This window comes from Onychomys torridus, chromosome 1, assembly GCF_903995425.1.
Source record: "Onychomys torridus chromosome 1, mOncTor1.1, whole genome shotgun sequence".
NCBI lineage: Eukaryota > Metazoa > Chordata > Mammalia > Rodentia > Cricetidae > Onychomys > Onychomys torridus.
In genome coordinates, this window is record NC_050443.1 from 28,349,125 (window position 1) to 28,417,416 (window position 68,292).

General features: G+C 50.7%; 4 protein-coding genes across 14 annotated transcripts; 3 read left to right on the plus strand and 1 right to left on the minus strand.

Annotated features, from left to right (window-relative positions):
• Nucleotides 1–5,660: 5,660 nt before the first annotated feature.
• Fxyd3 (FXYD domain containing ion transport regulator 3) lies at nt 5,661–12,179 on the plus strand. Of its 3 annotated transcripts, none has more exons than XM_036187312.1 (8): nt 5,661–5,679; nt 5,761–5,862; nt 9,169–9,222; nt 10,589–10,621; nt 10,710–10,733; nt 11,378–11,452; nt 11,534–11,570; nt 11,822–11,913. In XM_036187312.1, the coding sequence occupies exons 3-8, from the start codon at nt 9,183–9,185 to the stop codon at nt 11,898–11,900; spliced, it is 288 nt and encodes a 95-aa protein (XP_036043205.1). In that variant the 5' UTR covers nt 5,661–5,679; nt 5,761–5,862; nt 9,169–9,182; the 3' UTR covers nt 11,901–11,913. The 3 variants fall into 3 exon arrangements, with proteins under 3 accessions (XP_036043205.1, XP_036043280.1, XP_036043123.1); XM_036187387.1 differs by lacking the exon at nt 5,661–5,679 and adding an exon at nt 11,978–12,179 and having other exon boundaries at nt 5,718–5,862; nt 11,822–11,859; XM_036187230.1 differs by lacking the exon at nt 5,661–5,679 and having other exon boundaries at nt 5,718–5,862.
• Nucleotides 12,180–12,740: 561 nt separating this feature from the next.
• Lgi4 (leucine rich repeat LGI family member 4) lies at nt 12,741–22,774 on the minus strand. 3 transcript variants are annotated; one of them, XM_036179566.1, is made up of 9 exons: nt 22,321–22,774; nt 21,855–21,926; nt 21,475–21,546; nt 18,955–19,026; nt 18,775–18,846; nt 18,396–18,565; nt 15,541–15,705; nt 14,953–15,458; nt 12,741–13,855 (listed from the first exon to the last, which is right to left on the minus strand). In XM_036179566.1, exons 1-9 carry the CDS (start codon nt 22,488–22,490, stop codon nt 13,541–13,543), a joined length of 1,614 nt encoding a protein of 537 aa, XP_036035459.1. In that variant the 5' UTR covers nt 22,491–22,774; the 3' UTR covers nt 12,741–13,540. The 3 variants fall into 3 exon arrangements, with proteins under 3 accessions (XP_036035459.1, XP_036035537.1, XP_036035625.1); XM_036179644.1 differs by lacking the exon at nt 18,775–18,846; XM_036179732.1 differs by lacking the exon at nt 22,321–22,774 and having other exon boundaries at nt 21,450–21,546; nt 21,855–21,921.
• Nucleotides 22,775–26,412: 3,638 nt separating this feature from the next.
• Nucleotides 26,413–30,353, plus strand: Fxyd1 (FXYD domain containing ion transport regulator 1). 4 transcript variants are annotated; one of them, XM_036186684.1, is made up of 9 exons: nt 26,413–26,515; nt 27,367–27,399; nt 27,713–27,777; nt 28,192–28,224; nt 28,543–28,617; nt 28,965–29,001; nt 29,838–29,887; nt 30,042–30,096; nt 30,216–30,353. In XM_036186684.1, exons 1-8 carry the CDS (start codon nt 26,511–26,513, stop codon nt 30,062–30,064), a joined length of 321 nt encoding a protein of 106 aa, XP_036042577.1. In that variant the 5' UTR covers nt 26,413–26,510; the 3' UTR covers nt 30,065–30,096; nt 30,216–30,353. The 4 variants fall into 4 exon arrangements, with proteins under 4 accessions (XP_036042577.1, XP_036042630.1, XP_036042699.1 ...); XM_036186737.1 differs by having other exon boundaries at nt 28,195–28,224; nt 30,216–30,351; XM_036186806.1 differs by lacking the exon at nt 27,367–27,399.
• A 50-nt stretch (nt 30,354–30,403) lies between these two features.
• On the plus strand, nt 30,404–49,711 carry LOC118582272 (FXYD domain-containing ion transport regulator 7). Of its 4 annotated transcripts, none has more exons than XM_036185039.1 (11): nt 30,616–30,678; nt 38,910–39,673; nt 40,204–40,368; nt 41,524–41,592; nt 42,368–42,424; nt 43,625–43,738; nt 45,454–45,528; nt 46,560–46,589; nt 46,687–46,761; nt 49,380–49,425; nt 49,518–49,711. In XM_036185039.1, the coding sequence occupies exons 3-11, from the start codon at nt 40,251–40,253 to the stop codon at nt 49,609–49,611; spliced, it is 678 nt and encodes a 225-aa protein (XP_036040932.1). In that variant the 5' UTR covers nt 30,616–30,678; nt 38,910–39,673; nt 40,204–40,250; the 3' UTR covers nt 49,612–49,711. The 4 variants fall into 4 exon arrangements, with proteins under 4 accessions (XP_036041184.1, XP_036040932.1, XP_036041019.1 ...); XM_036185126.1 differs by having other exon boundaries at nt 40,308–40,368; XM_036185214.1 differs by having other exon boundaries at nt 49,380–49,582.
• The last annotated feature ends 18,581 nt before the right edge of the window (nt 49,712–68,292 follow it).

Consider the following 68,292-nt stretch of genomic DNA (forward strand, 5'->3'; position numbering starts at 1 on the left):
TTATAATATTCTCCAACAGCCAGAGGACAACTTGCAGAAACCTGTTCTCATCTTTTACTACGTGGAGCCTAGGAATCAAACTCAGGTCATCGGGCTTGGCAGCAAACACCTCTACTCACAGAACCATCTTGTCTATCCTGTTTTTGTTTTTGTTTTTGAGACTGGGTCTTGATATGTAGCACAGGCTGGCCTCATGATCTTCCTGTCTCAGCCTCCCTAGTGCTGGGATAGCAGGCCTCTGCAGGTCACATCCAGCCCCAGGCATTTTTGTTGGTTAATTTGCCAAAGGCTTTGGGAGTGGGAGGAAGCCCATATTATTTCCTTCTTTCTCTTCACCGTGGACAGGTATGCCCTGGTTTTTAGGGCTCCAGAGACATCCTGTGGGGGCCTTGGCTGCACAGACATCCCCGGAGATGTCCCTGTCTGAGGTCAAGAGCCAGCCTATATCTAAAGTAATCCTCAATGAGAACCAAGGACAGATGGACCTGGGTCACCCTGGGGAGACAAACCTCACTAACTGCTGCTGCCAGGTGATGATGCCCAGCCAGACCAGGCCTTCCAGGAGAAGCAGGAAATATAGCTCACTGTGCTGAAATAGCCTGGTCTTTAAATGTTACCATCTGTCTCCCTCCATTTTCTGCCGTCCTAACAGAATAGCTAAGCGGAGTCACTTAGAATTAACTGGTCTATGTTTGGCTCATGGTTCTAGAGGCTGGGAAGTTCAGAGTATGGTGCTAGCCCCTGGTGAGGGCTTTCTGGTCTCATCACCCCATGACAGAAGACGGTAGAGGGAGTGAGGGCAAGAAGAAGCATGTGGCTTGCTTTTAGAACAGCCCACTAGCAAGAACTAACCCACACCCATGGCAACACATTAAGCCATCCATCAGGATCTAAGGCCCCGCCTCTCAACTTCCTTCCGCGGGAATCAAATTCCCAACAGACCGAAGCTCCAGCCACAACAGCTACTGTTACTTTTTTTGGTAACACTGTGTGAAGTAAAGGAAACTTACAGTGGTTGGATTCAGACCAGGGGTCTCCAGGTTGCCGGGGTCAAAGGTGAAGGAATGAGCTGGGCACTTAAAGGGGAAGAGATCCCAAGGAGAGGGAATTGCTGTTGGGAAAGCGCACGTGCGCGCGAGGGGGGAGGGGTGGGGAAGCAAACTTCCCCGGAGCATTCTGGGATTAGTAGCAACTATGGTGGGATGATTGACAGCTGGGGTGGGCTGAGTCTCTCAGTGTATCTGGTGCCCTCAGCTGGAGAGCTCACACTGGAAGCCCCAGGGCTGCATTCAACCACAAGATACATTTGTTTGGTCCACAACTTGTTAAGCACTAGCAGTTGACTGCACACCTGTAGTCCCAGCAGAGGCAAGAGGATCATGAGTTCAAGACCAGCCTGGGTTACACTGTAAGCACCTGTCTCAGAAACAAAACACAAATTAAAAAAGAAAAAAAGTTGAAAGTCAGCTTCTTGGGAAATCTGGAGAGGTCATCATTAAAAACAAACAAACAAACAAACAAAAAATAAAAAAATAAAACAAAAAAAAAAAACCACTTTTAAGGGGCTGGAGAGGTGGCTCAGCAGTTAAGTTCACTGTTCTAGAGGATCCAGTTTCAGTTCCTATCACCACCTGGTGGCTCACAACCACTTGTAACTTCCGTTCTAGGAGTCCAAGACCTCTTCTGACTTCTGTGGGCACTGCACACATATGACTCACGTACATACACACAGGCAAAATATCCATACACAAAACACATGTTAAAAATACACTTTTAGGGGCTACAGAGATGGCTCAGATGGTAAGCATGCTCACACAGCACAATGACCTGAACTCTCCCTTCCTGGTGTTTTTAGACTCAAAAATATATTTTTTAAAGATTTATTAGTTTATTATGTATACAGTGAGTGTTCTGCCTACAGGCCAGAAGAGGGCACCAGATCTCATTACAGATGGTTGTGAGCCACCATGAGGTTGCTGGGAATTGAACTCAGGACCTCTGGAAGAACAGCCAGTGCTCTTAACCTCTGAGCCATCTCTCCAGCCCTCAAAAATAAATTTTTAAGCAGACTCAAAAGGAAGTGTCCTATTAGGTTTTGTTTGTTTGTTTTTGTTTTTGCTGTGAAGAGATAACATTTAATTGGGGCTGGCTTACAGTTCAGAGGTCCAGTCCATTATCATCATGGTGGGAAGGATGGTGGCGTGCAGGTAGGCATGGTACTGGAGAGGAGGCTGAGAATTCTACATCTGGATCCACAGGCAGCAGGAAGTGAACTGGCTTGACCATCTGAGACCTCAAAGCCCACCCCCTAGTGACACACTTCCTCCAACAAGGCCACACCCACTCCAACAAGACCACATCTTCTAATAGTGCCTCTCCCTCTGGGCCTGTGGGGGACATTTTTATTTAAACCACCATAGGAAGTTGGAGGGCAATTTTATGAGAGGTTAAGCAACAAACATCAGGCCAGGTAAGCTGTTGATCTCAGCAGCTGCCCAAGGAAGGAGATGGAGAAGAGGGAGAGAGACAGTCACCTCTTTGGGAATGGAGGTCTACAAGTACCTACTCGATGAAAGAGGATGGAGGCACTTCAGAGAAACAGTGAAAAACCCCATGTGCCGGGGAAAGCATGCTTAGAATTTTTGTCAGGTACATGAAAGAAAAAGATAGTAAGGAAAGAAAAAACACATGCTTTGGGGGAGGGGGGGACTCAGAAAAACTGTTAGGCTACAGTGTTATAGGATGGAAGACTTTCAAGCATCTGTACCAGGGAGGGGCTTTGGGGTAATTATTCCTCCTGTCTCCTTAGCATGGCTTTAGTGAAATCCTCTTTTTAGAGGGATGATCTGGCCAGGTGATAGATAGGTCCAGCTGGATTAACTCTTTTTTATTTTTATCAATTTTTTAAAAGATTTATTTATTTATTATATATACAGTGTCCTGTCTGCACATATCCCTGCAGGCCAGAAGAGGGCACCAGATTTCATTACAGATGGTTGTGAACCACCATGTGGGTGCTGGGAATTGAACTCAGGACCTCTGGAAGAACAAGCAGTGCTCTTAACCTCTGAGCCATCTCTCCAGCCCCTGGATTAACTCTTAAGGGAAGAGTCCCAGTTAACTTTAATTGTCAACTCTGACTGCAGCCTAGAACCTGAGAATGGAATCCCAGCTGTGGAACTGCCTAGATCAGACTGAGCTCTGGACATGTCTGTGGAGAACTGTTTTTAGAATAATCAGGAGAGCTCAGTCCACTGTGGGTGACACCATCCCCGGGCAGGTGACCCTTGGTTGTACAGGAAGGCTAGCTAAGTGTGAGACTGTGAAGGAGCCAATCCAACAGTGTCCCTCCATGGTTTCTGCTTCAAGTTCCTGCCTTGACTTCCCTCAGCATTGGACTGCAAACTGAAATAATCTGTCTCCTTCCCTAAGTGTCGCTTTTGGTCAGAGACAGCAACAAAAGCTAGCTAGAGTAGGAGGAGACGATGGCATGTCATGTTCTGTCTTTGGAGCAGATCAGGATGTCATGTCTCCACCCAAAGCCAGAGGTGGATTCCATGCTTTTAACCAGGGGGACCCAGCTTTTTCTTGACAGGCTGGGAAAGAGCCTTTTGAGCCGCCCTCCAGGCCCCAGGGTTTTCACTAATACTCCTGGCTTTGACTCTGTGCTTTATTGAATTCCTGAAAATGTTATGATGCTCAGAGGCCACAGGGAGGGTTGGGTTTTCCGCATTAAGTAAGAATACCCACAGTGCTGAGAAACCACAGCCCGTCCCAGGTTCCAAAGGTTGCTCTGGGCCAAATGATCTTCAAAGAGCAACATGAGGGCACTGGACAGATGATTTAGAGGCGAAGAGCTCTTCCTGCTCTTTCAGGGGACCTGAGTTCCGTTCCCATCACCCATGGTGGGTGGCTCACAAAAACCTGAAACTTCAGCTCCAGGGGGATCGTATGCCCTCTTCTGGCCTCCAAGGAGACACACACACACACACACACACACACACACACACACACACACACACACACACACCTCTCCATCACAGTGACATCATGCCCCGCTCTGCACCCCCCCAACACACACCTAGATTTTTGTCCCATTGCCAGAGGCCTGGAGATCCACTTACATCGCCACTCATCTTGGTCAAATCAGTCATTCTCACTGTGCTGGATGGTCTGGTCTCACTGCTTCTGGGCTTGCACCCAGGAAGCACAGAGACCCAAGCCTCCGTCCCACCATTCTCTGATGCTTGTAATTCCTATTGTATCCAGAAGAGGGAGACACCATCATATTCTTGGGACCACCAAGGGTTTTGGTTGTTTTCCTGAGGGGTGGTGTGGCTAGGTACAAAGATCCCTTAAGAGGATCTGGGATCCTCTGCACAGACCTCTGCTAGGTCTCTTTTTCCTCTGTTTCTATCTCTGCATATGCCTCCTACCCTCAGGGAGAGGTCCCGCTCATTTATGGGAGGCAAGAAACTGTCCAGCTAGGGCTTGGAGCTCAGGAGTTGTCCCAGGGAACACAGGCCATTGTAGCTAAGTGAGCTACATCACGGAGGGAGGCCATGATGGGAAGTGTGTGTGTGTGTGTGGGGGGGTCTTTTTCCTTGCTCCCTAGACCCTTGACCCTAAGTCCCCTTTAACTCTCCACACTCACAACAGCAGCCTCTCTCCCTAGCCTGGTGCCTCTGGAGCTCCACCCCACAGTCCTCACCACAGTGTTGGGGGTCGTCTGGAGTCCAGCTGGTAGCCGAATAGAAGCCACCCCTTTCCTGGTCCTGCCCCTCCCGGTGACCCCAATCCTCTGCCAGCCATTCAATGGTGCCTTGTTCTCCATCCAGCCCCCAGACAAAAGTCCTTCTGTGTAAGAAGGCGGAATTTGGGGGGAGGGGACACCCCCAACAGGGACCATGTGGGGGCTTGTACAGACCCCAGGAGGAAGGAGCACCATGAGGAACGGGGCAGGAGGGAGGAGGACAGGGTGGGGCTTGCAGAGTACGGGGGGCTTATCTGTAGTGGAGAAAGGCAGTTCTGACATCCACACCCACACCCTCTCCAGAGCATCCTCCCATCAGCTCCACATTCCTGGGAGAAACATGGCTCAGGACTACAGCCTTTGCCCAAAACCAGTTCCCTTCTCAGTCTTCTGGGGCCTGGCCTATGAGCCCCGAGAACCACAACCCCCACCTTTGCCCACCATGCAAGTGTCTCCTTCATGGCATCCTCAGCCATGTCGGTATCGTCTACTAGACCCTTAGTCCTGACAGCAAAGAAACCACAGATTACTCCAGCAATCCCACCCCACACAAAACCACAGCTGGCGCTGCACACCTTTAATCCCAGCACTTGGGAGGCAGAGGCAGGTGGATCCTGATGACACCAAAGCCAGCCTGGGCTACAATGTGAGTTCCAGGCCAGCCAGGGCTACCTAGTGAGACCCTGTCTCAAATAAACAAACAAAGAAAACGTCTCCCAAACCTAAATCAAAGACTAATCACATAGATGTTCCACTTGAACCCTCCAAAAAGATGGTTTGTTGTTAAGGAGCTGGGAACCTTCCCCATAACCGGGTCTCTTTGGAGTCCAGGAGACTGGACAAGACTCCCCTCCATTATGATGCCAATCCCCAGCCCACCACAATCCCCTTTCACTTCACTTGAGGCTACTACAGCTAGAGAACGGGTAGAACTGTCTCTTTAAGGGAGGAATGGGGTGGGGGCGATCCTCGCCTCAGGGAGACCTAACTTGTGCCTGCCTGCCCAGGTTTGCTCAGGGCGTGGCATTTGTGGATAAAGACTGCCCAGGCTTGGCAGTCCACATTCTGCTTTCTCCCGGAACCACCTCTCAGCCTGTTGAGCTAATCAGGTGAGCCATCTGGGGGCCCCTTCCTCACAGAGACCTTTGCCTCTGCCCCCCAACTCTCTCTAGCTCTCCTCTGGCTGCCCCTGCTACATAAAAACTGGGGTTAAAGACCCCAACTATCTTCCAGCTTCAAGACTTCTTTTGTGGGGGCAGGAGACTACCCTCTCCTGCTTCAGCTAGCTGCCTGTTCCTCACAGCTCAACTCTGTGGGACTGGACTAGACATCTGGGGTAACCCACCTGGCATTCATAGCAGGGATCAAGAAACACTTCCGGTGTGTGTGGGGGTTCTGAGTGGATGAGAAGTCTGGTTTTACTGATGGTATCTGAACTAGGTGGGGGTGTCAGGGTGGATGGGAAATGATCATACTGTGGTATCACGATTGGGGGTTTCTCAGTGGGTGAAGTGGGGAGGAGTACCTAGGGGTAACTGAGTAGACAAGGCGTAGTTTTAAGTGCATTGAGGGATGAAGCGAATGGGGGCTGTGTCTGGGTGGACAGGTAGTGGGGTACATGGATGATGATGAATGCCAGGAAAGAGGGATGCTCTGCCCTAGGGAGGCTGTAAAGTGGACTTGGTTAGGAGATGTAGGGGCTTAGATGACAAGTGTTTATGCGGTATACCCCTGCAGAAGTGGCCGCCCTCCACCATCTTGGAGGAGGAGAGAATGCAGGAGGCAGGTGGTAGCAACTGTCCTCCGATTTGCACGCCAGGAAGTAGATGAGGATAGGGAGTGCCCCAGTCAGACTTCTCCGTGCTGGCTCCCCTATGGCGGCTCAGAAGCAGGCAGCCTCTCTTCAGAAAACAGCATTAGCAGAGATGGGACAGTGAGGGGGGACGGCGGCTTCCAGCTCCCTGCAGCCCTATAAACACCAGGGTCCAGACCGTGTAGCAGCAGGGCTGCAGGGCAACCCCTGTCTTTTCCCACCCCCAATTCTGAGTGTTTTGTGGGAATGGGAGCCTGGGGGCCTTGGGGGCCTTGGAGGAGTCTGTAGGGAGAAATGTAAGGGTGAGATCCAGCAGCTGTGATGACAGTGTACAATGTTAAGATGAACCCTGACGTGATGGCTGTGACATCGATGTGGAATAATGACAGTGCCAACTTTATCAAGCTGTGATGATGATATGAGGGAGAATCATGAGACACTGAGGAAATGCCCGCATGGGCTGGGCGCTCAGTAAGAGCAGCTGCCATGGCTGGTGACCAACGGGGAACAAAGTGTTAGGAGGCAGCCTTAGACCACAGACACCTGCAGCATGTACCCCTAACCACCACTTCAGCTCCCCAAAGCGCTAGCTGGGGCCCTAGACGTCTGAGACATAGTCCCCAAATCTACTAAAAACAAAAAAACAAACAAACAAACAAAAAAACACATGTTCAATCTAAAACAATGAGTTTTGTGTGCGTGTGTGTGTGCGCGTGCGTGCGTGCGTGCGTGTGTGTGCGTGTGTGTGTGTGTGTGTAATGAATATTAAATATTAAATCCAGGGCCTGAAGAGCAAGCTAAGCAAACCTTCACTGCTAGGCCAATTCTCCTAGGCCCTCACTGGGGGATTCTAGGCAGGGGCTCTACAACTGAGCCACACCCCACCCCTCACTGGGGGATTCTAGGCAGGGGCTCTACCACTGAGCCACACCCCAGCCCCTCACTGGGGGATTCTAGGCAGGGGCTCTACCTCTGAGCCACGCCCCAGCCCCTTATTGGGGGTTTCTAGGCAGGGGGTCTACCACTGAGCCACACCCCAGCCCCTTATTGGGGGTTTCTAGGCAGGGGGTCTACCACTGAGCTGCATCTCACATCCTCTTTTGACTTTTATTTTGTGAAACCTCACCAGATTGTTCAGTCTGACCTTAACTCTGTATCCTAGGCTGGCTGTGAATTATTAGCACTTCTCCTGCCTCAGCTTCCCTGGTAGCTTGCGTGACAGGCCTCCACCTATTTAGATTAATAGAGAAGCTGAAGGATTTCCCAGGCCTCTGGGGGTGGGCCCAGGGAAATGGAGAAGTCTGTATGAGCATATGGGACACCCCGCACCATCAGTGGCTGGTGCATCCCTTCCAAGTGTGTGCTTTGGTGTGGGTAAAAAGGGCTAGCTCTGAAGGGTGACATTGAGACTGCTTGGGATTGAGAAAGAGACCCACAAGGTCACTGGACAGTGTTTAGTATGTGGGGAATGGGACAAATGTTAGCACTCACTATCTTGATTGTGTGTGTGTGTGTGTGTGTGTGTGTGTGTGTGTGTGAGTGTGAGCGCACGCCCACACACACATGCACACGAGCTCACGACAGTTGAGAAAGGGACAGGTGGGAGAGGTGCACAGAGACCAGGAGTTTATTACAGGCCTCCAGGGTGACCGAAAGGCAGACGGTTAGGGCCCGAGTTGTGTGGAAAGGGGCTCTGTGCTGAGTGAGCCTCGCTGGGGAACTAAGGAGTGTTTGCTGCTAAGAGAAGCCCAGCGGCTGGGGCTGTCATGAGGATCAAGAGCAGAGGCTGAGCCAAGGGTGAGGGCTAGGCTAGGGGGTAAAACCTGGGCTTCAGCTGGGACCAGGGAGACCCAAGGGTAGGGCGGACAATGGAGGGAAGGCTCTGCGCCTGTCCCACCAACGCGGCATTATTTCGGCCATCCACCCACCCAGGAGTCCAGGGAGTCAGCTCTGGCCCCAGCTAGAAGCCTGCAGTGTGTGGGCAGAGCCAGGCAGGCTCCAAGCTGTCTGTGGGAGCCACTCCCGGAACCGGGCCTCTTGCCACCTGGCTCCTGACACCCTACTCCCCAAGACACCCCAAGGCCCTCACAGTTCTGAGTTATGAACAGCTCGTGGGGAACAAGGCATTGTTTGAATCCTGTCTGGACCAAGTGATCTTGGACATCAGCTTTTACCTCTCAGAGCCTCAGTTTCCCCCATCATGCAGATAGGGGTAATAAGCGGAATTTGATGGTGCACACCTGTGATGCTAGCATTTGGAGAGCTGAGGCAGGAAGATGGCAAATTCAAGGCCAGCCTGGACATGGCAAAACACCACTCCACCTCTTCTTTCCAAGAAAAGATTCATTACAGTAAAACCTAAAGTCGCGGTCCCGGGACGACAATGGCTGTTCCTTCATGGAGCCTGAGCGCTGCCCAGCCCCCACTTGACTTTGGGGCTCCTTATCTCCCAGCCCAGTGAGCTTCAGGCTTACTACCAGCCTTCCTGTGTGTACCTTGGGCTGTGCTCCTGGTGAGCAGCAGGCGGGATAGGGAACCACAGGCGCATGGCCTTACATCCTGGACACTGTTAAGCTTGGGCCTCCTCTCTGGACTCTTCCAGATCATCGCTGAGACATGCAAGAGGTCACTCTGAGCCTGTTGGTCCTCCTAGCAGGTGAGAATATGGCCACCAAACTGCCCTTTGCCCCGCGGCCTCTCAGCTGGGTGATGACAAGCTGTGTGTGTGTGTGTGTGTGTGTGTGTGTGTGTGTGTGTGTGTGTGTGTGTTTCCTTTGGGGAATGCCATTTACTTTTCGGTGACAGCAAGCCCAAGGCTCGGCCAAGCACTCTTGGGTGTCACGGCCTCCCTACATTGCCTTCCCAGATGCCTCTAAGAACCTATCAGTAATGTAGTGGGTAACGGGAATACCTCATGCCTGTTTCTCCATCCTTGCAAACACAGAGAAGAACAGCACTTGGTCACAGGGGTTTTGTGAGGCTTAAATGTGTTAATGTTTGAACAGCAGTGAAATGGCCCTGGGTGGAGTGGGCCCCAAGAGTTTGTGCCTCAAATATAATTAAGCATTGTTTTTCTCCTTGTAGCAGAACTCAGCCCCGGGATAAACCAACCAAGCTTTTGGCCAGAATGTAATCCTTACTCCTCGCTTTTGCCCTGTTCTTTCCTCCCTTCCTCCCTCCACCTCTTTTGTGTGTGCATGACTGTGTGTGCTCATGTGTGTGTAGCTGTTCATGTGTGTACATGCTTGTGTGTGTGGCAGCCAGAAGACAACTTTAGGCATTGTTTCTTAGGAGCTATCCACTTTAAAAAAAAAAATCATTTTATGTGTATGGGTGTTTTGCCATTTGAGTGTTTGGTGACTGTGGAGGACAGAAGAGGGTGTCAAGTCCCCTGGAACTGCAGTTACAGATGTTTGGGAGCCATTGTGTGGGTGCTGGGAACTGAACTTAGGTCTTTTGCAAGAGCAATCAGTATTCTAACCACTGAGCCATCTCTCTCCTCCCCCCCACCTCCCCTTTTAACTGCTTTTTACTTTACCATCCTTTGGGCACAAGTAGCATTCTATTTGGAAAAAGGATGTAAGAATGAATTCTTGCCAACCGTGAGTCATTTCAAAGGTTAAACGGTCAGCAACCCTGATAACTGTGGGGGCTGTGGGCATTGCTGGTGTGGAGGAAACAGGCCTGGGAACAGAAACCATCTGCTACCTTGAGAAGCAAAGCCTCTTCATCAGGAGGTGTGGCCTGGCCATGTGTCTGGAAACATTCACTCACACAGTGGCCCAAAACTATCCGGTATAGGATCTGTTTCTGGTGGCAAAATGCTGGCATGACTCACAGGTTGGGGTGGGTGGGTGAGCCCATATCTCCATGAAGGCGCATGTCCAGGTGAGACTAACCAGTGGCCAAATCCTGTATACTTTGGAGGTGGGGCTGTTCCCCCATGGAACATTTTTCTTAGGCAACAAACTGACCCTGCTGAGGGCCACCATAGTCACCCTTGTCCTTCCTTGTCCCTGCAGGCCTGCCTGCACTGGATGCTAATGATCCCGAAGGTGAGTCAAAGCCCACCCCTCCATCCCACTTACCTCAGACCCCTGCTACTGTCTCAGATTCATGTGTGTGTCCTTTCTCTCTCTGCAGATAAAGACAGCCCTTTCTACTATGGTAAGAATGCTGTCCCCTCTTCACTTCTTCCCAGTCCTACACATTATTTTGTGCCAACAATCCCACACGAGGGAGCCTGACAGTTCACAGTGACCCAGGGGACAGGAGAGGAGAGGGTTTGAAATGGGTCACTGAGCAACCAGATATCTGGAATCAGCCGTGAGGGAGAATTCAAGACAGACACGGGGCTGAGTCCAGTCTGCAAGAGGCGTTAGGTTCAGATCAACCACCAGAAAGTTGGTCATAAAAATCTCCCCAGAGAAGGTGGGGAATTCGACCCCACTCTTCCCGGCAGCCACCCATCTCTCAACCTGTGCATCTTTTCCTGGACCTCTGTCTTCCATGTGTCTTCAGAGCTACCTCTGTCTTCCCACAGACCTCTGTTCAGTGGGACCTCCTCAGACAGCCCTTGCTTGACCACTCTCTAAAGACCCATACCCCGGCTTTCTACGCCCCCACACTGATCCTTTCCCCTCAGACGGCTTCTCTGACTCTGAATGGACATGAAATATCTTGTTTGCTTGGATATTAACTGCAATGTGTGCACAACAGGGCGGGGCTTTTCCCGTTCACTGCTATCAAATGAATTGGGAGATAGACACGGGGACCTGGGCCAGCTCTGAGGTCTCCCGTTTCTCTCTCAGATTGGTACAGCCTTCGAGTCGGTGGGCTCATCTGTGCAGGGATCCTCTGTGCCGTGGGCATCATAGTTCTTATGAGTGAGTACAGGAGCTCTGGATGGGGAGTGAACAGGGAAGATGCTGTGTGTTCCTCTGACCATATATATCCCTCTCCAACAGGTGGAAAGTGCAAGTGCAAGTTCAGCCAGAAGCCCAGGTGAGGCGGGTTCTGGGCATGCCCAAAAGGCTAGGCCTTGTGCAAAGAGGACAGGCCTAGCTGCTCTGCCCTGAGGTCTCCTGGGCTTGGCTTCATGCAAATCATCTCTAGAAGGTTTTGGTCCCTAGCTCTGTACAAACCTACAGTGGAAAACCAGCCAAGAAACTGTCTAGGCAAGCTGAGACTACTTAGTCCTAAGGGAGAGAACAAAGGAGATTTATTTGTATGTTATCACTTTTCTATTTCCCCAGTCACCGTCCAGGAGATGGGCCACCTCTCATCACACCAGGTAAGACCCTCAGGGTGACTGGGGGTGGGGTTTGGGGATAAGGGTCACAAGCGGTGGCTGGGGTAGGGGGAGAAGGGACTGGATAGATCCTTGCAAACTGACCCGATCCCTCCACTAGGCTCTGCTCACAACTGCTGAAGATGGACCAACTGAAGAGCATAGCATGCCTCTGAGCCCAGGTCCTGGCTCTGGAGGTGGGCCTGAACTCCAAGACGGCAGTCCTGTCCTCTCCTGACACTGCTTGCCTGGGTCTTACCTTACGTCTCTCATGATAGCTGGATCTTTGTTCAGTTTCTAATCTAAAATGGTTTTACATCGTGCTCGGGTGAACTCAGACTGTGTGCATTCTGGAGAGTGGCTGTGGAGAGCAAGGAGGCGGGCAGATGTTGGGGTGGGCCTGGGGGCCCTTGATGAGGTGGGCACTTGTGTGCAGAAGCTGGTGGCTGAATCTCAGTTAGACCTGTGTGTCATGACCTGATGATGGGCATGAGACTTCCCTCTCCCTTCATGGGCAGCCTCCTGTGCCACTTAGATATTCTAGTGGTAAACCAGGGACACTTCCAGGAGTGAAAAGGAACCCTAATTGAGTATAGTGTTGACACTGAGAATAACTATGTAATAGGTTATCCTACTGTGTTGAGGCCACTCAGATAGTTTAGCCCCACCCCCACCCCTGCAGTGGCTTTCTCATCCATTCTGAGACCTCACTTTATCCTGAGACCTTTCCATATACCAACTGCCCCTGTGAAATCTTTAATTCCCCAGGACACCCCTAAAAATATACAGCAGGCCCAGAGTGAGACCCTCCACTACCCCCAGGCTTTCTTGAGATTCCCCAGTACCCATGAAGTCATGTGACACCTTAGAAAATGCCTAAAACCTTTCAAAGCAAAATTCCTACCCAGGATCCCATCACCTGCCACTCAACAACATTCATAAGACCTTCCTGCCGTGAGCCCAAAGACCGGGCAGGTCGGGAACGCAGGGCATTTATTGAACTCACACACTTTCTATTCTTGCCCCTGTCACATTCTGGGAACGGGGTACCCACAGCCTTCTCTGACACCTCCAGACTCATCTTTACCCCGTCTCTTTTTCTGCGCATGCGGAAAAGCAACAAAACGCCCTAATCGGCTTTTGGCAGCAGACATGCGCACAAGCAGCAAAGTGCCAGGCCCGGAAACTGCCCAGCAACTGTGACGTCACAGAGATACGTACTCCTCTACGAAAGCCAATGGCCAGATTGGGTTTGAGAGGAAAAGAGAGCTCTCTTTCGGTACTTTATATGGAGCAGGACCAAGGGGTCGTTGAGGGCGGGATATCCAGACCTCTTGAGCTCAGCAGATTGTTCTTTTGCTTTCTGTATCCCAGCTCCCTGTTGTGTCCCAGGCTGAGCTCCCAAGCCATTGTCTATGGTAGTAGCATCTGTCCTCCAAAATGTGGCTTCAGACTACAAGAGCCGCAAACGTTGTTGGGAGCAGAGAGACCTCCTCCCGTTTCCCCCTAAAGTGCAGATCCTCCAGAAGGTGAGCTAAACCTGAACCAAGCTGATGTACTTGGATAGTGGTCTGTATCACACAGGACAGGCTGTGATGGCCAGGAGGCCAGGCCCGAGAGTGTACCCACATGTCGCAGGATGCCCTTGCCAGCCCCACAGCCATTTCCAGGGTCCTGCCCAGCCTCAGGCACTGAGATCCAACTCGTGGTGCTGGTAGATCTGCGTGGGACCCTTGAAGCACGCCGCGAATAGAAAGCGTCTTCCTGCTACCCAGACTTGGGCAAAGGCTCGAGGGGCCACCAAGGCCGGGGGTCCCAGTTCCTGTAGTGGCTCCAGGATCCCTTTATCAGGCTCAAGGCGGAAGACTTGGCTGAAGGCAAAATCGCTGCCCAAGATGGCCAATTGGTCTCTGGCGATGAGCAGTGGCTGGAAGACATGGGAACCCCGAGATGGAAGTTGCTGTAGCAGTCGGAACATGGAGCCATCCCAGCGCATGACCTGTAGGGTGCGGAAGCTAGTTAGACCCTGGCTCAAGAGGCACTGGGCCTCCCTGTCATCCTCAAGGCTCTGGAAGACTTGTAACATGAGCCTGTAGGTCCTCAGTTTCACCACAGCTCTTTATTTTTACCTATCTGTCTGTCTGTCTGTCTGTCTGTCTGTCTATCTATCTATTTATCTATTTGGGGGGAGTCTTGCTGGTACTGACTGACTATCTCAAACTGTCTTTGCTCCTCAGCCTCCCTGGTACTGAAATGACAGACCCTTGACTGACACCAACACTATGCCCAGCAGCTTTCCTAATTTACAGATGAGAACATCTGTCTGCTCAGAGCTGATCTTTGTTCTAGACCTTTCTCTTCCCCTCACATGCCACACAGAGTGTCCAGCAAGGGTCTTTTGGTCTCACTGTTTTATGCCATCTGTTCTGGCCACACCCTGACGCAGCTTTCACCCTTCTCCAGTCTCCTGCCTGACCCCTGACCCCCATTCTTGTCTCCACTGTTTTCCCTTAGAGACCCCTCAAATAACCTCGTGGGTGTCTGTCACCGACTGCATCTCATTCTGAAAAGAGAACCCTGGAGGCAGTGAGCAGGGCCTACCACCAACCAGTTCATCCTTGAGGGTGTAGTATCCCAATTGGAAGGGTGTGGTTGGAGTTAACTATCATCCTGGAATGTTCTAGAGTTACAGAGCCAAGCTTAGCGGCGTAGAATAAGTTTAGCGGAAGCAGGTCATATATGTAACCTTCCTGTTACACTGGCACAGGGCATGAGATTGAGGCCAGCCTGCACTACATGTTAAGACCCTGCCTGAGTCTCTGCCTTCATCAGCTGAGGGTTGGGAGTGTAGCTCAGCTATAGAGCTTATGCCAGGAATTCACTAGAAAGGGCCTGGGGGTGTGGTTTAATGTGGTTTAGTGTGGTTTGCTTGCCTAGAATTCACCAGGGATTGGTTGTGGGTGAGGCTCAGTGATGGAAACCACGCCTGGAATTCACCAGTGAGAGGCTGTGCTGAAACAGGGGTCCAGCCCCCTGTCAAATGAGGGTCAGCTGCTGTGATCAGGCTTGGCTTCCACTGTGTGCCCCCAGCCTCACCATGGAGTCCCCAATGTATCGTGTCAGGCACAGGAACACGTCTCCACCGGCCTGAAAGTGTTTCGTGGCATAGACGTCCTCAGCCTCTGGGATGTCTGTGCGCCTCTCGAAGCGGCCACCAAACCAATGGAAGAGCACTGGCCTCTGGGAGGCCGAAGCGAGCAGCAGATGCGGTCGGCCATCCAGCTCTAGGGCCTCAGCGTCGGTGTCGCGGTGCCAGGCATGCAGGCTCTGACGTGGGTAGAAGCCGGGCCCATCACGGCACAGCAGCGTGGTACTACCAGCTTTGGAGGCATCAGCCACCACGAAGCAGGGCTGCCCATCCAGCCACAGGAGCTCTGCATCATTGGGTCGCAGCAGCCTTTGAGGGGCTAGGACCTGTATTGGGGCCAGACGCAGTTCGGGGCTAGACCGAGACCACAGCTGTGAGCCTCCCCACAGGCGGGCTGCCAGTATGAAGAGGTGTGGGCCCAGAACCAGAGGTTTGCAGGACACCACGGAGGGCGCTGTAGGGAGAGTGTAACACAGTCAGGCTCAATGGCAGTCTGGGGACAGGAGGGAAGGGGTCAGGACAGGAAGGGAGCTCACCAGACACCTCTTCCTCAGGCCGGAAGCGCTGCAGGCTGTAGTCCCAGACCAGGATCAAGCAACGGCCAGCAAAAGGCTGTGCCAGGATCACGTGGGGTTCCCCCTGATAGGAGAAGGACTCCACGCTCAGTGCCGACTCCCCAACAGTCTGGAGCCAGGACAGTTCTAGAGGCAGCAAGAGAGTCAGAGATGCCTGGGGGTGGGCCGGGGACCTCAATTTCTGAGCCTTCAGTGAGGGCTCCAGTGAGGGGCTGGGGTGGCAGCTCAGTGGTAGAGCCCCTGCCTAGAATCCCCAGTGAGGGGCTGGGGTGTGGCTCAGTGGTAGAGCCCCTGCCTAGAATCCCCAGTGAGGGGCTGGGGTGTGGCTCAGTGGTAGAGCCCCTGCCTAGAATCCCCAGTGAGGGGCTGGGGTGTGGCTCAGTGGTAGAGCCCTTGCCTAGAATCCCCCAGTGAGGGGCTGGGGTGTGGCTCAGTGGTAGAGCCCCTGCCTAGAATCCCCCAGTGAGGGGCTGGGGTGTGGTTTGGTAGTGTAACGCTTGCCTAACATATGGAAGGCTCTGAGTTTAGTCCCTAGCAACACACACACACACACACACACACACACACACACACACACACACACACACCACTTTTTTCATAAAGCAGGGAGATGACCATCAGGCAGCCCAGACAGAATGTTCCAGTATCCCTACTAGCACACTCCCCAGATATCATGATCAAGTTCACAACAGACAAGAAGTGTGAACATGACTTGTTCTGAACCTGGCCTCTTTTGCGTCCTTTTTGCCACATCCAAAAGCACATGGAGATGTCACAACCTGGCTTGAACCATGAAAACAAGGGCAGCAACTAGGGGCTACCCCACCCATGCAAAGACAGGTCATCTGCTCCCATTTGTGTTTATGTGTGGGATGCATGACCCATGTGTGGAGGTCAGAAGGCAAGGGTGAGAGCTGGCTCTCCCCTTCCGTCATATGTGTTCTGGGGATTGAAGCCCGGTCATCAGGCTTGGTGGCAAGTGCCCTTAGCCACTGAGCCATCTCCCCAGTCCAGGGAGTTCTTTAACTCACTCTCCAGGCTGTCTTAAGAGACCCAGGCTGCGAGTCCATTGGTAGTATGTCACCCTATATACTAGGCCCTGTTCCTAGGTGGCAGGGTTGACACAGGAAGCCACAACCAGGGACATTCACACAAACTGAATCGCATTTTGTTTTTAAGGTAGGACTGCACCATGTAGCCTACACTGCTCTCAAGTTCACGACCCTCCAGCCTCAGTTGTCCCAGTGCTGGGATTGCATGTACTAACACGCCCTGCAGAATCTTTTTTAAAATGTCCTTTAAATTAGCTCTTCCTGAGCTGGGGAGATGGTTCAGTGAGTAAGGGCACTTGCCACCAAGTCTGATGGAGCTGCATTTGGTCCCAGAATTCATATGGTGCAAGGAGAGAATCGGTTCCCACTTGTCCTCTGACCTCTGCACATGCGCCATGGTACACATGCAGCCACCATTTCCCCACACCCACATTTTAAAATGGAAATGAAGCAAGGCGGTGGTGGTGCACACGTTTAATCCCAGCACTCAGGAGGTAGAGCAAGGTGGATCTTTGTGAGTTCAAGGCCAGCCTGGTCTACAGAGCTAGTTCCAGGACAGGCACCAAAACTACACAGAGAAACCCTGTCTCGAAAACCAAAACCAAACCCAAAAACAAGCCCATGAACAAAAATCATACTACTTGCTCTTTGCACCCTTCCTTGGCTTTCCTCGTCCTAGCTCTGGGCTTCCTCAGGTGCTAATGACTTCTGTCCTGACCTCACTCCTACCCCAGACTCTGCTTGTGCCTTCCAACTCTGTCAACAACCCCACCCCCTACCCTCCCCGCCTGTGCCTCCTCATTTTGGAGGGACCATCCTGGACTCTTTGGGATCTTTGGGGTTGCCTGACTTCTCAACTGTAGCCTCAGGAAGGGAGAGACCCAGGGCCAGCCAGCCGGGTCACTGCTGCCTCCTGCATGACCCAGCACTCAGGAAAATGTCATGGTATATTCTATATATTCATGGAAAAGCTACAAGACAAGCCCCAGGGAGGAGGGAGGTACCCGCAGCTCCCAGCACAAAATGGGTATTTAAAAGTGTCGTATTAACAATACCAGTAAATCCTTACAAAAGGCCCTTGTAAGCCCGCATAGCGGTGCACGCCTGTCATCGGGCATTTGGGAGGCAGAGACCAGAGGATTGCTACATGTCTGAAGCCAGCTTGGGCTACATCGTAAGACTTTGTCTCAGAAAACTAAACACAAATAGCAACAAACAAGGGCTGAAGAGATGTTTGCTGCTCTTGCACAGAACTGGAGTTCCCGTTCCCAGCACCCATGTAGGACAGTTGACAACTGCCTAGAACTCCAATTCCAGGGCATCCAACATCTGCACTCGAATGCACATACCCATACACAGACATACACACATGTAACAACAACAACAACAATAATATGAAAGCCTCCTTGCCAGGTCTGGCATCAAAAGCTGTGCAGAGACCAAATGTGATTCATGCTTGCAACCCCAGCACACAGAAGGTGGAAGAGGCAGGAGGGTCACAAGTTCAATGCCAGCCTTGTCTGTGAATTGAGAGCCTGTCAAAAAGTAAAGAAAAATACTACCCAGCGTTTACTCCTCACAGAGATCCGGGGTCACTGTTTACAACCCTGCTTTACAAATGAGGAGATGAGGCTCAGGGAGGTTATCTCCTCACCCCTGTGGCTGCCCTGCCCCCCAACACACACACTTGATTTCCTATCTTCTTCTGAGGCCCTGTTGCCCTCCCACTGCTGAGGGGTTGGGGAAGGGGCAGGAAGCCATCACCTGTGGCTCTGCACTTGAACCTCTTAGGGTCAAGGTGATTGAGCTGCATTCGGGCAAGGGCAGAGGGGCCTGCACAGGCCCCCAGGCCCACACTGGCATTCACCGTAGGTATCCACTGCAGCAACCAAAGTACTCGGCAGTCACACTGGAACGGGTTCCCACGGAGGTCCCTAGGGCAAGAAGCCATGAAGAAGCTGTGACCCAGTTTCTGTGGCTTAGAGGCCAAGTCACCTTCCCAGGTGAGGGTCTAGGATGGCACCCTCAGATGACAGGAAAATATAAGCCAAGCATACTCATGCATTAGCCCAAAGAGGCCCAAATCTCCCTCCCTATTAGCATTTCCAAGCCCTACCCTCAGCCCCCCTGAGCCTGAGCTCACACATGAGTCAGAGTCTCCAGGTCTCGGAACAGGAATCTGGGTAGGGCCTCGAGGTGGTTGTTGGCTAGGCTTCTGACAGAGCGGGAGAGGAAAGAGTGTCAGCTGTGGCCAGGAGATGCTATGGCCTTGAGGGATGGGTCGGGTGCCTATAGTGGAGGACTGGGCTGTGGAAATACACACAGGTGTGTGAGTGAGCGGAGTCCTCTCAGGGCGTTCTTGGAGATGGAGCCAATCTTGTTGTCCTCAATGAAGCTGTGGGGAGAGGGTGGAGTGAGGGGGAGGCCCACAGTGCTGGAGAAACTGGCCCTAGGAAGCCACAGGGATGGCTTCTCTCTCCTCTCTCACCTTGATGAGCACAAGGAAACCATTCTTCACCAGGGCCACTCTCACAGTAGCCAAGGTCTTAGCTCTATAGTCATTGTCAGGCTTATCCTAAGTGCAACCACCATCACACCACCACCACCCTGGCACCGACGTGTGTGCCTCTGTTATCACTGAGCTCAGTACCAATAAGTGCCATTAATCCCGGCACCATTTGCTCATCTCCACCCACTCTCATCAACACCCATTGCCAAACCCCACACCAACAACACACATAGTGTCACCAACATCACACTTTCATGACTAGAACCAAGACTGCTGCCATAACACCAACATTGCCACCACTGTTATAAACCTCAGCTGGTACCAGCAGCATCACCATCACCATCAACATTCCCACCATCCACCACCAGCACAGTATTTTCATGAATACCAACAATTTCATCATCATTGTTAAATCCAGAGCCAACGACACCATCAAAACTAACAACAGGGCTGGGGCCTGGCTCAGCAGGTAAGGCAGTTACCACCATGCCTGATAACCCCAGTTTTTGATCCCCAGAACCCATGTGGTGGAAGAAGAGGATCTGCCCCCACAAGTTGTCCTCTGACTTGTATACGTGGGCCATGGCACAAACACTGTCACCCCCCCCCACACACCCACACACACAAATAAATGCAACATTTAAAAAAAACATGACACCTGGGCTGAGATGTCTCTTAGAGATAGAGTGCTTGCCTAGAATATTCCATGGAAGGGCTGGGCATATGGTTTGGTTCAGTAGTAGAGCCCCTGCCTAGAATCCCCCAGTGAGGGGCTGGGTGTGGCTCAGTGGTTGAGTACTTGCCTAGAATCCCCCAGTGAGGGGCTGGGGTGTGGCTCAATGGTAGGGCTCCTGCCTAGAATCCCCCAGTGAGGGGCTGGGGTGTGGCTCAATGGTAGAGCTCCTGCCTAGAATCCCCCAGTGAGGGGCTGGGGTGTGGTTCAGTGGTAGAGCCCCTGCCTAGAATGCTCCAGTGAGGAATTTGGAACTACTTTCCTAGCATGCTCAACCCAGTTTCCAAAACAAACAAGCAAATAGGAAAGAGCCCCCAAATACAAAACTAGAAAACCTCCACCAACATTTTACCCATACCCATGACCAACATCCACACACACCATAAGCACATACCCCTACATTGATAATCACCACAAACAGCAGCCCCACACACCTTATAGATATCCCCAATAACACCAACAATATTATGGCAGCCATTTTGGTCAGCAACCCTCATACTCCATCAGCAGGCAGGGTGGTAGTGGTGTATGACTTTAATCCTAGCACTTGGGAGGAAGAGCCAGGCAGATCTCTGAGTTCAAGGCCAGCTTGGTCTACAGAGCGAGATCCAGGACAGGCACCAAAACTACACAGAAAAACCTTGTCTCCCAACAAACAAAAAAACCCCACTCATCAGCAATAATATAATCATCACTGAAAGAGAGGTAAGGCCATGTGGCAGAATGTAGATTAAAAGAACTGGGTTAATTTAAGTTGCAAGAGCTAGTTAGTAATAAGCCTGAGCTATCGGCCAATCATCTATAATTCCTATTAAGTCTCTGTGTTGGTTATTTGGAACTGGCGGGCAGGAAAGAAAAGTCTGTTTACACATCACTAACAAGGACACCCCCTACACACCACCCTCCACAGCAGCATCACCAGGCCACCAGCAGCATGCAGTCCTGTCATACAGCCAACCCCTCCAGCAACCTGGCACCCCTACATTGGCACTGTACCCATACTGTCACATGATCACTGCATAGCTCCAAGTGGTTTTCAGGTGATTTTAAATGTTTCCTTCTCCTAACCTCTTTGTACACCCTTTCCTGGAACCTCCCTGCATCAGGACAACTGAGTCTGGCTAGGCCCTTTGCTGATTCTCGGTTTCCAGGGCTGGGACTGAAACCCGGGGTCTCACATACACTAAGCAAGTACCCACTCCCAAGATGTACCCCTAGTCTTTTATTTTTATCTTATTTTAATTATTTCTTATTATGAGACAGGGTCTCAATGAGTTATTCAGGCTAGCCTTGAATTCATTCTGCAGCCGAAGCAGGCCTTGAGTTAGCCATCCTCCTGCCTCAACCTCCTGAACAGCTGGGATTACAGGCCTGAGCCACCAGGCCCAGCTTCCTCTGTGAATCTGAAGTACACAGAGGTGAGATTCACTTCTGATCAGTAGCTCCTGAGCTGTCCACACTGAAGCCTTTTTCCTAGGGACCTGCCATTGGCCAGATGCTCCCTTCCCCAAGACCACCTCCCTTCATCCTCTTCCACTGGGGTCACAGAGAAGCTCGCCCACCCCTCCAGACCCACCTTTCCCCAGCAGGGCTGTACTCACAGGTACCGCAGGTAGGACAGGCCAATGAAGGCATCATCCTCGATCACGGAGAAGGTACTGGATGTGAAAAGCCTGGCAAGGGGGCAAGACAGATGCTTTCAGAGTTGTAGACTGGTACGTATGGCTGTCCTCTTAGCCCTCAACCAACCCAAGGACACACGTGCAAGCGTAGGGCTATGTAAATGGACACGGATGCTTCCATAGATATACACAAAGTACACATGTCCTCACAGGTGTTTGAACACCCCCCATGCATGTACACGTACACACACACACACATACACACACACATTCATGTACACACACATTCATACACACACACGTGCAGAACACTCATTTTCTTGAGCAGAGGGTCAAGGGTCCAGCCAGGCCATACTCACAGCAAGTGCAATGATGGCATCTTCATGAAGCTACCAGCCTTCAGCTGGGAGACCCCCATCTTGATGAGGGAGCTGGGGACATGGGCAGAAATCAGTGAGCAGAACAACATTCCAATTTTTCTCTCTTGAATCAGAGCCCTTGGCTGCTCTGGAGGCCCTGACCTTCCATGTGGAGCCCAGGGGTGCCTTCTACCACTCTCTACCCCGCCCTCTGCCATGCCCTCCACACATGTACAAGGCCCCTGGCAGCCCTCAACCCCTGGATACTGCATCTCCAGTGTCCCCATTGACTCCCCCCTGCCCTTTGGGACACCCCCAGTCGGCACCAAATCTCAGCAGCCCTCTTTCAGACATCCCAGAATTCTGTGGTGTGCAAGATTCCGATAGAGACCCCAGCTCCCCACTGCCAACCCTGGAGTCCCAGGTCTCCTCCCTCCCTTTAGGCCCACACAGGGCTGGCACTCACAGTGACAGGAGCGTGGCAGAGAAGCTCTCGGGCAGCTCGGAGGATCCTTCGCACAGGGTACTTTCCTTGGAACAGGAGCAGCGTGGGGGACACTTTGCCTTGGGGGGACTCCAGGCCACTCCTGCCCCAGCCCCGGCCAACAGCAACAATAGAACGCCTGCCCCTCCCATGCCCCCCGGCCCTACCCAGGCTCCCACTCACCCTACCCTGCCAGACCCTGACCACTACATCTCTGCAGGATGCCCCTCCATCCTGCTGCTGGCCATGCTGTCCTGTGGCTGGCTGGCCTTCTTGTTCTCTCTCTCAGCCTGTCCCTCTCTCCCTGTATCTGGAGTGTGGGGTTTTCTGTCAGTGTCTCCCTGTCTTTCTATTATTCTGTTTCCCACCCCTGCAATCTCATGTCTATTTCTGTCTTTGTCTCTCTGTGTCTCTGGTTTGGCCTGTAGATCTCTGGTGTGTGTGTGTGTGTGTGTGTGTGTGTGTGTGTGTGTGTGTGTGTGTGTCTGTCTGTCTGTCTGTCCTGGTCCTTCTGCCTGGTGTCTGTAACTCTCACCTCCCTGCCCTGTTTCAAGCTTCCAGTACTTTCTCTGTGTCCTCCCACACTCTCGTCCCACTTGCTGTGGCCGGGGATGTGCCCAGCAGAAGGGTAGGAAGGAGAGGGTCAGAGGCCATAGGAAGAAAAAGCCCAAGGAAGGGACTGAATGGCCTTTGAGGGGGCGGGGCTGCCAAGGGCTTGAACCACCCTAGGCACTCCCAACCAACCCCTCATCAGAGTCCCCACTCAACCCCAGTTGGGGAGAGTGGGAAGGATGTCCCCGGGGTGGAGACCAGATGGCTCTGCAGACTGCAGATGGGAGAGGCTAGGAAGAGGACTCACTGGGGGGTGGGGGATGGGGGTATCCTAGCTGTTCCCTCCAGCCCCTTCTCTTAGAGGGTGTGGTCCACCCTGTCACCAAGGCACCACTTGGCCAGTGCTGGTCCAGCTGCTCCCCCTTGTGGTCACCCTTGGCAGGACCGCTGCCCTGCCCCAAAGCCAGGGCTCCCTTCAGGTCCCTGTAATTAGCACTATGAAAGCCGGGATCCAAGACTAACAAGTGATGATTCCGCCTCTCTCTTCCACATCAAACTGATCGAACTTTGTCCTAAAACTTCACTACCAGCCCCTAATCTCCCCGTTAAGTGCAGGCAGTGTCGTTTTCATAACTAATTTACAGTTGAAGAAAGGTGGGGCATCAGGGTGGCTGGCTCCAGTGGAGGCAGCGCCAGCATCCAAACCCAGGAAGCCTGCTCTAGGGTCACTTTGTTTTATTCTCCATCCTTCCTTTGGAAGTTGGAATTTATGAACATGTGCACAGCTGGGTGTTTTCATCTGAACTAAGCTCTTAGAAACTCAAACAGATCCTCTCCATTAAATGAGAAAAATTCATAAATCACACATAACCCAACCTAAGGTGTTGATCCCTCCTACACCCCTCAAGCTATGTCAGTGTTGCATGTTTGCTTGCTTGTTTTGAGACTGGCCTGGGATTCATTTTGCAGTTCAGGCCCTCAGATGCAAAACTTTCCTGGCTTAGCCTCCCAAGTTCTGGCATGACAGATGGGCGCCACCACACTCAACCGTGTGCCAGGTTTTACATGTGTCAGCTCATTGACGTCACAGCAACTCTGTGAGCTGGGGGTATTGCTGTTCCTGCTTTACAAGCCCTGCTCCAAAAATGGGGAAACTGAGGCATAAGGCTCTTAAATGATTAGCTTTACAGGGCCAGTTGGTTCTAGCTTAGCAGGAACAACCACTTTGTTGCCTGGGGTCAGAAGGCTGAGGAACATGTGGTCTCTTGCCACTGAGGTGCATTGGAGGACAGGAGCCCAACAGATCCTGTGCTGCCTCAGTCAAGTTATTCAATCTCTCTGTTCCTCGGTGGCTTCATTTGTCAATGGGATCATTCCTACTGTCCATGCCCAGACTGAAGAGAGGACTCGGTGAACTAACCAAACAGCTCCCCTCTTTGGGGTTCAGTCAGCCTTGAGGGGCAATCATTTTAGACAGAGTGCCACATAACTCAGGCTGGCCTTGAACTTTCTGTATAGCCTGGGATGACCGTAATCTCCCAACTTCTGGGAATAAGGGTGTGTCATCACTCCCAGGTTATTTGGTGCTGAGCACTGAGCCTAGGACTCCATGAATACTAAGTAAGCACTTGGCTAACTGAGCCACATCCCCAGCCCTACATAGGAATACGCTGATAAAGGTTCAGAGAGGTGATAACACTTGAATCCCCAAACTCAGAAGGTGGAGGCAAGAGGATCAAAGGTTGGAGACTAGTCTAGGCTCCATAGTGAGTTTGAGGCCAGCTTGAGGGTGCAGAATAAGAGCCTGTTTCAAAACAAACAAACAAACAAACAAACAAACAAACAAACAAACAGAGAACAATTAAAAAGCTTCCTGCTAAGGATGCACAGGGGACAGTGGCAGGCCTGAAGCATTCCAGCAGGTGCTCACTCCTGTTTACCATAAGAAAGATGGCTTATACAGTGAAGCAGGCATAACTTAGTAAAGACAAACATTTACTTTGCACCAGCCTTGCAGGAAATGCACCAGTTTTCACTGCTTTGCATGGGTTGTTCTTGATAACCACACCACCTCCCTCTGTTGGGGGAATACTGCTATTCTTTCCATTTTACAGAAGGGACAATTGAGTCCCTTACAGACTGTCACAAGCCTAGCATCACACAAAGAGAAGGAACTGTTCCACCCTGGGGCAGTGAGCACTTCAGAGTCACTCTGTAAGCAAAGGAAACTGGGCAGGCTGGCTGGCAGCCCCCCTCCACTCCTGGTACTGTGTAAACACCAAGGTTGTCTTCAACAGGAATGCTGGGACAGCGTGGGTAGAAGGCTCTGGGCCACAGGGATATCTGAGGCTAAGCTTGTGTCCGAGACAGAGCTAACCTCCCGTCTGTAGATCACGGTGTCTGGGCTGCTGTTGGCTGGGGGCATTTGTACCCTCAACTAGCAGGGAGACTTAAGGAAAATCAGTGATCTAGACCTCAGTTTACCAGTCTCTAAAACTGAGGTGACAAGAAAATACTAAGTTTGTGGACCTCGGAACCTGGCCAGGAGTTGCAGATATTAACATTAGTGGTTTCTCCTTTAAGTAGCCCAGGACAGTCGAGGGACAGTGAGGTCTCAAGGGCTGCCCAAGGTCACACAAGGAGCTGCCCTCCTTATGGTGTGGGCATTTGAGTACTGGGAGTGAGTCTGTCTTTGAATGTGCTCCTATGGGCTGTGTGTGGTAGTGTGTAATGTGTGTAAGAGCAGACAGGCACAGCAATGTCTTTTATTTATTTATCTTTTTATGAGAAGGGGTATGTGTCTCACTATGTAGCTCACTCTGCGGGCCAGGCTGACCTTGAACTCCCAATCCTCCTGCCTCTGCTTCCTGAGACCCATTCAGTGGTTATATTCTCACTGTATCTCTGCACAGATACCAGTGTGTGTGTGTGTGTGTGTGTGTGTGTGTGTGTGTGTGTGTGTGTGTTTTGTGTGTGTGTGTTACTCCTGGTGAATCTGAGTCAGCAACACACAATATCCATGCAAAATCAAAGCACCACGCATTAAAAAAACAAAACAAAACAAAACAAAAACCCCAAAAAACAAACAAAAACAAAAACAAAAAAAACTAGTTACCAAAGGCTGGCAGAACACTGGGTCAGAGGTCAGTGACCTCTTAAGCACTTAGGCTGTGTGACCTTAGGCCCCAGCTGGGCCAGTTCCCTGGAATCCTAGCAGAAAACATTCTCTGACCCTTGTCTAGGCTTGTGTTCATGCACATGTGCACGCGCGTGCGTGTGTGTGTACACACACACACACACACACACACACACACACACACACACACACGCCTGTCACCTCACAGGCCAGTCCACATGCTGCCACATGCTACTGGGGCTGTGCTGAGAGAGTTAATCTAGCAGCAGGCCAGGACAGCCTGGGCTGGGGGCCGCCCCCTGGCCCCCCTCCAGCCTGGGCTCTAGTTTCAGTTGCTGGTTGGGGAGGGCAAGAGTGGGGTGGGGCCGGGAGGGGAGCCTGCGGGGGTGGAGCATCCAGTTCTGGCCCAGGGGGTCCAAAGTGCTTAGCTCCCAGGGTGCACAGCTGGACACTTGGGGGTCTTCTGTCAGCAGGGACAGCGTGAATGGGGTGAGCGTCCCCCAGGCCTCCCTCCAGGCCTCTCTGCTCCCCTTGCTGGGAGGCCTATTTTGGGAAAAGAGTGGCCAGCCTGTGGCTTCTCAGGCAGGCCTGACCCAAGAGGGAGGAGAGTGTGCGGACGGTTGGCGGGGGAGCGGTGACTCCTCCCTGTTTCAGTGGCTGCTGTGTGAGACCCCTGGCTGGGAGGGGGGTGTCGTGTACTCATTTGTCTGTTTCTGTCACTGTTTGGGGGTACAGAAGGCCCTGAGGCGTATGTGCTTATGTCCACACCCTATGTTCCTCTAATCAGCAGTTTGGGAAGAGGGGGTTGTCTGTCCCCATTCTAGCCACACCTGGTGCGTGTGTGTGTGTGTGTGTGTGTGTGTGTGTGTGTGTGTGTGTGTGTGTGTGTGTGTGTGTATAAGTGTGTCTGTGCTCATATGTATGTCCCTGAACCAAACAACTGACTTCTCACAGGCCCACTGGCATGGGCCTCTTGTCATTCACTTGTCTAATGTTGTCTTGTTATGAAAGATGTCACCCGGGGGAGGGCAAAGGGAGGAGTGTTCCCCTTTTCTCATAGCTTCCAGGAAAGGATATGGGGTAGCCTGTGGGGATGTGGCTCCTGGCTGAGCCTCACCCAGTAGTGTTATACAGGACCCCCCAAGTCGTCGGGGAGGGGGGGCTGTTGCCATGGTGGCCTGTGTGCAGCGAATTCCTCCAGGGTGAAGTGGGAGATATTTATACCCAGGGTCAGGGAGAGAGCGGGCAGGCAGCCGAGGGCAGGAGAGCCGGGACCAGAGAGACCACTGGTTGAGGTGTGTCGGGGCCGGTGGGCTGGGCGTGTCCTCCTTCTGTTTCAGCATTTCCAGAGGTAGCTTGCTTCCCTTACAAGGGTAAGTTTTGGGGACCAGATGTTGGTAGGGGGTGGCCTGTGGGAGGCCTCCCGAGGCCTGTATGTGTGTCTCCCCACCCTGCCTTGCTCTTGTGTATGCTGCCGAGTCTCCTGTTCTCCGTTATGGAGTTGTTTGGGGGATGTGGTTCCTGGGGAGCAGGGGAGCCCCTGTTTCTCAGGCAATTAAGTTGAATGGCTGACACTCCTTCCTTAAGTCCTTAGGCTGTCCTTGATTTAACCCCATGGGTTCAGGCCCATTCTAGGAGGGGAGGAGAGAGGGAGAGGACATTTTTTTACCCTGGCTGACTCCTTAGGGCAATGGCATCTCCCGGCCACATCCTGGCTCTCTGCGTGTGTTTCTTCACCATGGCCAGTGCAGGTGAGTCCAAAGGAGATGCTCTCTGTCTCAGCCCTGTGGGTGCCAGAGGTAGGAGAAGGCCCCGAGGAAATGAAGTGGGAGACACCAAACTAAAGGAATCCACGTAAGAGGAAATCAGGCATGGCCATGTGGGCTCCGGTCACGGTCGGCATTTGCAGGAGAGAGGAAGATGCCGAGTTAGGCAGAGGTGGGGTGGACAGAAGCTGGGTCCCTGATTGGTGGAAACATGAACAACCTGTACGATATCAGGATTCTGGGTCACCACAGGAGGTTGCTAGAACACAGAACAGTCTGGCAGCCTGTCTATGGTCCTGTAGCACCCAACCTCCCAGTATGAGAAGGTAGATAGAGCCCCCAAAGATGGTTCTCCTGTCGTAGACCCCAAGAGATGTTCATTTTTATTTTTCTTTCTAGAAGGTCCACAGGAACCCGATCCATTCACCTATGGTGAGGGAAACTGCTATGGGGTTTGGAGAGAGGGCCTGTGTGTTTCTACTCTCTCTCTCTCTCTCTCTCTCTCTCTCTCTCTCTCTCTCTCATTCTGCACTCTCTCCTGCTCTCCTTGTCTTACACTCCTTTGCCTGTCTATTTGATCCCCCTGCCTCACCCATCCCCTACTGCCTCCACGTTCGGTGGCAGCCTCCTCTCCAACCTTCCTCTCTTCCCACCACCCTCCTCCTTCCTCCTCTCTTCCCCTTTGCCCTGCATACTCTTACCCATGGGATCCCCCTTCCCTGCGCTCACTCTCCTCTGGGCTGCCCACAGATTACCACACTCTGAGGATCGGCGGCCTCACCATCGCTGGGATCCTCTTCATCCTGGGCATCCTTATCATCCTTAGTGAGTGTCTGCACCTGCCTTCTCGGCCCCGCCTCCAGCCTTCCTGCCCAAGTCAGCTCCCAACAACCTACACAGCTTGCCCCACCCACGCCCAGCACAGGCTCAGCCTCCAACCACATCTCTCACATCCCACCCAGAGTCCAGCCTCGCCCACAAGACCACACCCACTTTAAACCACGCCCACTCCCACCCCATTCCGCGAGGCCACACCCCCACATCCAACCCCACCCCCACCCTCTACCCTTCCTCCAGCCCCGCCCCACGTCCCACCCCCGCGGCCTCCCCAATTTGGAGGAGAGCCTGTGGATGAGGGAGGAAAGCTCAGCCTATACCCTCCCACTCCACAGGCAAGAGATGTCGGTGCAAATTCAACCAACAGCAGAGGTGAGTGCTCCCTCTGGACCTCCCTCGCTCCTCCCTCAGTGGAGAGGCAGTTGGGGAGAGGCGGCAAGCGCACCCATCCTGCAGTATTAAGCACGTATTAAGCGGGGAGCATGTGCCAAACCCAAGCCAAGTTCCTGGCCCCGGAGCAACGGTCAAGCTCCCGCTTTGCCTGGCCCGGCTCCCAGCCAGTGGGGGCGCTGGGCTCCCACCAGCCCGGCAGATGGAAACTCAAGCATAGTGAGGCGAAGCTGGGCAGGAGCAACAGAGCTGAAATGAGATCACCTCACAGGGCGGCCCAGTTTAGCTCCTCCAGTCCCCCCCTCTCGAAATAAACCTTTCAAGCGCAGGCAACGTAGGCATGCCTTCTGCGTGCTGAGACGATCACAGATGCCTCCATACCGACCCTCTAGCGTGCATGAGTGCGCACCACGCGCCAGGTGCCTTTCCTTTCCTGTTCTGTACCCCTCACCCCACCTGGATGAGGTGGGTGCCATAAATTCCGTTTTGCAAATGAGGAAACGGTGGCACGGGGAGGTGGGGTGACTTAGGCTCACTCACTGGACCCCATGTCCCATCAGGGCCGTCTCCCAAGACCCTGTGACCGTCCCTCTCCCCAACAATGTCAAGTCCCTTTCCCAACATCCCGGAAGCCTTCACTATGACCGGCTGGGAGCACCTCCTGCCGCACCCCCAAACAGAAACAGGGCGCTTATTGGATGGACCTTTCCCGTATCCAAGTCCCCGTTGCGGTTCGGGAAATAAGGCCTGCACTTGGGCTTCTCGGAAGCGGCTGCCCATCCTGGTCCATCCGAATTCCTCTGTTTGTCCCTTCCCAGAACTGGGGAACCTGACGAAGAGGAGGGAACTTTCCGCAGCTCCATCCGCCGTAAGTTCGTGGACACGGCGGGGTTTGTGGGGCAGCTGTTTCCAAGAACCCTTCTTCCTGGGCGCACAGCACGATGGATTTGGCGGGGAGTTACCCGGGTTGCAGATCCAACCCCCGCCCCGACCCTGAACTCTCTGTGTCCCCCACCCCCCAGGTCTGTCCACCCGCAGGCGGTAGACCTTCCACCTGTCTCCAGGAAACTCAGCCAGGTCCTGCAGCTGATGGGCTGAAGCTGGGAGGGAGGCAGAGGGGCACAGTGCCGGGGTGGGAGCATGGCGAGGAGAGCTTGGGGTCTCTGCTTGTCATTCACTCCCTTCAACCCCCACAGGACCCCCTTGACACCTGACGCCTCTCCCCACCCAGCTGCTCGCCTGTGGCCATTTCCAGCGTCCCTTGCCTCAGCCCTGCCTCTCGGACACCCCTTACTGCTAAGACCTCCAATAAAACTCGGTTTTCCGTCTTGATAGCGCTTGGTTGATCTCAGTGCCTCCTGCGCGAAAACCCGGGAGCCCCCTTGGCCCCGGCAGGGGGCGCCCCCACCCTTGGGGAAGGGGCGGGGACGTCAGCAGTGGGCGGGGGCGGGGCCGGGGGGGGGATGGCCTGGACGGGGGCAGGCTCTCCGGGCCCCCATTGGCTACAGGCCCCCCGCCCTACCAGGGCTCCCCCACTTTACCCCCCCACATCAGTCTGTCCTGCTTCCAGCTGCTGCAGCCGCGCCTTTACTGCCTCAGCATTCAGCAGCCCCCTGCTCGGGCTCAGCATGGCCACCCCAACCCAGAGCCCCACAAACGGTGAGCGTCGCCTGGGGAATGGGTGCGAGCATGGAGGTGGGGGCTCTGGATCTAAGAGCTTAGGGGACAGGATGTGGGGAGGATCCCGTACTGAAAGGAAGAGGGAGGGGAAATGGCTGCCCCTATCAAGGGTGGAAGCCCAGGAGCACATTCCTTGACACCCCTTGGGGTTTCTTGGGCACCCTGTACAGGACCTATGATTAGAGAGTGACAGTCCCAAGAGAAAGGATGCCCGGACAGGTTGCTATGGCAACCGAGTGCCTGGTCCAGCACAGCGGTGGAAGCTAACGGGAAGAGATGGGGGTTTAAGGGTGGGAGCTGATGGATCTGCAGCCACTGAGGTTCTGGACGACTTCAGCACCCTGAGGTGGGCCAGTTAAAGGGGTAGTTATCCTAAGACTGCCTTGTGTAGTGTGGATATTTACTGAACTCCGACAGGCAGATGCTAAAGGACCAGAGGGACTGTTGAAGGGAGAAGAGGGAGGTGGTGGTGTGGCAAGAGATGGGCTAAGAAAGCCTGAAAGAGATAGAGACCAAGAGAAGCAGCAGAGCCAGAGGTACGAAAACCCAGGGACACTGAGATCGAGGAGCACAGACCAGTGTGGAGGAGGGGACGGGTGGGGCGTCAGCACCGCAGTGGACCCGCATGGTGGGGATGGAATGTCGGGGACCCCCTCCCAGCCCACATGTACTTATGGTCTGATCTCCGAGACACACCTCGTCTCCCCGTACCCGGCCGCACTAGGTTCACACTTAGCACCCATTAACCCAGATCTGCATGCACCGTCTTAAACACTCTCTGGCTCCCTGGCTTCCTGATCTCCCTCTCTGTTACCAGGTCCTTTGCAGAGGAGCTAGGGGTAGGATGCTTGAATGGGAGTGCGGGCAACACAGAGGATTTGGGGTGCTGCGGAGCCCCTGGTGGTGGAGGGAACCCCAATTCCACTCTCATGGCACCTTCCCTTTCCTCTTTCCCAGCAAACGCGCGTGCGGGGTGGGGGGGGGGTGCTGCTGTGCAGAGCCCTAGCTGCAGAATCCCAGGCAGGGCGGGGGTGAGGGGTTGCAGAGGCTAGGAGCCACCCCAGGGAGAGGGGGCAGGGCTGAACCAGCAGGTCTGGCGGGAGCCCAGGGCTTCTTTTTCGCAGAGGTGGCGGTTAGCGGGATCGATGGCAGCAGACGGGTGGAGATGGGAGGGCAGATGCCTGGCCAATCCCCTTCTCCCTGTCACAGCCTGACAGGGGACCGCAGGACTTGGGAAACCCCGGGGGAGGAAAAGCTCCCGTGCATTCCTCGCAGGCAGCTTATGGAAACAAATTAATGAATTGTTGAGGGAGAGAAGGGAGATGAGGTTCTTGTCAGAGAATAAGAGGGAGAGCCAGGGGTGAGCAAAACGGGGATGTGAGCATACCTGGATTTAGGACCCTATTTTTGGGAGCAAAGACAGCTTTGGCCAGAAGCCATGTCTGCAGGGGTAAAGAGGGAAGGTGAGATTGGCCCATCCCCTAAACCTTACACAGGACCCCACCCAGCTTGGAGTGCCAGGACCCCAATCACCTCACAAGATGCCCTGGTTACCATAGCAACCCCCTCCTTCTTGATCTCTCCCTGGCAACTGGCCAAGAGTGGTGTACATTGCTTCTCCTGCCTCCTGGCTCCACCCTTAACCCAGCCACACCCTGAAGACTGGGACTGCAGTGGTCAGGGCCGGCAGGGGGTCTTTGGAGGAGCCCAGGAAGATGCTGGGACAGGCTGTCATCTGGAGAAGGGATGTATGGGAAACCAGGAGACTGAGAGATAAGCCAATACTTCTGTCTTTGATGCAACCTGCAGCCTCGGAGGACCTCTCATTCATTCATTCATTAATTCCAGAAAACTTCTTGAGAACCAGACTGAGCTTCAGAGATCAATTTGCTCACCCTCTGGTGGTGAGGCTAAAATGCAGCCCAGATGACTCTCAGACACAGGGTCCCAGCTGTATGCGTCTGAGTTTTGCTGTATTAGAACGTTCCTTTTACTGCTGTTTATTTAAGTTTTTTTTTCCTCCTGAGGATTAACTTCTTTTTTAAAAAAATACTGGGTTTTATTATTTTTTTTATCACTACTACAAATGGAAAATTTGTATTTTTTCCCTCTCTTGCCCTAAAAGTCAGGAGGCAGGTGCGGTGGTGCATGCTGGTAATGCCAGCACTCTGGAGGGGGGGCAGGACGAATGTGAGCTTAAGAGCAGTCTGGACTACATAGTGAGGTCCTCTGCAAAACAAAACAAAACAAAACAAAAAGCAAAAGTAAGTCACATTCCCCAAACAACAATTCAGTTGACAAATGTTAAAGACACATCAGCACCAAACCAGGATTTCTTTAGAGCCTGGACAGAGACCTGGGAAGGACATACCAAATAAACCAGAGCTTTTTATGGTCATGCCTAGTAGCCAGCTGTATCAGTCAGTTTGGGCTCCAATAGTATTGGTAACAAATAGTACCAAAAAGTCTCAGTGAAGAAAGGCCACTAGGATGCATGGCTAACTTATGGACGTGTGGGTGGAGACAGGAGGTCTCCACACCCCAAAGACAATTAAAGCACTCACCATCTTGAGCATTCATGGGTCAGATTGAAAGACATGGCCCCACCTAATCCCAGAGAACCCAGAAAGGGGGAGCACCAGTGCCATAACCCGCCCCCCTTTCTAGTGGCACAAGCTGCAGAATTCTTCTGTAGACGGGCAGAGTGTTGTGAGAGCTGCAGGGAGGGGTTGACAGTCACAGGGTGGACATCTTTTTGTTTGTTTGTTTGTTTTGAGACAGGGTTTCTCTGTGTTGTTTTTGTGCCCATCCTGGATCTTGCTCTGTAGACCAGGCTGTCCTCGAACTCACAGAGATCTGCCTGCTTCTGCCTCCCGAGTGCTGGGATTAAAGGCGTGTGCCACCACCATCCAGCTACAGGGTGGACATCTTTTAATTTAATTTCTAAAGACAAGGTCTCACTATGTAGCCTTGTTCAGATAGTATGGAACTAACTGGCTTCAAACTTTCAGAGATCCATCTTCCTCTGCCTCCCTAGTGCTGGGATTAAAGGCTGCGCCACCAGGATTGGCCAAGGTGGATATCTTACACTGGAAGGATGTTCTGAGCTTCCCCTTTACCTGGCAGGGTCTCCTTGTAGCCCAGGCTGTCCTTGATGTCTCTATCCTGTCTCATTCTTAGAAGTGCTGGGGTATAGATGTGGGCTACAATGCCTGCCTCTCCTAGCCTGCTAAAAGGGGTTTAGGACAAAGACGAGAAATGGGAAAAGGACACACACAGACATACACAAACACACACACACAGAGACACAGACACACACACACACTCAGAAACCTAAGGACTTTATGTTTCACATGATGGAGAAGATTCATTTACAAAGGAGCACAGAGTTACCACAAGATTGATCCCAACTCTCAAAACTGCTGGTGTCTTAGATGGTAGAGAATATAAGTCAGCACAGGTTGCCCATGCTGGATTTGGTGACAGCCTAAGCAGATGGGAGAGCCCTGTGTGGGGCAGCCTTGTGACATCAGGGGCCCTTAGATGACTGTGAGGGTTGAGAGAGATTTTGGGGGAAGCCAATGTGTCCATCGGGTGGTCCTCTTGTGAGACTGAGCTCTGATGGGTCCAGTGTGTGTGCGTGTGTGTTTTACAGAGTGACTCCGAGAAGTCTAGGACCAGGACTGCCATGTACAATTGGGTGGGTGGCACACTACACAGGGCATGGCACTGACTGATGGATGAATGGGTCTGGAGAGCATCCTACGTGCGCTATTGGGAGGCAGCATCATCCACCATACAGAGAAGCACTTGGTCCATCCAGAAAGTCAGTATTGAAACATGGTTTCCCCCTTCTCTGTCTTCTTTTCAACAGTTCCCGAAGAAACAGACCCGTTTTTCTATGGTGAGTGTTGGATCTTGTGCTGGGCATGCCCTAGGGCTGGAATGGAAGGGTAGTTTCAGCTGGGACTACAGGATACTGGCCATGTGGCTATGGCTCACCAAAGGGGTATGTGGAAGCTAGAGCCCGATTGGGGGAGGGAGATGGTCTCCTACTCCCCTCCAGCTCCTGATGGAGGCTGTGAGCCATGTAAAGCCTGTTTTCTCTTGAGTTCAGGGTAGAGATTAACTGGGGTTGGCAAGCACCAGCCTATGGCTCCCTCTTTGGAGACTAGGAAGAGACTGGGAAGGGCAAATGCATTCATTATATCAGTGCTAGATAAACTACATCAGTCAGAGGGGGCTGCTACCTGCCTCAAAAGCAAATAATACTCAACACCTCCAAGGATTCTGACCAGGGCTATGGCTCGTGCACTGAATTAATCAAAGAAGCAGCTTGGGAAGAGTCATAACACAACTCTGAGGTTCAAATCTTAATTTATCCACTCCCTAGCTGTGTGGCCTAGGGCAAGCAGCTTTACCTCTCTGGACCCTCCCATAAATAAGGTGTAGTAATGTTCCCACCTAGGAGGACTGTGGAAAGAGTTACTGTAATGAAACCTTTCTCTCACCCCGAAGACACGGAAGCCCTGGGTCTGGCCGATCTGAGAGCTAGCCTGAACCCCCCCCCCCATTTTCTGTCCTTACTCATGAATACAGACCCTCTCATAGGCCAAGGTCCTTACTACCTCAGGGCCTTTGGACTTACTCCTCCTTCTGCCAGAAACATGATTCCTCACCCCCAGCTCTCCACACAGTGAGCTAAGGCTCCTCTCCTTGCTGGCCTCAGATCAGATATTGACTGATTTGCTAGTAGGCTGTCCCTGAGTCCCCAGCCAAAGCAGCCACACCACACCCTGCCGTGACTTGGGAATTTGTGTGTGTGGTTTTGTTTTTGTTAGCAATTTTTGTTTGTTGATGAATGCTTGATCATAGCATCAGAGCTAGTTGCTGAAGGGCAGATGTGGGCTGTACACAGTAGGCGCTCCACGGTCCCCTCCCTGTGAGGCCTGTGTGTGCTAGATGCTAGGCCTGACACCTGACTTTGGAGACACCATGAGGAGGTTTCTAGACCAGCCTTTCTGTCCTAACAGCCTCATGCTCCTCCTATTCATCACACATGTACAGCAAACAAGAATAATTCTTCCCAGCATTCAAGAGGCTGAGGCAGTGGGATTATGAGTTTGAGATCAGTCTGTACTATGTAGTGAGACCCAGTCTCAAAGCAATACATTCTTATGAAAAAAAATAAGAAAGGGAATGGGGTTAGAGAGAGCTGGGTCTATGAGACTTTTAAATGGGGCATTTCAGTTAAACTCACAGGCTGGTGAGGAAGTCAAATGCATGGAGCCTTCGGGCAGAGGAAGTGGCTAGTGCAAAGGTCCTGAGGCAGGATGGCTGGCATGCTCTAGGTTTGGGGGTTCATATAGCTAAGCAGAGGGGACTGGTGAGAAGAGAAGGGTGTGTGAAGCCTTAGTAAGATCAGAACTAGATCATCCACTGAAGAACTCTCATTCATTATATCAGTGCTAGATGGACTCTGTCAATCAGGTGAGTCTGCTGCCTGTCTCAATAACAAATACTACTCAGCAGCATCTCCATGGATTATGACCAGGGCTAATGGGCTTGTGCACTGAAATAATCAGAAGTTATTTTACGACTCTAAGGTTCAAGTTTTGATTTATCTTAGTTTTTGCTTGGAATACTGTGGGGGCCATTTGGGAGGCCTCTGCAGCCCTCTGATCTGACTGGGAGTAATAGGGTTCTTGTGGCTGTGGGGACAGGGCAGCAATACCATAGAGAGATCTGCTGAGATAGTCTAGGCCCTGACCATGGAGGACAGGACCAAGATGACGACCTGGGAAGGGGCGATTGATGAGGTTTAGTGTCTCGTGTGAGAATCCAGAAGAGCAGCATTGGGAAGGAGGGTGGAGGGTAGAGAGGCACAGAGGTCTCAGGCTGGCACAGGAAATCTGGGTCCTCCCCCAGTCCCTGGTGGAGTTGGGGGCTCAGCTGGCAGACTTCTTGTCCTGTTGGGCCACTGACCTGAGGCCTATGCTGGGCTTAGAGCCGCCCTGTCCTGAGGTCCTGCTGTCTCCCTCAGACTATGCCACCGTACAGACTGTGGGGATGACCCTGGCCACTATCATGTTCGTGCTGGGGATCATCATCATCCTCAGTAAGTGCCCTCCCCACTTGTGGGGTCCCCAAATTGAGAGTGTCCCCACCTTAGAGGATCTCCTGCCCACCCCTACCCTGTCTGCACTTGCAAAGGTCCCGCTTGTAAATCCTCAGGGGTCCCCTGCAGGCCTCACCCACTCCCTCCTTACCTGTGAAGGTCCTCTGCTCGCCCTGCCCTGTCTCTTCCTATCCACTCACATCGCTCCCTGCTATCTGTTTCCTAACAGGCAAGAAGGTGAAGTGCAGGAAGGCGGACTCCAGGTCTGAGAGGTGGGGCAGCCTGGGGAACTGGGATGGAGACCTAACATAGGGACCAGGGAACCTAGCCACCCTGCTAAGCTTTCTCTCTCTCTCTCTCTCTCTCTCTCTCTCTCTCTCTCTCTCTCTCTCTCTCTCTCTCCCCACAGCCCAACATGCAAATCCTGTAAGTCTGAACTGCCCTCCTCAGGTGAGCATGGTTTTGGAGGATACTAGCAAGATCCTTAGAGGGCTACATGGGGGGACTGGAGCCTGGGCCCCCACCAGGCTGCAGCTGATCCTAGGTCCTTCAGGGGGTGAAGTTGCAGAAATGCAGGCATCAGAAAGCTTGGTGGCTGGGGAAGTCTGAGAGGATGGAAGGGGCCATCTAGCACCTGGGAAACCCACACAGGCTTCCCCTCTACCTTCCAGTGGGCCCACAGGAAGAGGAAGGGCAGGCAGGAGAGGGAGGGCTTCTGAGTAAAGGCGACTGGATGAAGCATCAAATACAGATTTAAAGATGGAGGGAAGGCAAGAATGGTGGTGTATGCCTTTAATCCCAGAGCTTGGGAGTTAGAGTGAGGTGGGGAGCAAGAGGGGGGTGTGCATCTCTGTGAATTCCAGGCCAGCCAGGGCTGCATAGTGAGACCCTGTCTCAAAGCAAACAACAACAAACAAACAAACGAAAAGATGAGGTTTGGAGGGGCATGCTGCTGGGGTGCTTGCCTCCATACATGCGGCCCTGGGTCGAATCCCAAGCACTGCCTAAACTGGGCACAGTGCCTGTTCATAATCACAACACTCTGGAGGTGGAGGCAGGAGAATCAGGAGTTTGAGGCTGTTCCTAGCTATAAAGATAGTCAGAGAGCAGCCTGGGCTACATGAGACTGTATCTCAAAAAAAAAAAAAAAAAAAAGAAAAAGAAAAAGAAAAAAAAAGAAAGAAAGATTTCAGCTGGAAGGAAGTGGGGGAAGAGGAAGGTGGTGTAGAAGAGAGAACGGAGAGCATGGAGGGCAGCGCATGAGGACAGGAAGGCAATAAAGAAGGCTGGAAGGTGATGGATGGGTGGGGAAGATGAAGGTTGTGAGGAGAGGTTGTACACGGGAGACTTTGGGCTTGTTTACTAGCAGAATTACCTTCTTTCTGGAAACTTCGGGGAGTAAAAACATCAGAGGTGGGGCTGTCTTCCTCTTACCGGCTCTCTCTTTAGTCCTGGCTGTCCAGGACTCTGTAAAGAACTCCCTGTGTCAACCTCAAACTCACAGCCATCCACCTGCCTCTGCCTCCGGAGTGCTGAGGTGTTTACAGGTGTGAACCCCTAGGCTAGCTTCCCATTAAAATCTTCCGACAAAGGGTGGCACTCTGGGGATATAGGTTGTGTGGGGGAGGATGGGTGAGAAGTCTTGTTTCATGTCTTCTTAAGGAGAGTTAAGAACACCAGAGGTGTCTTTGAGGTGCTGGGGAGGGTGCAGGTGTTTGGTTCAGCCTTAGTGGGGTAGGAGAACAAAGGTGGCCTGTCCTGCAAGGGAAGTGGAGGCCTGAAAGACACCTGCCTGATGTTCAGTTGTCAAAAGCATATATAGAAAAGGAGCTTGGGGTGTAGCATAAGGTGAGGATTCTTTCTTCCAAGGAGACTTTAAACCCCCAGAACATCCAGGTCAGCCTTAGGTATCCTTTACTCCATGGTCCAAGATGGAGCAGATAGCAGCAATGAGGATGTCCTCATGGTGACCAGATATCAGGGGATGGGGAGGACATGAGGACTCCCCAAGGCTAGCCAGACGGAGACCATCCCTGTACTCTGGTTCTCGCCCCAACTTGGGTCACTAACTCGGGTTCTCTTCTGTTCCCAGCACCTGGAGGTGGCGGCGTGTAGGACCCTCTACAGATCTCCACTGCTGTCCCTGGCCAGAGCCCAGGAGCCCGAGGGCCCGGTGAAGGCGGTGGGGACCCAGCCTGGCGCCGGGGAGCGTGCCCCCAATGAGCCGCCACACCCACCCCAAGGCCGGAGCCACTGCACCCCGCTGTCCTTCCCCAGGCCTTGGCAACGACGATCCCCCAAAGAGCCCATTTGCACCCCAGACCCAGAGACTCAGGCCTGCAGCTCCTGGGATCCAGGAGTCCGTCCCCAGTCCCCTGGGATCCTCGTATCCCTCCCTCCTGCATCTCCTGGTCACCTTCTCCAGGACCCTCCCGGCTGTCCCCTCAGGGTCCATGTCTTGAGCTTAATAAATGTGCATTCGTTTTTTTCCTCCCGTTCTGTCTGTGTGTTGTCGTCTGTGGGCACCCAAGGGCTGGGTAGGAGACTGAGGTAGCCGTCCTGTTCCTTCCTCCCTCTCCTTCCCTCACCACATCCTTCCCTTCAAACGTCCCCAAGGGGCTTTCCCTTCTTGGTACCCTTGTCCCCATCTGTGTCTCCCAGACCCTCGAATGGAGGCCACCGCCCTCCACCGCTCCTGCTCCCACCCCTGCCGGTGGGGCCTGGAAGCCAGAGAGGAAATGACTGAGCCGCTCTGGTCCCCGCCCGCCCGAGCCCGCGCCCCTGGCCACACCCTCCGCCCCGAGGCAGCTCCCACGCGGTACTCTCACACTCCAGGCTAGAGACCCTGCGCTCGATGTAAGTCCCTCTTTTGCTCTACCCTCTTGCTGAGGGCCACGGCACAAAGATGGGAAGCAGCTTGGGGGAGGGGGGACCTGGATGCCTCTCTACCTCGCATTCACCCTTGGTTGCTCTGTGGGCACACCTCCTGCCTCAGTCTCCCCAGAGAGGAGTCTCTCCATCCCGGGCAGACTGTTCCTTCTAAAATATTCCTAGCCTGGGTGCGGTGGTGGCTGCAGGGCAGCCGAACACCAGCTCACTTTTTCCTCTGAGGCATTAGTCACCCTTCCTCTTCCCCTCCGGGCCCCACCGCTCTGGGCTCCGTCCCTGAGGGAGCAGACACCGAGGGGCCCCTGGCTTCCTCTGCCAGGGAACCACCACTGGCGAGGAGGGTCAGCTCCAGCTCAGCAGCAGGGAACGGCTTCTCTGCGGCAGGGCTGTCAGGAGGCCAGGCTTAGCTGATGCTTCTGGCTTTCTTTGGGCATCGACTCATGGAAGAAGGGCATGGTGGCTTGGGACTCGGGCTTCTGAAAAGCATCCCTTTCTAGAGGCAGGTGCCAGAGGATTCTTGAAGCCAGGGGCCTGCTCCAGGAGGATGTGGGGCTGCCAAGGGGCCTTGCCTCACTCACCTTGCCCGCCACTCACCCCACAGATGTCATCGTCCAGTCGTCTGTGTCTCCTCGTCTTTGTTGTCCTGATTCTGACCAGCAGAGGTAAGACGACCCCACCACCACCCTATCTCAGTGGGCAGCTAGGTGGGTAACAGAAGATTGAATGCTCTGCACCATCTCACGCCCCTTCCCTGCAGTGAGCTGGCACCAGGAAGTGGGGTGAAGCCTGGCGAGGCAGGCTCTGGGTTGCACCCTCTTTGGACACTTCAGACCTCGGGTGGCTGGAGCCTGTCCTGCTGAGCACCCTCCCCTTCACCTCTGAGAAGGACTTGTTGAGTTTGACTTGGCTGGAAGATGGGTGTCAGTTTTCTACTCGGCAGCCAGGAAACCCCAGGCTCCCAGCAAAGCAGTACTGCGGGGTTTTCTGAGAATACAGTCAGGCAAACGGGTCCAAGTGGGGCTAGGGTATGGAGTAGGAGACCCTCACCCTCACCTGGAAAGCACTTCTCAAAAGGAACAGGCCAGGTGGGCACTTGCTAGTGTGCCTTGTGCTTCAGCTCACACTCAGTTGCCCGTTGTATGGACGGGACACTGATGCTGGGGGTGGGGCGCAAATGTGGGGACACAGGAAGAGGAAGGAGCTGTCTGTGTGGATCTGAGACACAGCGGAAGGCTGGGTTGGGGTGAAATCAGTAACAGGTGGGGGAAAAGGTGGTGGGACTGGAGGCGGGGGAACTTGGGACCAGATGAAAATTTTGGCTTTCCCTAGAGTGAGACGCAGATGCCCTGGGCTCTGAGCCTGGAGGGTCTGTCCTGACTTGGGTTTCCTCACAGGTCCCTTCTGGCTGCAGGAGGCAGAAAGGGGCTGCTGGACACCCCAGTGGGAGGAGACAGGGTTTAGCCTGGGAAGCAGTGAGACACCCCCACTTTTCAGATGAGGCAAAGGCGACATAGAGAGGGGGCATCTGCGGCTCAGGACACACAGCAAGGAGAAAGTGGTTGGGAGCAGAATGTGACCATGACCCTGGCTGCCCCTAGCACCTGGACTCTCAATGATACTGTCCTGCAAGGGTGTGCAAAGGTCCTGGAGCAGTAGCTCGGCTTCAAGTGTTCTCCGGACCATGGGGTAACCCAGCCAAAGCTGGTTTCCCTGGGAGTCGGGACCTTCAGGATTGCCAGGAGACTTCAGAAGGTCTGGCATGGTGGGACTGGAGGGAGTTCGAGGCTCCTTCTGACTGCTCAGCCTTGTTTCCCCAGGGCAGACACCAGAAAAGGCCACATCCAGTTTTGTGAAGGACCAGACTTCTGTGAATACTCTTGTCCCAGGTAAGGAAAGTGATGTAGGTCTATAAAATTCTCACTTCGGGTAATAATGCCACCACGCTTGGACCAAACAGGGAAATTTACATTTGTGTACCTGAAAAAAAAAAAAAAATCAGGGATGGAGCTTCAGTGCTACTGTCAAGGACCTAACACCAAACTGGCTTCTGGGTCCTCTGTGTTGAGTTCATCCCTAGTCAGCTTCTCATCGAGAAGAATCTAAAGCCGGGGAAGTTAAATCTTTCCACCCATCAGCTGTCCCATTTGATGTCTGAGGAGGAGGATGCTCCAAGCATGATCCACCTCCTGAGTACCCAGCCCAGGTCCTGAGTCTGGAGGCAGGGGAGACCCTGGCATCATGTTTTAGTGCTTATCAAAGGGCCTGAATCCCTCTCATCACCTCAAAATGGAATTGAAGGCAGTCAGTAAAGTGCTTGCCTCACAAGTGTAAGGACCCAAGTTCAATCCCCAGAAGTCACACAAAAGGCCAGGCATAATGGCACGTGGTTGCAAACCCCAAGGTGGGGAGGCAGAGACAGATGGACCCCTTGAGCTTGCCAGCTTGACTTACTTGGAGAGTTCCAAGCCAATGAGAGAGTCTGTCTCAAAGAAGGTGGAAGCTCTTAAGGAAAGGTGGCGAAGATCGCCCCTGCCACCCTTGCAGATGGACAGTGAAAAAAGAAGATGGAGTTGCTATGGAAACTCTCCAGGCTCCATCTGCAGAAACTCTACTGCTCCCTTCTCACTTCTCTCTCTGACCCTGTTATTACCCCAATTCCAGATAAAACCAACCCAGAAGTCCATCCTACCACTCCTATCCCGAACTGGGAAGCTGATGGTGAGTGGGGTGGGGCAGGGTCTCGGGGAGGGTCCAGACACACACCCCTTCCTCTGACATCTGGTGTTTCCTTGCTCACTTCAGCCCACCACAGCTCTGGACCCTTGCCAGCTCCATTCTATATTTACTTTGTCTGGACACTACTGCTTTGTAGCCCAGGGTGGCCTTGAACTCAGGGCAATCTTCCTGCCTCAGCCTCTGGAGTGTTGGCATTACAAGCTGCCTGTGCCTATCTGGTATCCAATTCCATTGACTTAAAAACACCATAACCATTTTAAATTGACCCACTTTCAAAAGTTGAATACTCGATCTTTACAGACACTCCCAGTGCCTGCTTAGGTCTGTATCTCCTTAAAAGTTGTTTTTCAAGTAATTTTTGTACTTTTTCTTAAGTATAGCATAATTTAGAGTGTTCCTTATCATTTCTTCAGTTAATGATTAATGACGGTGGAGATGTGACTCAGTGGTAGAGCCCCTGCCTAGAATCCCCCAGTGAGGGCCTGGAGTGTGGCTCAGTGGTATTGCCCCTGCCTAGAATCCCACAGTGAGGGGCTGGGGTGTGACTCAGTGGTAGAGCCCCTGCCTAGAATCCCCAATGAGGGGCTGGGGTGTGGCTCAGTGGTAGAGCCCTGCCTAGAATCCCCCAGTGAGGGGCTGGGGTGTGGCTCTGGTAAAGCCCCTGCCTAGAATCCCCCAGTGAGGGGCTGGGGTGTGGCTCAGTGGTAGAGCCCTGCCTAGAATCCCCCAGTGAGGGGCTGGGGTGTGACTCAGTGGTAGAGCCCCTGCCTAGAATCCCCCAGTGAGGGGCTGGGGATTCAGTGATAACATGCCTATCTTGTTCGAGGCTTTGAGTTCAATCCCTAGTACACCCCTCCCCCAGAATTAAGTATAAATTGTTCTATGTCAGCGCATAGGAAGCTGAGGCAAGAAGATGAAAACCTGAAGGTCGGCCTGGGCTACTTGGTGAGACCCTGTTTTGTTTTATTTTTAAAGAAAAGTTGTCTGGATGGTGGCCACAGACACACATTTCATTCTCTTGTGGTGTTCAAAGAGTCCCCACCCCATCCCAATGAAGTGACACCTGATATTTTAGACTGTGTGTGCCAGCATGTGCAGGGAAGTCTGCCTGGCAATTCTACGGCTGAGCACATCTCATCCCTCACCTCTTGCTCTTCCCTCCTTTTCTTCTGACTGGAGTAGAAACCACACAAAGCCAGACAGTGGCCCAAACCGAGACCGAGCACCTGACGGGAATGGGAGAGAACACCATGAATCCAGTGACAGATCCAGGGACACACAGGAGCAGTAAGGAAGGTAGCGCCTTGGCTGACAGCGGCAGCTTCTAGTTTTTGTTTAATTGCCTCGGTTGTGGGTCAGCATCCCCCAAGTGCTTTTCTTTAAGCACCTGCCTGGGGAATGTGTATGTCTCTGTGTGTGACTGTGTGCGAGTGTGTCTGTGTGTTCGTGCATGTGAGTGTCTGTGTCTGTCTGTGTATGAGTGTGTCTCTGTGTGTGAGTGTGTCTCTGTGTGTTTGTGTGTGTGAGTGTCTCTGTGTGTGTGTGAGAGCGAGAGAGAGAGAGAGAGAGAGAGAGAGAGAGAGAGAGAGATTGCATGTGTGTGTCTGTGTGTGATAGGGTTAATGTGTGTGTTTATGTGTGTGAGTGTGTGCAAGTTTGCCTCTGTGTGTGAGTGTGTGTGTGTGTGTGTGAGTGTGTGTGTGTGTGTGTGTGAAGCTATTTGGAGGATTCTGAGTTAAAGTTCAATGCCTCTTTATGAAAGACCTTCTCAGATCCTTGATGAAGTTACTCCATAGCAAGTAACTCCATGCTGGACCATTCTAGCATGTTTCCCCAGTGCAAAGAGGAGCCGACTGCCTGTCCTTTCTTTCCCTATCTTTGGGCTGGCGGGCGCTGAGAAATGGAATTGTGGGTTTCCTTTGTGTCTTCTTTTTCTGTTACAGCAGGGGCTTTTCAGTTGCAAAATATACCTTTTAAAAAAGATGTATTGGGCCAGGTGGTGGTGGTGCACACCTTTAATCCCAGCACTCGGGATGCAGAGCCAGCTGGATCTCTGTGAGTTCCAGGCCAGCCTGGTCTACAGAGCGAGATCCAGGACAGGCACCAAAATTACACAGAGAAACCCTGTCTCCAAAAAACAAACAAAACAAAACAAAAACAAAAAAGATGTATTTGCTGAATTCTGTAAAATCTGAAGATTAGGTGTCAGGACATACATAGCTGGACCAAGGAATGTAGGAACTGTCAGTGTGTCTGACTTGCTCCCTCACGCCTCTACTGTCTTCATTCTCTGAAGCAAAGATGTCCCATACTTGAGCAGCTGGGAGACAAACCTTTCCGTAAGCCCTGCCCAAAGCCCGAAATTGACTCTCATTGGCCCGGTTGAAATCACATGTCCTTGTCTGACCCAATGGAAGCCTGAAAAGTGGGCAGTTCTGACTGGTTCAAAGTTCCCCACCTTGAGGTTGAAAAAGTCTACACAGCCCAGAATCAGGAGGGAAGTAGTTTCCTCTAGCTCAACAGGTTGATGGTGACAGCAGGTGTGAGGAAGGGGCTGAGCTAAGACTGAGGCAGCAGAGGACCCCTAATTCTCACATGATACCGGAAACCAGAGGCAGAAGCAGAAGAGAGAGCGTGAGGCCAGCGTGGGTTACAGGGCAGACCCCGCCTCTAAATCTTTTAATTAAATTAAAAGTAAAAAGAGAATGCTCTGCTATTTTTGGTCCCAAAGCAGAAAGGATGTTCACAATATCTTCAGTAAGTGCCTCCAGGACAGTGGGAACCAAGTCCGGCTTCTGCGCTTGGGTTATGGATGGAGTCCGGGAGCGGGGTCAGCCTCGGGGGAGGGGGTGCAGGCAGGTGCTCACTGCCAGAGTGTCAGTGGGAGGTCCCTGGTCGCTGTCCCCAGATGCAAAGACGTATTCCCGTTGTTACATCCACATTTCTGCGTCTGTCCCTGTGGCCATTCCTGCCCTCCACTGTCTCCTGACTTCTTTTCTGCCTTTCACCAGAAGGTACCGCGATGCACCCTGGGATCAGGACTCCAAGACCAACCAAAGAGTGGCGCCACACCCCCAAGCCACGAGGTTAGAACCTCCTTTTCCTGACTAGAAACAGGTGCCCGGTAGTTTCTGCTCAGCGTGGGAAAGTCTGCAAGGCTCACGTCGAGGAGGAGGAGGCTGGCAGAGGGTAGGAACGCTGTGATGCCTGACTGGACAGAGGGCGGCATGTGCGTAAAGGCCGAACAAGCCCAGTTTCTACTAATTGAAATTCAGGCTGGGCTCAGCTGTGTGGCTCTTCTGGCCACTGTAGATTCGTTCACACACCTAAGGTCATTTGTGGACCAGCAGGGCCCCATGTGGTCCTCTTCATTTTTCCCCTCCTGATCTCCACTTCCTGCCTACTCCACCCCCACTGAAGGCATAGAAACCTTATGCCCGGGTCACCCATTCATCTGTGTGTTCAGCACAGATTCGTGTGTGTTTCAGGCAGCCATGAACAAGACAGACAAATATCTCTGCTGTTGATGGGCATGGTGGTGCATCCCCATAATCTTTGTACCCGGGAAGCAGGGAAGAAAGATGGCTGAAGTTTGAGCCAGCCCCCCCCCCCCCCCCTGGATTACATAGCAAGTTCCATGACAGCCTGGGCTGTAGAGAGAGACCCTCTGAAGCTGACCCGCTGGTGGGGGAGATAGCATATATAATTGGAGTGCTTATTGTATCGGGTGATTTTAATTTGTTATCAAGAAAACCAGAGTGAAATTGGGGGTTTGAGAATGATCAGGGAGTGTCTCATACACAGACCAAGGAAGGTTTTCTGGTTACGAAGTGCCAGAGGGGCCTTGTGGGTGTCTAGGGAAAGGCTGTCCATACAAAGGACCTAAGGTGAGTGGATGTCTGGTGGGACTTGGGAGCAGGAAGGCCCGTGAGTGCCAAGAGGGAAACAGACTGCGTAGAGAAGGCCCAGGAGCCGCATGGCATGTCACTGTGAGGACTTCCAGTTTTGTTCTAAGGTTTAGGAGGCTGAGTCTCGGGTGTCCTCACTCGCTAGTCTGCACTTATTCACTCCACAAACCTCTGCCCAGCTCCGACTCACATTCATCTGTCTTCTCTAGATAAGGATGAGAACGACCCCTTCTACTATGGTAAGTTACCACCCTCCCCCCCCCCCCCCACCGCTGGATAAGCGGGGAGGAGGGACACAGACCTCCTGACCCGACACCTCCATTTCTGTCTCCACAGATGATTTCACTCTTCGGAAACGGGGGTTGCTGGTGGCAGCTGTGCTGTTCATCACTGGCATCATCATCCTCACCAGTGAGAGAAGGGCTTGGGCAGAAAGGGCACCGAGACTCGGGGTGGGGCGGTTGGGGCTGCCTGGTGACTGAGGGTCAGGGTCTCGAAACCTCTTGGGCAAGGCTGTGCAAACTCAGCTTCCCTACAGAAAAGCCCTGACTCAGCTCCAAGCCTGCCCTGTGGAAGCTGGCTGGGCCCCCGCTGTGAGGTTCTTCTGGTTGCAGCTGGGCTGAGTCAGCAGGGGGCGCTGTTCCCAGGGAGCACGCCGCTTCCCTTATCATCTTAGTCTTCCTGGGTTTGTGCATGTGGTGGTGCCCAGATGAGAGAGACAAGCAGACACAGACAGAGAAGACACGCAGGCTCAGACGGCTGCTAACATGTCCACCATTCCGCTTCACTGCAAGCCAAGGGCCAGCTTCATTTGTGAAATGAGAAAATAGATTTCGTTGTGTTCTTTTTGAAACAGGGTCTCACTATGCAGCCCAGGCTGGCCTCATACTCACCACCCTTCTACCTCAGCCTCCTGAGGGTTGAGATTATAGGTGTGTGCCATACTGCTCAGCAGTTTTTGGTGTTTTGTTTGGTTTTGTTTGTTTGTTTGTTTGTGTGTTTTGAGATAGGTCCCAGGCTGGCTTTGAACTTACTATGTAGCCAAAGATAGCCTTGAATATCATTTTTAAAAGAGATTTATTTTTATTTTTAAATTATGTGTATAGGTGTGTATCTGTGTGGGTGTGTGCACATGTGAGTGTGGATCCCCTGGAGCTGGAGTTGTAGGAGATATATAGGAGCCTCCCTATATGAGTATGGGTGCTAGGAAACAAACTTGGATCCTCTCCAAAAGTAGAGTGACCAATCACTAAGCCACCTCTACCACCTCAACCTTGGACTTCTGATCCTCCTGCCTCTACCTCCCAAGTGCGTAGACTATAGGCACACTTGGTTGATGCCGCACTGGGAATCAAACCCATCCCTTTGTGCATGTACCACATGTGCAGGGCCAGCACTGTACCACCTGAGCCACGCCCCCAGCCTGACATTGATGGGAGCTCTGCTGGTTGCTTTTCCCATTGTAGTGATCAAATACTCAGCAAGACGTAGTGCTTACGTTGGTGCTTCTTCTGGCTTGTAGCTTAAGACGGGATCCACAGGACTTGGGAGCCATCAATGGGTAAAGTGCTTATGTGAGGACCTGAGTTCAGATGCCCACCCCTGGGGTGGCAGCATGTGTCTGTGACACCCCCCACCCCATGCTGAACAGAGAGAGCCAAACGGCGTAGCTGAATCGGTGTGTGCCAGGTTCAACCAAAAACTCCGTCTTCAAATAAAATGAATTGGAGAGTGATGAACACACCCTACATGCACCTCTGTGGGGGAGGGTGTGTAGCAGGAGAGGTCATATGACAAGACAGGAAGTCAGAGAGCAGGGAGGAGACTGGCTGATCTTTCTAAGGACAGCTCCTCCTCCTGAGGGTTAACTGACAGAGAGCGGACCTATGACTTCCTGGCCCCCAAAAGCCCCGAGGCTGGCCCCAGCTCTAAGACAGACATTTAAAGGACCACACCCACACCATGTGAGACTCAATGCAAGGCCTTGACAATCTTCCAGAGCATAGAAGAGAGGAGAGGCCTTGTCAATCAAGCAAGAGGTGAGGGTGAAATGAGAATGTCCTAGGGGTCAGGTGACTAAAAGCTCCCCGGCTGGAGGGAGCAGCATCTGCAGCAGTCCAGGGGCAGAACAGCTGGGCACTGATGGAACACAGTGAAAAGAGGCTAGGGTGGCGTAGGCAGGGAGGGGAGGGCACGAGGCCAGAGAGGCAGGTGGGCGGCCATAGCCTCGCTTCCCTGGGGCTTCTTAACATCTCTACCCATACCCTGTGGACTCTGATCCAGGTCCCAGCCTCTCTCTTGTCCTTAGAACTCATCCCTGCCCTTTTGCCCCAGGGCCTTTGCACAGGCTGTTCTGCCCCCACCTGTGTTTATTTATTTCAGTGTGTGTGTGTACATACAGAACACATGTGGAGATCAGAGGACAACTTTCACAAGTTGGTTCCGTCTGTCTGTCTGTCTGTCTGTATCTCTCTCTCTCTCTCTCTCTCTCTCTCTCTCTCTCTCTCTCTTAAAACAAAGATTAGCTGGGTGTCGGCACACGCCTTTAATCCCAGCATTCAGGAGGCAGACCCAGGCAGATCTCTGAATTTGAGGCCAGCCTGGTCTACAGGGCTACACAGAGAAAACCTGTCTAAAAACAAACAAACAAAAACTACAAAGATTTACTTATTTTATGTATATGGGTGTTTTGTCTGTGTGTACATCTGCATACCAGAAGGCATCGGATCCCATGGGCCTACAGTTATGGATGGCTGTGAGCCTCCATGTGGGTGCTGGGAATTGAACGCAGGACCTCGGAAGAGCAGCCTGTGCTCTTAACCGCTGACCAATCTCTCCAGCCCCTAGTTTCCTCTTTCTACCACATAGGTCCCAGGAATCGAACTCAGGTTGTTTACATGTTTGTGAAGTGGACTAGGGGCTTCCTGAGGGCCAGGATTGGCCTACCTGTCCCCCAATTGGTCCCCAGAGTGCATGTGATAATCAATATTGTTTCCGACTCATGGGAGAACTGCTTCCTTTTCTGCTAGGTGGGAAGTGTAGACAGTTGTCCCAAATGTGCCTGAATCGCCACAGGTGAGTGTGGACTGACATCCAGATGGGCACCCCAGCTGGAGTCTCCATATCACTGTGGCTCACCATCCCCTGCCTCCTCACTCTACCCCAAGAGCCTACAGAGTGGTCAACACAAAAGGAACCTGGAAAGAAGAGGCCACTGAAGGGAGCCTCCCCACCCTGAGGGTGCCTGCCTCCCCACCCTGAGGGTGCCTGCCTCCCCACCCTGAGGGTGCCTGACTCCCCAGGCCCTGCCCTGCCCCTTATCTAATCTGTTCAGATAAATCCACGTGGTCTCTCTCCGACAGCCTCTGTCTTCTGTGAGTCTGTGACGGGGGAGTGGGAGGTAGAGTCAGGACTGGGCTTGGAGCCCTTGGGAGTAGGCCAGGGTGCCGCACATTCCATGATTCAGGACAAAAATAAAGTGAGTGAGAAGGGGAAGGATGTGTGTGCAGGAAAGAGAGGCAGGACTCTGGGCCAGAACTTGGGTTAGGACTAGCATATCTGGGTATCAGTCAGAGCAACCGAGTAAGGATTAAGTGGGGGTCCCTTCCACAGTCACCCCTTATCTTCCCACAGCCAGTCCCTCTGCCCTCAGGGCACCTCATGCAAGGATGTGAATATGCAGCCGGCACCCCAAGCTTTGTCTCCTGCCTCAGGACATGCATAAGCCGTGTCCACCAGGGAGGCTGGGGGGCTCTGGAGTGGGCTCTGAGCCCAGGGCAGGAGTGAGTAGAGAGGAGGAGGGGTGGGCTTGGGCAGACATTTCTGGGGATCCTCAGCCAAATCTGGTCAGCCTAGTCCTTTCAGGCTCAGGGTGTTCAGGGGAGGGGTAAGTGGCTTCTCCAGGGTTATGGTCAGGGTCACATAACAGTCAAGACACCAGATCCCAGGCAGGGGTTTGCATAATGCTGCTGCAGAAACTTCAAGTCAGAATGAGCTATGGGTTATGAAATCATTCCAGCAGGCCCTGAGCCATGTGAAAATAAGAAATGAAGTCATGAGAAGAGAAAAATCTTGGGCTGGGTGTGTGAATGAACTGAGTGCCTGCCCAGTTTGGCTAGAAGTTCTAGTTTGAACCCCCAAAACATGAAACCAGTCATGGTGGAGTGTGCCTGGAATCTGACAGGGGGATCAGAAGATCAATGCCCTTGGCTGCATATCCCAAGTTCAAGTCTAGCCTAGGCAACATGAATCCCTGTCTTAAAAATAACTCACTAGGCTGAGTGTAGTGGTGCACACCTGTAATCCCAGAACTAGGGGGAGAGGGGGGAGGGGCAGAAGAATCCCTGTGAGTTCAATTTCAGCCTGGTCTACATAGCAAGTTCTAGGCTAGCTAGAGCCTCATAGTGAGACCCTGTCTCAAAAACAAGTAAAAGAGAAAATGAACAAAACTAAATAAATATAAGAAAGAGAATGTCAGAATGTTTCATATAATAAACAAATTGCACTGGGCAGATGGCCCAGTAGGGGAGTGTGTGCTCACAGGAGGACCTGTGTGAGCCTAGGTGTAGTGGCACACGCCTTTAATCCTTAGGGAGGTAGAGACAGGCAGATCTCTGTGAGTGCGAGGACAGTCTGGTCTACAGAGTGAGTTCCAGGACATCCAGGGCTACATAAAGAAACCTGTCTTAAAAACAAACAAATAAACAAAAAAGCCAGTTGTGGCAGCTCACACCCGTAGGCCCAGCAAGCTAGTCTACAGGACAAATAGGCCAGGTTCAGTGGGAGATTCCTATCTCCAAAAATAAGGGAAGGGGCTAAGAAGATGGCTGTGCTGTCTCAAGTACATACTGATTTCTGGCACCAATATCTGGTGGCTCACAATCAGTTGTAACTCCAGCTCCTGGAGAATTTGGTGCCCTCTTCTGGCCTCTGTAGTCACTGCACACACACACACACACACACACACACACACACACACACACACACACACACACACACACACGTGAAAATAAAAGAAGATTTGGAGAGCTGGTTGATTGGTTAAGAACATGTACTGCTCTTACAGAGGATTAAGAGGATTATAGTTTGATTCCCAGCACCTATGTTGGGTGGCGCCATCTCTAACTGGAGCTCCAGAGGGATCTGATGCCCCTGGCCTCCATGGATACTCTAAGGTGTATGGAGGGTATGTGCAGACCCTACACTATTTATGTAAGGGACCTGAACACCCATGGGTTTTGGTGTCCTGGGGGATTCCTCAAGACAGAGGGAGATGGTATCTGTCTTAAGAGAGGGCTTGCAAACTTGCATTACTGACACCCACCACCTAATCAGAGCAGGAGCAACTGCTGAGAGCTATTTCCTTACAGTTGAAACATCCCTTGGGAGACTCAGAGAGTGACCTGTCTAGTGTAAACAGACCTTTTTTCACATCTCAGGAAAAAAAAAACCAAAAAACAAAACAAACAAACAAAAAAACAAACCAAAAAAACAAGCAAAATCTACCTGTCAGCAAGAAATCTCTCTCCCCCCTCTCTCATACACACACATTCTCATACACACTCACACAACACTCACACACACAACATTCATACACACACACACACACACACACACACACACACACACACACACTCAAATCATCTGGAAATGTCACTATTCTATTTTTTAAGGCGGGGCTCTCTCTGTAGCCCAGGCTGGCCACTTGTGGTAGTCCTCCTGTTTCCACCTTCTGAGTGATTGCAGACATGCATTAGCACTTACATACTCAGTTTTATGTGGTGCTGGGGACTGAAGTGAGCGTCCCCCACATGCTGGGCAAGCACTTTACCAACTGAGCCCTGCTTATTGTTGTCTTCTTTTGAAGTTCTGAGGCAGACTCATTACTTAGCCCAGGCTGGTCTCACATCCATTGCCTTCTGCCTCAACTTCCCAACTGCTGGGGTTAGAGGTGTGTACTGACCACATCTTGCTAATTTAAATATGTACAGCCTGAAAAAATTAATTCACAATGATGATGATATGATGTTTATTCCCAACTATGGGTCACTTTATTCTATTTTTGAGACCTTGCCTGTCCTGAAACTCTCTATGTAGACCGGGCTGACCTCGAACTCACAGAGATCCACATGCTTCTTTCTCCCAAGTACTGGGATTAAAGGTGTGCACCACTATGAACAACTGTGGGTCACTTTTTTTAAAAACATTGCACAGCCCCAGGAAGGAGTAAAGAGACTGTTACAGAGAGAAAAAAGCCTTTAAAATAGGAGAAGCTAGCTGTGATCTGCCCCTGGCTGGGCAATCACACCAGAATGCAGATGTTCTAGGATGTTCCTAGGATGGTACTTCCCAAACGTCAATCATGGCATCCTCCAACCTTTGCCGCGTTTTCATCCACCTATACAATATGCTACTTCCATGTAAGGACCAACTCCTTCTTTAACTTAATAAATTTACTCTAAAAGCCAGTCCTGTGGGAAGTCAATACTGTTGATATAAATAGAAGATAGCCGTTAAGATAACCGCAGTGGAGACACATGAGGACAAGGTATTATATTGCTCTCTAGCTGAGGATCAGGTTGCTGACCAAGGGCTCTGAGCCAGAGGCCAGTCTCCTCTGTTGGATGAGGACCATCAAATATCAAGGACACGATTGTCACACTGACACCCAAAGGGATGGCAAAGTTTTGGAGGCTCAAGAACACCCATGTTTCTGGCACCAGTTGCAAGTTTGAAGATGCCTAAGGTGGCCCTTGGTCCTGTGGTTTCAATTTGAAGTGTCCCTTGAAAAGGCTTTTGGGTTGAAGGGTGGGTCTCAGCTGAGAGGTAATTGGACCACAAGGGTGGTGACATCATTGATGGGTTAAGCCATTGGTGTATTCAAGGCTGGATGGGGCTGTTAGGAGGTGGGGTCTGACTGGAGAAAGTAGATAACCAGTGGTGTGGCTTACCTTTGGATCCTTCCTATTACTCTCTGCTTCCTAGCTGTGGGGATGTGAGTGAGCATCTTTGTACTGGGTTTTTCATGGTGTTCTGCCTTGCCACAGCAACAGAGCTGAGGATGCTGGATTGAATCCTCTGAAATTGTGATTCAGAATCATTATTTGTCCTATAAGTTGTTACCCTTGGGTAGTTTGTCCCAGTAATAGAATGCTGACGTCCTTGGGTATGGTCATTCCCCAGAAAGATGCGTAGACCCCACTGGGTGCTGTGAATCTCATGGTCACAGAGTTTTTATCTTATTATTTTACATGTATGGGTATTTTGCCTGCATATAAGTCTGCACCACAGGTGTGCAGTGTCCCTGGAGGCTAGAAGAGAGCATCGGATCTCCTGGGTCTGGAGGCTGTGAGTCACCACATGGGATTTCAGCCTCCTCCTCTGGAAGGGCAGCCAGTGCTTTGAAACATCGGAGTCATCTCTCCAGACCCCAGTCACAGATTCTTACAGCAAAAAAGAAACATGTTAAAACCCACTAGAGAAACAGAGACCTGGTTTCTGTTTGGTGTTCTGCCTTGCCACGGAACCAGAGCCACGGGACTCTGGTGGTCTAGGCACAACACTTCCAAATGGTCATTCCTGATGTAGTCATTGATGGACAAAGTTAGCTTCTTCCAGCAACAGAGGGTGACAAGACACATGAGATATTGCCAGCTGTCATGGTCCTGATATCAAATGCCCCCCCACCCAGGATCATTCTTGCTGTCTAGCCAGTGATGGCATAACTTTGGATGACTCTAGAAACACGGAGCCACATTGGAGGAAGTTGGTTCCAGGTGGAGTGGGGGTATGCCTTTAAAGTGACAGGACACATGTTTTCTCATCCCTCTCTGAACTCTCTGCTTCCTGTCCACCATGAAGTGAACCTCCTCCATCACACACCACTATCTATCAGGATGACTGGACTCTCTGGAATCATGATCCAAGTGATCCTTCCTCCCTTAGATGTCTTCTTGGTTTTGCAGAACTAACTAACCAACTGGGGACACCCACTGTTGTCTGAGTTTTTGCTAGGGCTGCCTTACACCGGATGGTCTGATACCACCATGGCCGGTATTAGCTTCCAGCTGCTGAGGATGTGGGGCTGAGACTATGTGACACACAAATCACACTGTTACACACTCTAGTATGACCAGAAACATGGACATTCTTTTTTTTCCCCCTCTGTGTAGCCCTGGCTGTCCTGGAACTCACTCTGTAGACCAGACTGGCCTTGAACTCAAAGAAATCCTCCTGCCTCTGCCTCCTGAGTGCTGGGATTAGACATGGGGGCCACTATGCTGGGCTGCCGTGGACATTCTTAAAGTAGAGCTTTCCAGGGGCTGAGAGATGGCTGCCCAACTTCCAAGAGCAACATGAGGGGCCTCATTCCTTATGACACGTGTGCTTAGAGTGGCCTTTGTTATAATGAAATAACAAAAACAAAAAAAACCCCGCAAGTGTTGGGTGTGGTGGTGCATGCCTTTAATCCCAGCACTCAGGAGGCAGAGGCAGGCGGATCTCTGTGAGTTCAAGGCCATCCTGGTCTACATAATGAGTTCCAGGACAGCTAGGGATATGTAGTGATACTCTGTCTCAAACAATCATGAAACTAAACCTCTTCAAAATAGTAATTATGTTAACTGTCAACCTCTATTATATCTGTAGGGATGGGGTGACTGCAAAAGACACCGTGGGACCTGAGGAATAAAGCAACAATCACTTTGTTGGCCTCCAGTTTCAACCAAGAGGCTGGCAGTTCTTGCTCTGAGTAGATAACCACCAATCACCTCACAATCTTGGTGACTCATGCTCAAGGATGGTTTTCCACTCAACTTGCATGTCCGTCATGGCCAGCCTGGAACCGGAGCTGAGAGGGAAGTCAATGTTAAGAGGGGTTTATGACTGTGATATAGGAAAACAAGAATGAGGGGACAGCCTTCACCAAGAAGAGACATGACTTGTTTCTTCTCATCCTTTCATTGGCCACAAGTCACAAGGCCACATGCAAGGTCAATAGGGCAAGTATATTTGTTAGGCTAGCCCAACAATGGAGTCCCCTTAGGCTGTAGGTACAACTTTCCTGTGTTGGCAGCCACTCTCAGAAAACCACTCAGAGTCTTAATATCAATTATAAATGCTTGGCTGATAGCTCAGGCTTATTAGTAACTAGCTCTTACAACTTAAATTAACCCATATTTCTTATCTATGCTTTGCCATGTGGCTTGGTGCCTTTTCTCAGTATGGCATGCCCATCTTGCTTCTCTCCCTGTGTCTGCTGGGGACTCCAGACTCAGCCCTTCTGCCTACCAGCATTCTCCGTTTGGCTCTCCCACCTAACCTTATCCTGTTCAGCTACTTGCCGTCAGCTTCTTTATTAACCAATGAGAATAATATATATTCACAGTGTACACACATAAGACACCAAGAACGTGGCCCATGTGGGACCCAGCCCCTTCAGGGCAATGGAAACTGAATGTTCTGCATATCTTAGAAGTGTGCTGACCCCTTACCTCAAGAGATCAGTGTGTGAGTTATGCTTGCAGTTCCCCTTTTATCGGCTACAGCTCCTTTCTCCTTCATGCTCTCCCTCCCTCACTCTCCCACCCAGTTTAAACCACTTGATAAAACCCAAACTCCCTTTTTTGTAGGACTCATTTCCCCTTTCTTAGAGCACCCTGACAGTTCATACTGGAAATAAAACTATCTTTCAGCCTCCACGTGGTTCTGACAGCTGGTTCTCTTGTTAAGCCTCGTAATATTAACTACTTTTGCTCAGCTGTGACACAGATTTCTGACAGAAGCAACTTTAGGGGCTTTATTGCAATTCATGGTTTCAAAGGATTTCAGTCCACATGGGGGGACAGTATAGAGGTGCGGCTTGGTCTGTGACAGTGGGTACTGACATGGAGGCAAAGCAAAGAAAACCTTGTAGAAGAATAGGCTGGGTTAGAATCTTTTGAGTGTGTGTGGTGCTGGGGGGGGGGTGGACCTTGGGCCTCACATGGGCTAGGCAAGAACTCCACTGCTTAGTCACACCCTAGCCCCATCCTGGGGGACTCTAGGCAAATGTTCCATGGGCTACAATCCTCCAGATCCTGCCTCTAGTGACACACTTCTGCCCACTAGGCTCCCACCTTCTAAAGGTTGCAAAGTCTCCCAAAAATAGCACCTCCACTGTTTCAAATGGTGAGCCTGTAGGGGTGTGTGTGTCTCAGATTCAAGCTGCTGTGGATAATGCTTTTGTACACTGGTTTAATAAAGCACTGATTGGCCAGTAGCCAGGCAGGAAGTATAGGGATAAGCAGACAAGGAGAATTCTGGGAAGAAGAAGGCTAAGTCAGGAGATGCCAGCCCACCATCTGGGGAGCAGCATGTAATGACACACAGGTAAAGCCATGGAAATGGGCTGAATATAAGTGCAAGAGCTAGTCAGTAGTAAGTCTGAGCTAATGGCCAAGCAGTTTTAATTAATATAAGCCTCAATGTGTTTACTTGGGTCTGAGCGGCTGCAGACTGAGCAGGACAGAGGAAAACTTCCAGCTACAAATGGCACCCAACATGGAGCAAGAGTTTCTACCTAAAACCTGAGAGAGGTTAAGAAGAGATTATAAATGTAGCTAAGAGCACCTTCCTAAATTATGTTGCTCATGGTGGGCCTAGGTTCATGGCAGATTCCCATTGAGTTACACAGAGGTTTCTGCAAGCTGCACAACATGGTACATGATGGATATAGCTTTTGTTACTTAAAAAGAAAAAAGAGGTTTCTGGGCTATACACTGCTGGATGGAAGCATAGACCACTGCTTTCCAGAGTTGGCAGTGAACTTGATTCCCAGAGCTGACTGTAAACTTACCACTGCCATGTTGGAAAACTGAGGTAGGCAGAGACAGCAGCCAAAGCTGCCATTTCAGTCCTAGTAATGCTGCAGTTCAAAGCAATAGATTCACAATAAGACAGATTCAGATAGAACAGGACTTTAATTGGTTTACAATGTGTGTAAAAATTACATTGTGTGTATGCAGGCTTGGAAGAGAGAAAAAATAAATACAGACAGTTATATAAAGAAATAGTTTTTAAAAATAAACTCTTTAAGGTTGGGGATTTAGCTTAATGGTAGAGTGCTTGACTAGCAAGTGCAAGGCCCTGGGTTGGATCCTCAGCTCAAAAAAAAAAAAAAACCTCTTTAAAGAGACAGTAAAGGTAGTATAAAAAGCAAGCCACATAAAGATGGATATTACACAGAGACTCTGGGTTGTGTTGTCTTCAATATTTTTGACTGTAAAGGCTGCTCAGTTAAACCAATATGTATATTTTAAAGTTATTTTGACTTCAAAATTTGGATCTAAGGATATGTTGCTTTGGAAAGTAGGCTCTGTTTTTGTTTCCACAGGAAGCAAGAAACTATGGATTTGTTCCAGGTTAAGATGGATCAGATGTGATCAAACCAGACCTCCTGAATCATAACAGATGATACTATCAACAAAGGTTATAGTTGGTCTTCCCAGGACTTGACCATTATCTCTAATTTTCTCAGGATCCCCATAAGAATACAGCGCCCTTTATCAGCAGGAAGTAGCCTAGAAAACTATGCCCATGTTCCCCCCCCTCCCCCAAAATGGATTACGGATATTTGTCTTTCTTTAGGTTGTTGGATACAAATTGTTATTGGTCATAGTCAATATCTTTCTAAAGAAAAAAGGAGGATAGGCTATAGATATGATAGGATAAAAGGGTAGATTATTGAATCTACTTTTAAAAAGTACAACTTATTTAAATGTTTTACATTGCTATATATTTTAGCATACTGATACAAATTTAAAGTTTATTTTGTTATACTGTATGTATACTTCTACTCTTGTCTAAAGTATTTTGTTTGTGTAACTTATTTGAAATTGTAGTGTATAGATGAGAAATACAGATTAATAATTAGTTATCTATGATAATCAAACTTATAGTCATGTTAGTTAAGTTTTCTAAGTATACATATATATATTTCAATAGGTAGGTAATCTTCAAACACGTCAAAGACCTACAGAATATGGCATTTAAAATGTTTTAAGAACTTTGCCTTTCTGAACATTGAGACATGTATGCTCCTAGCAGCACCAATCTATTTCAGAGAAGATAATGGGCATTGAAGAAACTCATTATGGAGTTTGCTTTCTTTGTGGCCAAAGTTAGCCACTGGACAAAAAGTGCCCTTGTGTCGACTGCTTAATAATATATTGTATAAAATGGACATGCAGGACCCATAGGAAGGTGACTACTGAACTTTGCAAGGTGAGATGGTCCTTCAGGTTCCTGCTTCACAGAAGAAACTGCCAGACATTCTACACAACACAGAGAAAAGTGCTTGAGAGACTCTAGGCCTGTAGGCTGAAGAATGGATGCCCCCAAATTGCAGAGGAACTTTGGGTGATTGTCCAGGCAGCCAGCTGTCTCTGTTATTCTAGACTTTTGGAAGTTGCTTACAATTGTCTTTCTGTTTAGTTAGGTAATATATCCTTCTGAGGTCTTTAGTAATTGAAAACTAGATAGTTACAATTTTCCTTGGTTATGATAAAAGATAAATTAGTTATAAAACTTTAGACTCAAATATAGGATAGATAGGATATTTTCTTTAATTTTACCAAATATAAATAGACTAGATATTGTAACTGTAATTCTTGCTTGATAACTGTTTGTTATATGTAATTTTACTATGTTAAAGTTAAAAACTTCCTTTTTAATTAAACAGAAAAGGAGAAATGCTGTGAGATAATGCTTGTGTACACTGGTTTAATAAAACATTGATTGACCAGTAGCCAGGCAGAAAGTACAGGCAGGATAAGGAGAATTCTGGGAAGAGGAAGGCTAAGTCAGGAGATGCCAGCCCACCATCCAGGGAGCAGCATGTAATGGCACACAGGTAAAGCCATGGAAAACATGGCAACATATAGATTAACAGAAACAAGCTGAGTATAAGTGCAAGAGCTAGTAAGTCTGAGCTAATGGCCAAGCAGTTTTAATTAATATAAGCCTCTGTGTGTTTACTTGAGTCTGAGTGGCTGCAGACTGGGTGGGACACAGGAAAACTTCCCGTTGCATCAAGCCATAGCAGCAGGAAAATAGAATGTTTTTGGATGGAGAAAAACAGATATTGATTGACAATAGTACAGCTAGCCATGTCATGTTGTGAAAACTCTGCAGGCAGTAATGATAGAGACTAGCCGTTTATTTCTGTCACACCACAGAAATCCAAGTGTTTGTGTCCAGGTCTGCAGAAACACATTCTCTCTCCCTCTCCCTGTGTGTGTGTGTGTGTGTGTGTGTGTGTGTGTGTGTGTGTGTTCATCTGTATGTGCAAAAGATGGGGCTACCTTTTATTAAATGCCAAAGGAAAAGGTAACTTGATACTGTGGGCCCTTGGGACTTTCAGAGCTCAGCCACATGGAATCTCCAACTTGGAAAACTTCCAGAAATATCTCCTGGACTCCCAAGAGGGTGCTCACCGGCTGCCCAAATGCTTCTGGACATAAGAAACCTTTTTTTTTTCTATCGCCCTGTGGTCTGCCCTCCTCCTCCATGCTGAGATGAGGCATGTTGAGTGGGACTTATGCCAAAAGTTAATGGAGTTGGTCTGTCATTCAGCCAACCTCCTGCACACAGTTAGTTGTCAAGGCTTTTGCTTTGGAAGAATCAAGGCCAAATTGCATTAGCTGGAAATAATCTGTTTTAAGGGGAAAGGTAGCTCTTGACACTGTGGGCTCTGGGGACTTCCAGGGCTCAGGCACAAGAGCCTTGACGTTGCAATGGGGTGTACATGCACGGACCTCCCATGCTGCAGGGTGCCCCAGGCTGGTGAGTGGATGGCTCTGGCTCTCAGTGATGGCAGAGAGGTTAAATGGATTTGAAACAGCGTAGGCTGGGTATGGTGGCTCACACCTAGGCTAGGAACAACTCAATTGGTGGAGTGCTTACCATGCAAGGATGAGGACCTGAATTCAATTCCCAGAACCCCTGTGAAAACTCTTGGTGTGCAACGGTGTGTTTGCAAACCTAGCACTGCACAGACAGAGGCAGGAGGCTCCTGGGGCTTCTGGCCAGCCAGCCTAGAGGAGATGGTGAGTTCCAGGTTCAGTGAGAAACCTGCTTTAAAAAGAAAGTGAGAGCAATAGAGTGAGATATTCAAAGCCTACTTCTGGCCACCACAGGCACCTGCCTAGGTGAAAGCGGTGGTTTGAACGCTGTGTCCCATATTCTTGGGCATGTGCAGACTTGGTCCCCAGTTGATGGCCATGTTTGGATAGATTTAAGGAGGTGTGGCCTTGCTGGAGGAATTATGTGATTGGAGGGCTTTGTTATTTCAAAAACCACACATCATTTCAAGTTGCTCTCTCTGCTTCCTGCTTAGGGTTTAAGATGTGAACTCTCAGCTCACTGCTCAAGTCACCATGCCTGTATGCTTCCTTGTTGTCACACAGACAGACAGACAGACAGACAGACACAACTGTATAAACTAACTAACGACATGACTGCTCCATGATATGGTTAAGGGGAAGGTTTTCACATCACAACACAGCATAAAACAAACAAACAAACAAAAACAGGTAAATGGTACCTGAAAAATAAAATCCAAAACTGTCCTCTGAGCTCCATTTGTACACACATGCAAATGTATATCTACAAGTGTGTTTGTGTGTGTGTGTATGTGTGTGCATGCACATACATACACATCCCAAAAAGGAATCAAGTAAACAAATGAAACCAATCTGAGGTATCTTTGCAGTGTTAATGTGGCTATTTTAAATTCCATTCCCCAGAATTTCCTCCACCCAAATGGTGTTTTTCCCTTGATCTTCCTTCAGCTTCTCCAACTCTGAGTATAGCTTGTGTGCTTGGCCTTCTGATGAAGGAGATATCCATACTGTTTTTGGTGTCCTAGGCCAGAAGCCCGACTGTGAGTCCAGACTAATCAGGTCTAGCTCTAACTCTGAAAACCAGACAGGAAATGGAATGGTCCAGGACAAAAGTGTCCACCAGCACAGGGACTTCAGGAAGTCAAGAGCACAGGGGTCCTCAGCTGTGTCCTCAGAGGCCTGACAAGACCCTGCAGTTATGCGGCCAGCTTGATCACTGTCTGAGGTTGGTCAGGCAGGGCCTGTTCAGCAGAAGAAAGCCATCACTGCCTGGGGGGATTTTGACTCCAGTCACAGGATGTGGACCCATGGGACCTGTTGCTCAAAAGAGAATGTTTGAGAAAGACCTGAGGGTCGGCTGGCCTGATGCTTTAACAGCAGCTGCCTCTAGGTCTGTTACAATACCCTAAAGTCAAAGGCAATGCAAGCTCACCCAAACGACAGGCTTGGTCTCCTGCTGCCTCTCACTTGCACTGTGGGTTCTAGGTCATTCTTCACTGTCCACATACCCACCCCCACCTCCACATACCCACCCTGATCAGCCCTGTGGACTTTGAGTTCTGGTATCAGGCCCAAAGATCACAGCTTTAAAGAGAGTCTCACTAGCTTCAGTACCTGTTCAAGGTGGATTGTGTTTCTATGTGTGTGTGGAGTGTGTATATACATGTGTGTATGTGTGTATCTGTGTGTGCACAGTGTGTATATATGTATATGTGTATATATGTGTGTGCATAATGTATATATGTGTGTGTGTGTCTGTGTATAGTGTGTATATACTTGTGTACATATGTATGTGTGTGCATAAATATGTCTGTGTGTTTATATGTGTGTATAGTATGTATATATATATGTGTGTGTGTACATAGTGTATGTGTACTTGTATACATATGTATGTGTGTGCATATAAATGTGTTTGTGAGATTAAGCTTTTCTGAAACAGAATTTGGTACTGAGAGTAGCTCAGGAGAACTACTGAGAACTCAGAAGAACAGAATTTTACTGAGGGTAGAGCCCAGTGGTAGAATCTTTGCCCAATATGCATTCCTGGGTCCCATCTCCAGCATCCCCAGAGGAAGAGGAGATGGAAAAGGAAAGGGGAGGAGGAGGAGAAACTCACAAAATTGTTTTGGGTTTTCTGGACTTGTTCTCTGACCTAATTAGATCTAAGGCATTTATTTGTTCATTATCCTGTTTCTGGTGAGAATGGGGCCGGCGATAGCCCATGGCAGTATTGGTGAAATTATTAAGGCCACTCCACGTAGTTAAAAGGGAGGTTTATTTGTGGTACTTAAAATGAGGGGAGGTTACAGGCTGGCAAGGTATAGCACAATCCGGCGTTTTCTCTGGAGAACTCTGCTCGGTCTACCTCCAGCGTCCAGAGTCCGGAACCAAGAGAGTGAGTACTTCCCGATCTTCTGTCTTCCGCTTCCTCCTCTGCCCCGCTTTGTGGCGTACATTCCAAAGCCTCAGTGGGGGTTGGAACTTCCAGGCCAATGCTGGGATGGCTACCCACTACATGGCAGGAATGTGGCTAATTGTTACTCAGTCTCCAGGAGCTTCCTCTGCCAGTTCCTGCCGACCGCCACGCTTTGTGTGACAGGATCTTTGCCCCCACAGAACACTTCAGCAAGAATGAGTGGTGGTATGTGGGGGCGGCTTCCTCACGTCTCACTAAGAGTTGAGGAATGAAGTGTTGAGCTCAGAGCTTTAAGATACCTGCACAATTTCTCCCATCCAAGTACTAACCAGGCCCAAGCCTGCTTAGCTTTGATGACCTGATGACCAGATGAGGTCAGGGTCATGTGCCCAGACACCCAGCTCAGGAGTTCCATGAAGGACCTGAAACTCCTCGCAGACTCTCTACATGAATTGTTTCCCAGAATCACCTGACTATAGGTTTCTATGTGTTTGAATAAGAATGGCCCCATAGGCTCATATAGTTGAACGCTTAGTCACCAGGGAGTGGAACTCTTTGGTGGAATTAGAAGGATTAAGCTTTGCTGATATAGATTGGTACAGACCAAGAGATGTGGCCTTGTTGGAGGAAGTGTGCCACTGGTGTGGGCTTTGAGGTTTCAAAAGTCCTTGCCAGGCCCAGGCTGTCTCTCCCTCATGGATCAGGATCTGTTCCAGCGCCTGCCATGCTTGCTGCCATGGCAATGATTGCCTAACCCTCTAAACCCGCAAGCCTGCCCCAGTTAAATGCAAGAGAGCTTCTATGAGTTGCTGTGGTTATGGTGTCTCTTCACAGCAATGGAACACTGACTAAGATGGTTCTGAAAAGAAAATACCAAATCTGATATTGAGGATAATTCGTTTACAGCCAAACCTGAACTTCCAAGCTTGCTATGTTGTTTGTTAAAAGTCTGGGCATGGATTGGAAGGGAATGTAATCCGTCCTGCAGGCATGGGGACAGGTGAGCAGATTCCAACATACCTGGTGTCCTGCTTAGCTAATGTGTTATTGCTGTGAAGAGACACCAGAGGCAACTTAAAAAGATAACTTAACTGAGGGCTTGCTTAGAGTTTCAGATGGTCAGTCCATCATCATCACGGTGGCAGGCAGACAGACGGGCAGGCATGATGCTGGAGCAGTCACTAAGAGCCCACATCCTGAACTGAAAATATTGAAGGCAGAGAGAGAAAGAGAGGGTGGGGGATGGCAGCGGGGAAAGGGGACCAGGCTTGGCACAAAAGTGGCTAGTTCCTCAGTCACTAGTATCTTTTGAAACTTTTGAAGCTTTTTGAAACCTCAAAGCCCAGCCCCAGTGATACATATCCTTCAACAAAGCCACACCTCCGATCCTTCCCAAACAGTTCCACCAACTAGGGATCAAGCATTCAAACATAGGAGCCTATGGGAGGGGGCATTCTCATCCAAACCACCACACCCAGGAACCACACACCCCTAGATCCAGCCACTTCTTTTTTGATACTAGAAACCTTTTCTTCTCTATATGCAGGTGTGTTGTCCATTACCTGGAGCTGCCAGCATGGTTTTCTGAGGTAGTTGGCTTGTGGGGTGCAGCTGCTGCTCCTGGGGACCTCCCCCTATTTCCTCCTCTTCTTAAACCTGCTACTAGACTCCAGGTTCAACTGAACTCACAGGCTGATGAAGACTGGAATGGATGATGGTGACTGTGTTGTTACTTATCCACACATGCCAGAATGGCTAAGGGGCCAGTTTTTGTTGTGGGACTCAGAAATAAACATGTGAAGCAAACTGACAAGCTCTGAGGTGGCTCTTGTAGGCCATTCTAACAAAATGACAACCACTGAACTGGAATTTCTGTGTTTGATGGGAGTGGGGGGGTGTTATGGGTGTGTATATGCAGATGTGAATGCACATGTATGTATGAAAATGGAGGCCAGAGGTCAACATTGGATATCATTTTATTTTTTTATAGCTAAGTGTGGTGGTGCACACCTTTAACCCCAGCATTGAGAGACAGAGGCAGAAGGATCTCTGTAAGTTTGAGGCCAGCCTGATCTACATAGAAAGTTCCAGGCCAGCCAGGGTTACAAAGTGAAACCCTGTGTTTTAGTTAGGGTTTCTGTTGCTGTGAAGAGACATCATGACCATGGCAACTCTTACAAAGGAAAACATTTAACTGAGGCTGACTTATAGCTCAGAGGTTTAGTCCATCATCATTATGGCGTGAAGTGTGGCACCACGCAGGCAGACATGCTGCTGGAGAGGTAGCTGAGAGTTTCACATCTGGATCGGCAGACAGTGGGAAGAGTGAGTGACACTGGGCCTGGCTTGAGCATCTGAAACCTCAAAGCCCACCCCCAGTGACACACTTCTTCCAACAAAGCCACACCTCCAAAAAGTGCCTATGAGTCTATGGGGGCCATTTTCATTTGTGTGTGTGTGTGTGTGTGTGTCTGTCTGTCTGTCTCTGTCCTCTGTGGAGTTGGTGCTCTCTTTTCACCTTTACATGTGTCTGGAGGCAAACCCATGTCACCAGGCTTACCTGGCACTTTACCCACCAAGCCATCTCTCCAGCCCTTTGAACAGAAAACTTTTTTAAATGCAAAAAGCATGATAGGAGTCTAAGATGCCGAAGGTGCTGATGGCTCTCTGCTTACTGATCTGTTTTCTTAATTATATGATCAGGGTTTCACTGTGTAGCCCTGACTGTCCTGGAACTTACTATGTAGACCAGGCTGACCTTGAACTCACAGATCTACCCACCCCTGCTTCCTGGGTGCTGGGATTAAAGGCATACACCACTGTGCCAGGCTGTGTAGTATCTCATTACAGAGACAGGTGAGCAAGTTTCCTTTAGTGGGTAGTGAAGCCAAAATAGCAACAAGAGAGCTCTGACTCACGGATGCAATTGGCATTCATGGGCTTATAAGGAATTCCTAGAAAGGAAACGCATGTGAGTTTATTGAGTCTCACTTCATCTAAGTGGGTGGGTTCTGGGTCTAGAGTCTTGAAACACGACCCAACCAGTAAAACCAGGATCAGAGCTTTCAATCATTTCCCACAGTTGGATCTGAGACTGAAGGAGAGGCTGGGTACCTGTGAGTAAGGAGTTTGGTACGGTGCCAAAATGCCATGCTGTTCATCTCCCTCTCACATACTACTTCTCCAGTCAGAGCTGCAGACTTTCAGAGTGCGGCTGTGCAGTGGAGAGAGGGGAATGATTCAACTTCCCAAAGATTACTGGACTCAGGGTCTGAATGCCTCTTATTCCCAGAGAACTGAGTGTTGCCGTGATCTGCCAGTGGGAGGTACTAGGGGACAGGGGTGGGGGTTAGGAAAAGCCTGTCTTACAGAGGACCTAAGGAGCCTCTGAATCCACTCTGTGGTAATTCACACACACACACACACACACACACACACACACACACACACACACACACACACACACACTGTGGTGTTTTGAATGAGGTGTCCCCCATAGTCTCAGACATTTGAATTGCAACCCAAGTCCTCCAAAAGAATAGCCATGCCCTTAACTGCTGAGCTGTCTAGCCCTTTTCCAAATAATTTTAACAGACATGAAAGATAACTTTGAAGGTGAGTTAATGCAGGAGTTCGCTTCTAAAGGGCACACATAGTCCTTAGGGTCCATTCCAAGGGTATTTTTCACATATAGATGCTTTCCAGTTGTGAAGAGTCAACTTATACTTTTTAAATTTTATTTATTTATTTATTTATTTATTTATTTATGATAATTTGGAAATGATCAGTGTAAACTATACTCTAAATTTTGAATTTCGGTCCATTGGTCCAGGTCATCAGTTTTTGGTGCTATTTCACATGCTGCTGGTGTGACCAGTGGCCATTTCTTAGGCTGAGAGTGTGCCATCATTTGAACACCTAGATACAGCCATACAAAAATCAAAATGTCTCTGGACTTTTAAATTACACATACCAACAAGTTCCATATTCATCGTTTTAGGTCTGTTTGAAATGGGGTTTCTAATTGCTGCCGTGTAGCTAAAACCAATAATAACCCCTTTAGTAAAAGAAGCTATGGGTGCCTCACAGACGGAGCCAAAGCAGACAGCATTGGCAACAGTGGTTGGCTTTATTGAGCACGTCCTGTGTATCAGCGCTCTTTAAACACATCACAGGGTCTCTTAAATCCTCAGAACAATCTTATGAGCTGGTTACTAAAGGGCCAAGGGTTCCTTTTTTCTCCCCAGGAGCAGGCAGGACTTTATAAACCAGCTCAGCATTACAAGGCCTAGGCAGAGGACATTTTGAAATGTTTGAGTCTAAATTTACTGGCTTATCGCATTCCCCCTTCGGTCCCCCCCCCCCAAGCTTTATTGAGAGCCAGGACTTGCATTCAGGCACTTTGATAGCTGTAAGAGTAGCTAGACTCACAGCATGAGGTTCCTCTCAGGGGGGTCCTTAGCTCTGAAGTACAGGCCACCTCTCTGTCCTCAGAGGTGCTTCCTTAGCACCCTATCTGGATGGCTACCTCTGGGAAAACTGGGGTTTATTTCTTCCTGATCTCGTTAGCAGAATTTTAAGATGGACTTGAATGGAAGCTTGAAGACAACTTTATTCAAGCTTAGAAAAAATCACCACAAGGAAGCTCAAAATCTGGGTGGCTGCCCCAAGAGGGTGGAAGAGAGAGGGAAAGCCTGTGGTTTGTGAACAGCAAGGGACGTTTCAGAGAAAAAATGAGAAAGCCCAGAGTGCCAGGGAAAGCTTGGCCAGGCGGTGGAAAAAGTGAGTGAAAGAAAATTAGGGAAGAAATTGAAAAATTGAAAGGAAAAATAGGAAAGTAACTCAGAGAAGCGAGCGGGCGGTTGAAGCCCTGGGCCTCGGCAAGCTTCTGCCCAACTGGGACCGACATCACCAGCCGTGGCTGAGGTACAGGGGTCTTGCTGGTGCAGTTCTGGACTCTAAAGGCCAGCTGCTCGCTCCCCAGCAGGTCTTGAGAGCACTCTAACAGAGGAGGCTGACAGGAACGTCCTTCCTGCATCCCTGGAAATCACCTGTGTGACTGGCTCGGCATAAATAGCCCGGCGTGGCCCTCAGTTGGCATCTTCAGTCTGGTCTCTCTTCTCTCACCCGAACACGAACACCTTGCCGGTTCACCTTCTCCCTCTTGGCAGAGGAGTTTTGCAGATGCTGTTCCTTCTCCTGACCCTTGTCTGTCTGTCGTATAGCAATACAGTCCAGGAAGGCCTTAGACTTAATGATCCTCCTGCCTCAGCTGTTCAAGCATTGGAATGACAGATGTATGCCACTACACTTGGATTTCCCTGCATCCTGGTGTGTGTGTGTGTGTGTGTGTATGCTGTAAGTATGTGTTCGTGTGGGTGTGTTCACATGTATGTGGGAGACAAAGGTTGATGTCAAGTATCTTGCTTAATCATCTTACACATTTTCAAAGAGGATTATTTATTTAAGTTAAATATTACACTTATGTATATATGTGTCTTAGTATATCTGTATACCACATGCATGCAATGCCCGTGGAGATCAGAAGAGAGTGTCACATCCCCTGGAGCTGGAGTTACAGATGATTTTGAATCGCCAAATGTGGGTACTGGGACCCGAACCCCATCTTTTGAAGGAAGTGCCAGC

What these genes read in the sequence shown, in the direction of transcription:
- Fxyd3 (XM_036187312.1), top strand. Translation starts at nt 9,183, where the DNA reads ATGCAAGAGGTCACTCTGAGCCTGTTGGTCCTCCTAGCAG. An exon ending in GGATGCTAATGATCCCGAAG is followed by an intron (nt 10,622 to 10,709) that starts GTGAGTCAAAGC and finishes CTCTCTCTGCAG; the next exon opens with ATAAAGACAGCCCTTTCTAC. An exon ending in AGACAGCCCTTTCTACTATG is followed by an intron (nt 10,734 to 11,377) that starts GTAAGAATGCTG and finishes TTTCTCTCTCAG; the next exon opens with ATTGGTACAGCCTTCGAGTC.
- Lgi4 (XM_036179566.1), bottom strand. Translation starts at nt 22,490, where the DNA reads ATGGGAGGGGCAGGCGTTCTATTGTTGCTGTTGGCCGGGGCTGGGGCA. An exon ending in CTGGAGACTCTGACTCATGT is followed by an intron (nt 18,566 to 18,774) that starts GTGAGCTCAGGC and finishes TTCTTGCCCTAG; the next exon opens with GGACCTCCGTGGGAACCCGT. An exon ending in GTTCAAGTGCAGAGCCACAG is followed by an intron (nt 15,706 to 18,395) that starts GTGATGGCTTCC and finishes TGCTGCCTCTAG; the next exon opens with AACTGTCCTGGCTCCAGACT.
- Fxyd1 (XM_036186684.1), top strand. An exon ending in GGGCATCCTTATCATCCTTA is followed by an intron (nt 28,618 to 28,964) that starts GTGAGTGTCTGC and finishes CCCACTCCACAG; the next exon opens with GCAAGAGATGTCGGTGCAAA. An exon ending in AAATTCAACCAACAGCAGAG is followed by an intron (nt 29,002 to 29,837) that starts GTGAGTGCTCCC and finishes GTCCCTTCCCAG; the next exon opens with AACTGGGGAACCTGACGAAG.
- LOC118582272 (XM_036185039.1), top strand. Translation starts at nt 40,251, where the DNA reads ATGTGGGGCTGCCAAGGGGCCTTGCCTCACTCACCTTGCCCGCCACTC. An exon ending in TGTGAATACTCTTGTCCCAG is followed by an intron (nt 41,593 to 42,367) that starts GTAAGGAAAGTG and finishes CCCCAATTCCAG; the next exon opens with ATAAAACCAACCCAGAAGTC. An exon ending in CCACACCCCCAAGCCACGAG is followed by an intron (nt 45,529 to 46,559) that starts GTTAGAACCTCC and finishes TGTCTTCTCTAG; the next exon opens with ATAAGGATGAGAACGACCCC.